The sequence below is a fragment of the Pinus tabuliformis genome, chromosome 6 (assembly GCF_031772625.1).
Source record: "Pinus tabuliformis cultivar Carrire ecotype Pingquan chromosome 6, CPIR1, whole genome shotgun sequence".
Lineage (NCBI taxonomy): Eukaryota > Viridiplantae > Streptophyta > Pinopsida > Pinales > Pinaceae > Pinus > Pinus tabuliformis.
In genome coordinates, this window is record NC_142292.1 from 73,608,567 (window position 1) to 73,680,655 (window position 72,089).

A 72,089-nucleotide genomic window follows, 5' to 3' on the forward strand; every position below is an offset into this window, starting at 1 on the left:
CATACTGCCCTCCATATGGTGGCAATCCAGTACTTAAAGGGTAGATTGGCCTTTGAAGACACATTGGATCAATTTGTTGAGTTTCAACATAAGAAATACCAGATGATAATCCGGATGAAGAAATAGGAACTAACCATGTCGTCGAAACAGTCTTTGATTGGACTCCAGCTTGTTGTTGACAATTTGCCGGGACAGATGGTATACCAGCGAACATCGTTGGAGTAGCGGCAGGAGGCTCTGCCGCTGCTGTGTCGGATGACACAGTCCTGGATGTCGACGGTTGTTCAGACATATTTAGTCTATCCAAAAGATTTTCTAGCGATTCTACAAGAACTTTGTGATGAAGGTAGACTAACTTCGAAGATCAACGAGGGAAAGGTGATGATTATTCCGTTTAAAATAAATTTTAACGATGCTTGGACACAACTTGCTTTTTCAATTTTAAAGAGTCGAGAAAAAGCTAAAGATGACTCTAGTCTCCTTCGATGTTTTAACGAGCCCGAAGTGACAAATGCTCGGATGGACTTTTTCCGTTATAGAGTCTGAAAAAGGCCAAAAGGAACTGCTCTGGAGTTCTAGGTAGAGGGTGTGCCAAACTTTTCGCAAAACCACAGAATACTTTTTAAGGTACGGGCGGTCGATCTTCCTGAATGTTGTGTTTAGTGCATTGCGATCAGTAGGGCGGCTGACACGGCTTCCTAAGGATAAAGGTTTTATGCCTATAGGGGTCTCCCAATATATACATGATGGTACGCGGGAGCACAATCTGTACTGGCGCTATCGTCCCTCAGGAGGAATCACCCACCATCAGCGAGATTGACAGTCACCAGGCTTTACGACGCCGGAACACGTCTCTAGCCTAGACCTCTATGTTGTGCGTTAAGTTACAAAGCGTTGTTAAGTTCATTCAATTTATTTTAGGTTGATCTTTTTAGAAGTTTGACTTTTGAGGTTCACCACGAGATGTATGATACAATTCCTAAATGCAGTCTAAAGATGATAAGCAAGCTTTTATATCTTTTCAACCATGAAAATCCTAGCTACAAAGGGAAAAGAAAGACACCATCTTTTCTCAAAGAGCAATCAGCACACTCTAATGCACTTTTCCTAAATCAAGCATGCAAACTATCAAGATGCAAATGCACAATGCAGGTGTTTGTTTTTTGCTCTCTTAATATTGATGCCTAAAAAGAAATCTTTTTGCACAACTTTGAATTTGCTTTTAAATGACAAATACAAACAAGTTTACTTTTTCGAAATCAGGAAGGGTAGAAGAGATTACAACACTTAACGATTTTCGAAATGAACACTTGTTTCGACACTTAAAAGAGACAAACTCAAACCAAAAGCAAAAGTAAATGTATAATCAACTGCAAACAGCCAATGAACTCTCTCCTAAGATCACAATCAACAGATCTGAATCAAGGGCTACAGGATGACTATTTCACTCTTGCAAAGGAAGACTGTAAATGACGCCACAAACACATAAAAACACTCACAGTTTTTTTTTACAAAAAGAGGCGGAATTTAAGCAGAGAAAAGGAGTTATCAGACTGGTACCTATGCTGGTTACAGGTTGCAAAAATTAGAGATCAAAACAAGGCAAAACAGAGCAGAGAACCCCAGCTGCACAAGGCCTAACTGGATCAGCGCAACCTCAACATAGGGGTTTTGACATTCAGCGCAGGTAGCCTTCACGGGACCTGCGTTGAAATGCAGAACCTCTTCACAGGGTCTGCGCTGAAGGAGAAACGAGAGTTTCTCACTGGGTTTTGGGTCACAGTTTGCTGATTAATCTACGGTTTCAGGCCAAATCAAAGCAACAAGCAAGGTACAATCAAAAGGATGCTTGGAGGGGGTACTAAGATCTATCACAAAGGATCATCAAATCATTTGTGAGTCCATTGTTCAGATCATAGACAAATCCAGTGATTGGATCAAAGCAGCAGCTGTCTACTTTGCATCTGAGAATAGCAGATGCAGTTCGATTGTTGCTGTTGAGTCTATGAAACAAACAATGATAGAGACACAAATAAAATGACTAAACATATCTCCCCATTGGAGTCTCCAATTTGTTGTGGGGAAAAATGCCTATGCAGGATGATCCTATCCACCTAAGGTGTGACAGTGCCTTAGCAACAAACAGAGACAGCTATTCTAGTATTCTTCCTTTATGAATTAAGAATGAAGAGAGATAGATGGACTAACCGTGTCTTCCGTTTGTCCCTCGATCCGGTCTCTCTTCTCTTTGAGGGTTCCCAGCTACTTGCCTTCTCACTCGCCCAGCTTCAAGAGGTTTTGGCAAGATCACAAGAAGAGAACACTACACAAGACATGGATTCATATTCATAACTAGTTCAGGATTAGAAATAAACTAAACATACTAATGCAATCATACATCAAAGATACATCAGTATATAGGAGAAACCAAGATAGCTTTATTGATGAATAACAAGGTTCAGGAAGAGATACAACCCAAAGGGCTCCAATCCAGCATCTCCTTCCCAGCAAATGGAATTCCTATCTTCACCCCCTTCAAAGCATTAAGCACCCAATGATTCCAATCTCAAACCAACAGCAATTCTTTGCAATAACAAAATTCCAGCCCCCAGATCTCATGGAGGAGAGATCCATATATAGATGTTTGGAGAGAGGATGAGTCAGCTTGAGATCTGACTAGTGTCCTCTCCCTCTGTCAGTTCTTGATTCCACTTGGAGGTTCTTGCTTCCACTTGGAGATTAAGAGCCTCTTACTCATCATAGTCGAATTCACTGAGGCAAGTGTCATTGAGGAAGATTCTGGAAGCTTCCTGGGTCCTGACACCTCTTGGAATGAACTTGCCATTTGTCAACTCTCGCTCAACGCACCCTGGTAGTGCTTCTACCTGCGTTGCAGTGCAGGTAGCCAGTGTTGGCTTTGACATTCAGCGCAGACAGCTAGTGGAGCCACTGAATTGATCCTGAATTGACTTGTTTTTTGAGCAGTTTTTGGTGGAGAACTTCTGTGAATTGCTGTGGTTTGTTAGCCTTGTTCCTCTAGGGGTAGGAACAACATGTTTAGGGACTTTGGATCCCTTAGATTATGGACATTTCATGCTCAATGCTGTAAGGCACAAAAATGTCTATAACAAGTTCCATTGGCATTTAGGTTTTAGGAGAATTTCTAGAAGTTTTGCGTGCCTGGCTTGATTTTCGTTTGGTCTTTGTAGTAACTCAGAGCTTAGAAGCCTTAGAAACCTCAGATTACCCTGGTTTTTACTAGTCTTCTTTATGAGTCTGACCGATTTGTAATATCTGCCTTTGGTGAGGAATACATCTCGTTTTTCTCTTTGCGAAGCTTCAAAAGAACTTGTTTTGAAAGTTTTGGATTTCATTTTTAGAAAGAAAACATAAGCTGGTTGTTTTTTCTTTAATTTGTTATTCTGAACGAATTAGTCCTTAGTTTGTTGATAACTAAGTAAAACATCCTCGAAAAGAAATTTTTTAAGCTTTTACTTCAATTAGGTTTTTAGAATTGGTAGATCTCAAGATTAGATTTTTAATAGTTTTGAGTGTGTTCTAGAAATTAAAAAAAAAAAATCTCTTTTGGAAAGTTTTTTCTTGTATTGTTTGAGTGTTGAAAAGAAAGGGATATTTTTTGTGAGCATAATTAGTAGTCTCGTTTTTGAGTTTATTGAAAAAGACAAAAAAGTTTTTCTTTTCATTTGTTTGTTAAGGAAAGATTTGTTTTTCAAGCAATTGCATTCTCAACTCTTTCTTTAGCTAGAAATTCATTGAAGAAAAAGGATTGTTTATCATCTTAGGTGCATTTTTAGTGTTTTGGAGTCGAGTCTTCACACCATAAATTTTCATCTCCACACCTTTTGACTTAAGAAACAACCAATAAAAATAACGCTTAAAGTAAAATCTATCTAGCAATCTTTTTATTTCTAGGGCTCTTTATCACCAACATAGTTTAGGCTAGTATCTTGGAGTAGGGAGTAATTAACTCTCCAAGATAGTTAAAACAAACAATTAGCTGTATCTTGCGGTAGGAGATAAATTCCAATTGTTACATCTATGCTCTGGGAAGCTCCTCTTAAAGGAGTCAAGCACGAGATCATATCTGAACCAGTGGGGTAATCAATCCTTCTTCATTGGGAATGATAGCAGATATACACGTATGAAAAATGGTAAACCTCGGATTAACTATTGTCGAGGAGCCTGGGGTCACTTGTTGGTAAACCTTGGATTATGTCAAGGAGACTTCAAGGGGATTGAGCTTTGCTACTCTGCCCTTGCGTGTGTATCGGATCACAGACTGTTCCCCCAGGTATATTTGTTTCTGTTGGTAACCATAGTGACTATAATATATAGGATTCTTTTCCTAAGGTGACGGTGGAGGGAAGATCCCACTGTACCTGGAGCAGACGTCGACTAGACTCACTTGGACTCTCTGGGGGGTTCTCTTCACTCGAGATGGTTTAATGGAGAAACTTGTGCCGGTCTATTTCATTAAGTAGGTTGTCGGGGTAACTGTTCCAACCGCCATTTCTGTATTGAATTCTGCGACGTTGGATTTCATCACCAACTAGTGTTTTTGGTATGGAAAGTTACTGTTTGTGTGTGGTTTGACCTCCTAGATTCTTTAGGTGTGTGATTCAAATTGTTTGGTTCTTTATAGACTTTAGGTGGTTTTTATTGAGATTTTTCTTTGTTTGCATGTGAAGTAATTAAAATATTTAATCGTGGCTGAATTGCCGAGACAGTCCCATAGACTTCGGGGCCAACCTCCTGAGTTTTGACCAAGCTAGCTTGAAGGGCTACGAGCTCTTGTCACTCCTAGTGAAAGTAGAGTTGGGTCACCCGAAGAAGGAGAATCTTCTTTAGTTGTGCATCCTGATTATCAAGTTCAAGCACCAGAGTATATTATTAAACCTATTTCATTTTCCGAAGTTACTGGTAGTTTTTATTCTACTAGTGAATTAGCTGAGGAACCTAAAATTTCTAAACCTGAAACTGAACCTGCTGCTACTCCATCATTAGGATTTGCCTCTCCAACTTCCAGTGGTCCTGGTTCACTCAGGGTAGGAAGAATCATTACCCAAAATCTTCCTTCTGGACTCGTTGCTATTGAAGAACTTGTCACTCCAGAAGAAGGTATATCTATCCCTGAAAATAAACCAACTATAGAACTTAGGGAGTGTGAATCGATCTTTTACAGTCCACCTAGGAGGGACGCTTGGTATCTTTCATTGACCAATTTTTTAGAAAACTCGGGACTAAGTTTTTCACCACCTCGCATTCCTTTTCATCCAACACCTAGAGGTTATTATCCTCCTTTGAATATGTCGAGACAATCATCCATGTTTTCTCAATCTCCAGAAACATTTTTATATGGCGGTCCTTCTGTTCCTTCTGGGTATCAGTCACTTACTAGTACTTTTTCGGGAGCATCTCCTCAACCTGTTGAACAAGGGTTATTAACTGGTAATAACAGAACTAAACTGTTGAGTGTAGAAGACATTCTTATGATGTCAGGTACCATTCCAAATCCGCAACCTCAAGGTAGTCAGTTAAAGGTCCTCAATTATCGCCTGGGGGGCAACCTCAAGGTACCCAGTTACCGCCGGGGGGCAACCTCAAGGACAGTACATACCTTCGGGACAGTACATTCCTGAAGGTCAACCCCAGACTCAGTATGTACCTCAAGGTCAACCCTAGTATCAATATGTACCTCAAGGTCAACCCCAGTTTTAGTACGTGCCTCAAGGTTATCAACCTCAAGGTCAGTACCCAACCCAAGGTTTCCAACCACCTTCAGGTCAATAATTTGTCCAAGGAGCTGGAAATGTACCTTTGAATTATCAACCCTACCCTCAACCCGGTTATGGTCCTCAATATGCTCAACCTTCTATGGGTCCATACCCCGGAATGAATGTAGTGTGGGATCCATCTCAATCTCAACAAATCTTGCAACCAAATGTGCAGTTTTCATCTCAATTTGGACAACCCTTGGTCTCTGGTTCAACCCAGCAACCCATCCAGCCTACTATTCAAACTTCTACACCTGGTGTAGTTTCTCAGCCTGGGCCTAGTTCGCCTCGAACTCCACCTCAAACAAATGCGGCAACTGCTGCAACATCTGTTCAATCTACCCCACCTACTTCTGGAGTATTGGCAGCTCCAGTTTCTACTATTCTTGCATCAATTCCTCAAGCATCTTTACCTCAGTCTGGACCTACAATTCAGACTTCGGTTCAAATGCCTGTGGGACAACCTGGTCCAAGTACAGTTGTCACAAGTCAACCTCAATTTACTTATCAACCGTACCAGGGACAGTACCAATTCAGTCCTGCTGTGCAGAACCCAGTCTATCAGTATCAACCGTACCCTGGATATACTTATCAGCAACCTCAACAACCCTAGTACGGTCCGGTTAATCCTGGTTTTCCGGGAGGATATAATATCCAAAATGCAATTCCAATTCCAAGTTATCCTGGATATCCTCCTCCTGGGGCTAGTCTCATGACCCAGGGTTTTTGAGACCCTAATCGTCAGTTACCGTTCATTGCAACTTTGGACTTGCCTGATTTGTCGTGCCTTACGAATGATCCGATTAATTATCTTCCGTTTTGGCCGCCAATGCCGAATAAGTTGCCCAGTGATATCCCAAAGTTTGAAGGTAAATCAGGAGAGGATCCATCAAACCATGTGATGACTTATCACCTCTGGTGTGCATCTAACTCCATTTCAGATGATTCAATTCGTTTACGTCTTTTTCAATGCACTCTGATTAGTCTTGCGGCCAAGTGGTACATTGAGTTACTGCGAGCCACTTTTTATAATTTTAGTCAGCTAGCCACCTCGTTCTTAACTCATTTTCAGTTGCCTGTCAGATATGACAATGGCACGGAATTATTAACTTCATTAAAACAGTCAACATCCACTTATATTTCAGATCACATTCATGAATGGAGATGTTGACGACGTTTAGTGAAAGTTTTTATTTCGGATCAAATCTTAGCAGAATGGTTTGTTAAATCATTATTACCTAAAATCACTAAGGATGTAGCTAAGGCAGGAGTTGTTACTGAAGAGCAAGTAATTGCTCAAGCTCAGTACCTTGACCTTGTTTATACGCAGTCGGGTACTTTACACGAGAAAATCCCTGACCTTCCTAAACAAAATCAAATAACTGCAGCTCCTTCAGGGTCTCATGCTGCTGATGGTATGATTGGTACAATTAACACCAAAAGTAAGAAGAAATCTTCAAAGAATTGTTCTCCTATCATAACTTTACCAGATTCCCCGATAGGAGACTCTTCCGCGGAAATTCTTGCCAATATTCATGTCGTAGAATCATCTACGGCCAAATCAAAATCCGACAGTAAAAAGAAAGGGAAGAAGAAAAATAAGCAAAATTCGAAAGAGAAATCAAATAAAACGGAATCTATTGATGAGAAACGTAAACCTCGTTATCCTTGTCTCATTTGTGACGAAGAGCATTTTACAAGAGACTGCCCTCATCGCGCTTTGGTTGCAAAAATCGTCAAAGGTTCTCAAATGCCTGCTGTCTTGAAGGATCCTTTTCCTAGTCAAGACAATAAGATGATAGGTTCTTCCTCAAATGCCTTAGAAGAACCCATAATGATGATGTCCCATGTTAGGATTGCGACACGATCACAAGATTATGGAAGTAAAAGTCCTGTTGGTGGTAAGGAAGAAAAATGTTCTAATTTGAACCCATCAACTTCAACTCCTGGTTCTGATCTGCTACAGATCGAGAAACCTAACCCAGACTTAGTAATCAAACCCCCTGCTGGGTATACTTCGAAAGTTAGCTTTCAATCCACATGCGAGAGCTACTCAGAACTATAACATTGTTGAAGATTTAGCTATTTCACCTTCAGAAATGTCGGCTTTGGAGGTGCTACAATCATGTCTAGCACAACGTAAATTGCTATTGTCGGCTATAGGAGCTATTGATATTCAGGACTCGAACCTTATAATCTTCGATTTAGAAAATAGTACGCCTCGCTTACCTCATCAAATGGCTTTCTAGATTCCAGTGTTAGTAAAAAACAGACCTTGCTATAGGACTGTAATTGATGAGGGAGCTTCAACGTGTATTATGTCGATCCAGTGTTGGAGTTCGCTTGGTTCTCCTACTCCCAATCAATATCCGACGATTCTAAAGGCTTTCGATGGCCGTGGGTTCCATCCTTTTGGCATTCTACAAGATTTATCTATAAGGGTTGAAGGCAAAACTATTAATCTAGATGTGGAAGTGGTTGATGCCCCTCTAGATTACAACCTTCTCTTGGGTCGTAGTTGGTCTTACGCTATGAATGCTGTTGTTTCATCGGTCTTTTGGCTTATAAAGTTTCCTCATAATGGAAAGATTGTAACTATAGACCAGCTAACAACTTTTCATCCGACTCAGCCTCTTTTGAAAGTATCCAGCATGTCGGTAAAACAACTATCCCTTACAAGGATGTTGGAGTAGGACTAGTTAGAGATTCTGGTTTACTAGGAACTTTTTCCTTTCCTCCTCCTAACGTATCGCCTTCTACTGCAACCATTCATATGATTTCATCAGACACTATTGTTTATGATGACCCTTGGATCGTACCTTCCGAATCTGAGATGGATTCATTTGGTGATGTTATGCCTTTGAGTCCCTATGAAATTGCGTATCAGGCTGTACAGTCGTTTTCCGACCCTTCTTCAACTGAAATTGACCTAATAAATGTGGTCCATGGAGAATCACTTTCAACATCAAACTCAGATTCAACAACTTTTTCCAAACTTGTTCATACTGATGAACGGATTCGAGAAATTTTGTATGTTGATGATTTACCATGGGAAGATCTTCATCATAGATCTTCATTCTTACCTGAGATTGATCATTTTGAAAATGATTTTTTATCTATTTTTACTACTGATTATGTCAAGGAACCACAAAATCCATTGCAAAATCCTGATTCTGAGTTAAATTTGGGAAATATTTCTCGAACAGTTCCTATTGACATTTCAGTTAAACCTGGAATTGTTGAAAACATTCATATAGGTGCCTCCTGTACGGAAGATGAATTTCAAACATATAAGGCCCTATTTCAAGAATTCCGCGATGTGTTTGCCTGGTCATATGAAGAAATGCTAGGAATTGATCCAGCAATTGTTGTTCATGAAATCAAAACTTACCCGGATGCTAAACCCATCCGGTAACGTTTGCATCAGATCCACCCGCGAAAAGCTGCTGCTATTAAAGCAGAAGTTGAAAAATTACTTAAAACAGGTTTCATTTATCCAATTCCCTTAACGGATTGGGTATCGAATATTGTTCCTGTTAATAAAAAGCAAGGGACGATAAGAATATGTATCCATTATAGGGATATTAATCGAGCCTGTCCCAAATACAATTATCCAACTCCCTATATCGATCAAATCATTGATGATTGTGCTGGCAGTGAAATATTCTCCTTTATCGATGGTTTTTCCAGTTACAATCAAATCAAAATTCTACCTGTTGATCAACCAAAAATGACTTTTATTTGTCCATGGGGGACATTTGCTTATTGCAAATTACCTTTTGGGCTAAAGAACATTGGAGCAACTTTTCAAAGAGCTATGTCTTACGCGTTTCATGACATCAAGCACATTGTGCAACCTTACCTCGATGATTTACCTACTCATTCATTATGTAGAGCCGATCATCTCATTAATTTACGAGCAATCTTTATGAGATGTAGGCATTATCGAATTAGGTTGAATCCACACAAATGTGTTTTCTGTATAGAAACAGGTCGTTTACTGGGATTTTTTGTTTCGAAAGCCGGCATTCGTGTTGATCCCTCGAAGGTTGAAGCTATTGTCAAATTGCCTCCTCCTTCGACTCTTCGCCAACTTCGAAGTTTGCAAGGGAAAATAAACTTTTTATGTCTATTCATTCCTAACTACGCTGAGATAACAAAGGGTTTTACCAAGTTGTTGAAACAGAATACTCCATTCTTTTGGGATGAGATAGCTGACAAATCTTTTGATGCACTTAAACACGCGTTGACCCATGCACCGTTATTGCATCCTCCCAAATACAACCAGGATTACTTCTTGTATCTCGCTGCCTCTCATTCCACCATTGGGATGGTGTTAGTTCAGGAAGACGAATTCGGTAGTGAACATGTGATTTATTACCTTAGTCGAACCTTGAATCCGACTGAGCTAAAATATTCACATGTGGAGAAATTGGCCTTGGCAGCTGTTCAAGTTGTCTAACGTTTTCGTCATTACATTTTACTACGCAAAACTACCGTAATTTCTGACTGCAACCCTATGATATATATTTTGACAAAACAATTGCTAGGGGGCAAGTATTCCAAATGGATTGTTATCCTGCAGGAATTTGACTTGGAGTTTGAAAAATCTAAGTCAAATAAATCTTTAGTTTTTGCAGAGTTGATGTGTGACTTCCCGCGTGCTGATACTAAAACTGTGGCAGAAGAGCCCATTGCGAATGAATCCTTGTTTCTTATCAGCACTCTTGATCCATGGTATGGAGATATCATAGTTTATATCCAAACCCAATCCTTTCGGCCTGAAATTTTAAGATCTCAGCGTCTGAAAATACGACTCCAGTCCCAACAATACAAAATTATTGGAGATACTCTTTATCATCGTGGGGCGGACTCTGTTTTCCGACGTTGTTTAACTCATGAGGAAGCTGAAAGGGTTCTAAATTATTGTCACTCTAGAGTGTGTGGCGGTCATATGTCTGGGTTTGCCACAACCCAAAAGATATTGCGCGCTGGCTATTTCTGGCCGTCTTTGTTTAAAGATTGTATTAACGCGGTCCAAAAATGCCACAAATTGCCAAATTTTTGATCGAAAGATGCGCGCTCCACCTGCTCCTCTCCACCCTATAATTGCCGTCGGTCCTTTTGCGAAATGGGGTATCGATTTTATTACATGTAACCCTCACTCGGCCGGGGGGCATGCGTATATCATCCTTGCGGTAGATTATTTTACCAAGTGGGCTGAGGCGATGCCTACATTTTTGGCAGACGGCAAAACTGCTACGATTTTCATTTTCAATCATATAATTACTAGATTCGGTGTTCCACAAGCGATTATCACTGATCATGGGCGTCATTTTCTAAACGGCATGATGACTGAACTAGCAAAACAACTTGGCCTGCGTCATGATAGTTCTACTCCATATTACCCACAGGCTAATGGTCTGGTTGAAGCCATCAACAAAGTTCTAGTCATTATGATCCGACAAATCATTGGGATTCATAGGTCAAATTGGCATAACATGTTATTTTCAGCGCTTTGGCCGTATCGAACCTCAGTAAAAACTTAACTGGTTTCACTCCTTTCCAACTAGTTTATGGTTTGGAAGCTGTGTTACCCATTGAATGCGAAATCCCGTCATTGCAAATAGCCATAGAATTACTTCCAGCCACTTCCAAAGAGGAGAAATGTTTGTTGTACTTGGCTCAACTAGATGAGAATCAACGTGATGTTGCACTAGCAATCGAAACTCATGCCAAACATATTAAAGCTCAGTACGATCGAAATGTTACACCTCGTAATTTTTCGGAAGGAGACCTAGTCTTACTATACGATCAAGCAAATGATAAGTTAGGCACTGGAAAATTCGTACCCATGTGGCATGGTCCTTATGTTGTTAAGCGAAAGCTGGCAAAAGGGGCCTATGAATTGGTAGACTTTGACGGTGTCTCTTTAGGTAAGCCCAGAAATGGTCTTTATCTGAAGAGATATTATGCTTAAATCTGGGTGTGGAGATTTTAGTTAGATTAGTTTTCTTTCTAGCTGGTGTGTTTTAGATTAGAAAAGTGTGCTTAGTTTAGAGAGTGTTTTTTTCATTATTCCTGCTTATCTTGATTTTACTCTTGATATTGCAGATGTCGACGTCTCTTCAAACGTACATTGGTTTTGCTGATGGTGCTTGTCGTAATACACAGAACATTTCTTCCGCAGCTTGGGTTATCTATTCACCCTTTGATGAGTTGGTATCTATGCATGGGGTAAGCCTTGGTCAAACAACGAACAACATTGCAGAGTATAGTGCAGTGATTGAGTTATTATCTGAATCCATTTCATTTGGGATTCGGAGTTTGATTGTGAGGTTAGATTCTGAACTCGTTGTATTGCAGCTTAATAGAGTTTATGCCATTAGAAATCTGGTGTTATTGAGATTATTTTTGAGAGTTCGTCTCTTGGAACGTGAATTTGACTATATTGAATATCAGCGTATTCCAAGATATTTAAATACATTAGCAGATGCAATTGCTTCTCGAATGTTAAGTAGACATTTGCAATAATCAAACAATAAATTTAAAAACATTCCATAACATGTTTTACAAGATAGCTAGTAATAGTGATATACCATAGCATAGAAGTGTGTCAATATATACATCGTCTTCGATCATAGGTTGAAAAACACCTTATGATCGGCAACAATGATAGTACAAAAAGCAAAAATGTCATATGAGTCTACAAAAGGCGATCATACTAGCACTGGTGATGATCACGATAAGAAACCACTGTACGGGCCACCCTACAAAGGAACCTCCTGAAAGGTCCAGGGACCCCAATCACATAGCGTTGTAGCCTAAGAGGAATGTCATCTATGCTAGTCTCTAGAATGTCTGCTATCAAACACTCTAGATGGTTTTCCAATTCGGTCAGGGTCTCTGTAGATTCGTCCCATGGGGCTGGTGCTGCTGTAGCTGGCTGTTTCCTCTCATAAGGCCGGAGAGTGGCTGGTCGCCGTGGACCTACATCTGCATTTGAAACTTTTTACTATCAGTTTTGGGATGATTTAAAAACAACAAAAAAAATTAAATTAGAAAATTTTGAAAATGATTTTACCTGAGTCACCCCATTGCTCTCCTAGTGGAAGAGCCATGTCTGGGTCTCCACGATAATCCATCCCAGCATAAGGAAAATCCTGAATCGCAAAAACTTGGTTCTCTAACCAATGAAAATACTCAGGAGGAAATCAAACAACCTCTGAACCCTCCTGAGGATGACGGGCCATAACTGCAACCCAATGCATCAGCTTGGGCTCTCGGGGAAGTACAGCTTCAACGGAAAGATGATGTGGGACCAACATGGGGACCCTCTCTAGACCAAAGCTCACAACTAAGAAACCATATCCAAAGTTTTTCAGTTGTCCATTCTTTGCTCTAGTCAGTTGGCCTTTTACATTAGCCAACACAGCTTTGCACCAGTTGAAGACAGTGCCTCGAAAACAGTCTACTGCCATCCCCATTTGGGATCCGGTGGCCATATGCAGTGCTGCACTTCTGCAGAGTCTGGTGACAGTAAATGCAATCACTTTGAGTTCAGGACGGGAGATGGTTTTGATGTCAATCCCTTTGTCCTTGGTTTGGTCGTTACAAAACTCTAGTCGGAGGCTATCGACAGACTGGGAACCTGGCCTAGTCCCGAATAGAGTCAATTGTTCACCTCTCTTGGGAAAACAATCAAAAAGTAAATGTCCTCTGGTTCTATTTCGAGTTGGTGGCCACCGATAATGAAACACTGGTCCTGTACATTCCACCTGTCCACTAGCCACTGCAGAAAGTCTACTTGGGCCCTCATGCCAGGTATGGCCTAGAATTTAAATAACCCGCATGCCTTTAATGCATCAATTGAAGGTTGATGATTGATTGTGGCGAGGTACACATCTTCGTGCTCCCATTCCCGCCAACTAAGCATGGTGTATACCCTACATTGAAAGAAATGGTGGATTATAACATTTTAAATCAAATTTTTTCGGGGAAATTGAAGAATTTGGAATTGTAAAACCTATGCTGCGGGGACCGCACTCTCCAGTTAGAGACAGTGCGTAGGTCCGCACTTTGCCCGAACAGCAAGTGCGGCCCCCTGGCTTTTTCCTGTGTAGGAAAAAGTCGGGGTCCGCAGGTTTCGCATGCTGCGCTTGTGGACCCCCGCGAGCGGACTTTTAAACAAAATTTTTCCTAAAAATAAAAAAAAGAAACCTAAAAAGAAAATTCAAACGATTGAAATGCAAGAGTAAAGTGATGTGGATTACCTGGAGGTGACGGTGTTCGATTCCAACGGACGGATTTTCCGCAATCTTCACGGGAAGTTTCTTACCCAAATGCTCTCTTTCTCACTCTGAAGTCAAACGGTTAAAATGAATTTACAAAAGCCCTTTTTATAAGCTTTTTTGAATAAATGAATTTTTAATTTGTTTATTTTTCACTTTAAAGAGGTAACTTTTGAAGCATTTTTATTTATTTTAAACAGGTATGAGTAATGTTTGAGTTTTTGTGTAGAATATCGGATTTTTCAGGAAAAATTGATCATTTTCGACAAAAAACATTAGAGTCATCTTTAAGCTCTTTTCAGACTCCTAAAATATGAAAAGATTTCTGAGTTTTTCTTTTTAAGCTCGTTAAAATGGAATTAAAAGGACGGTCCACTTACAACTATTTTCTAACCGTATAAACATGAAAATATTGCCGGAATTTATCGTTTCAAATTCGATATTGGTTATAAAATGATGTGTCATTGATCGCTTTTTTACTTTTTAGATCAGAGACACTAATTATGAAAAGTACTCCTTGATCGTAATGGTCAAGCGGTTCTCTCAAGTATTATTTTATACTTTTTTGGGCTTGGGACAAATTTATGGAAAAGGACAACCATGGAGTTTTCTTAAGTTTTTCTTTTGACTCCCTAAAATTGAAAAACGCTGAGTTTCTCCTATACTGGACTCGCTAAAATTTAACAGTAAAGGACCTGCTCACTTACGAACATGAACGGACCACTCCTTCTTAGGGTTCGAATTTAAACTAAGTTGGACTCATCCAAAGGATGAGCTTATAATCAAGCAAATGTTATCCTCCTCAAGCTTGTCAAAAAATAAAGAGGTACTTGCCAGAAATGGTGGCAGAAAAGAGAGAAAAATGAACCTGTTTGTTATACTTTGTGTCTCAGAAAAACTTTAACCACTCTTGAACACGACACTTTTTGTTCACCTGGGTTGGGAAATCCTTTGCCTAACAGTTAATCAAACCACATTGAAAGTCTTCAGCCGGTTTCTGGGTATTAGCTTTGGGTCAATTGTCACCAAACCATCTGCAGTGTCGTTATGTGTTCAAGAGGTCAGTGCAACAAGCCATTCATCTGCAAAATATCTGTCATCCATCTTGACCATCCCTGAGTCAGTCCTTGCAACTATATTTCTTCAGACTTGATCTATGATTTCGTGTTGTGGGCTTCCCTAAGACAGATGGCTTTCTATCGACTTCAACTCATTATCTAGAAAGATGATCTAGAAATCATCAGTACCTTGGGATCTGCATGCCTCAATGGCAGGTTTCTCGCCTTCGATGATAGGTTGCGTCATTAACCTTCGATCAAAGGATTCCGTGACATGTTCGACATCAACACATCTATTCACGTTTCATGGATTGTACTGAGTACTTTGAGAGCCATTGACATTACTGGTGGTTTCTCTCACACTTGTTAACAGTTTACATCATTGACTGGTAATCAAGTGGTTTCTACCATGTTCGACTTCGACACATTCATTCACATGGATAGAATTGTACTATTTCGGGAAGTAGAAATCAAGACCCTGGATCTAGTTTTCACCATCCAGGTTTGCGAGGAATTTTGTTATTCATTATACAGTGGACTATTCATAAACAGATGGCTACGCCCATACTGTGTCTACATATATCTATACTTGTGATGTATTGCAAGATCATTCCTATATCAGAGCAGTTTAGTTAGTTTTCTAGTCAGTTTTGATCTGAGTATGGCAATGCCTACCTCAGCGATGATATGATCTCATATATATATTTTTCATTGAATGTTTTTACAGGTTCCAACCAGGCTCTTCACAAGATGATCCTCGAAATGATAAAGTACTTCACTCTTCTTAGATGACAAATACTATCTATTACAGACTTCGCACTTTAGGGGGCAATCTGTTACATAAAATATTGTCACCATGACTTTCTGCAGTCAGTGTGAGTCTATCACCACTCATACTGTCCTCCTATGCAAGTCTTAAACCTCAGATCTTCATGCCAAGCTTTAAAAATGAGAGAAAGTCTTTGAAAACCTCTAAAACTCTGGTTCCACACTTTCTCTTAGCATTACCTGCGGTCCCTCACCCCTTGGTCATGTCCCCTGTGGACCTGCCCGCTCTGTCTCTAAAGGAAAGGGTGCAGAACCCTGTAAAAGTAAAAAAGGCGCAAGTTTATTATTAAAAACTCACTTTGGATTAATTCTGGATGCTTCTAGAAGGAATATTGAGGTGGCAAGTTTGCTCCTAGGTGGTTCATGCATCCCATAACTATAGGAACTAACCCATTGATGAGAGGAGCTTATCCCTTTGAAGGAGGACTCTATCCCTTTGAAGGTGGACCTAGTAACTTCCTTCCTTTGCACTATAAAATGAGGCATTGGGCTGGTTGCTAGGGAGGTTAAAAGCTGAATATTTTTGAGGGTAAATGCTGTTGGAATTAAGACTTCCTAATTGAGCTTGAGAGGAGAGATTACATACCTTTTGATCTCTTTGGGAAGAGAGTGAAACTTGTCAAAGTAGAGGAGATTCTTGCTGGACCCTGGGAGGAGCTTGTACATCATCAAGGCACCAAGGTTGTAAAGTTCTTCTTTGTTTAAAGTTAATACAATCAAGTTCATTTTTCTCAATAAGCTGTCTTCTATGGTTTATTTCATGAATTCCTTGATCATCATGATAAATATGGTATATTATATTGGCTATGCAGATGTTATTTGATGTGTGCTTGTTTGTGTTTGCAGGTTCTTTAAAAGGAAGCTCATTTGGACGGTTGAAGCGTGGCTGCCACAAACTAGCGTTGGACTTGAGGTAGGGTATAAAACATCTCTTGGCTTTTTTTTTATAAATCGCAATATTTAGAGAAAGATAGAATTTGCTTGTTTTGCTTGTCGCTAGATATCCATAGATACTAGGGAGATCGGTCTTGTCCACAAGAACGATTTATCTGGCTGGCACCGAGTGAAGAGATCCACTCATGCAGATACCTCCATTAGGGGGGAATTTCGATCCAAGTGGGTAGAGGGATCACATGTAGCCATAACTCCAGGTGTGAGGTGGAGAAATTTGAAGTGATAGTCTCAAGAAGGCTGAAATAGGGGCAAGATCCTTGATGTACCCAGCCTCTTTGATTAGACCTTGCTACAGGAGCCCCCACAAGGAGTAGCAGGACTGGCTGCGTGGGTAGAGATAGATGTGGATGGAGATACAAAGGGAGCTTCAACATCAGAGGGTGTTTCTATCCCAATAGGGAGGTGAGTTGGGAGATCAGTTACTTACTTCTCAGTAATTGAGTTGTAGTGCAGCAATGGGGAGCATGATGCAACATGATTAGAGGAGGTGCAGTGCGGATGCAGTGCTGGTAGAAAGGACCAGCAACAGCACGGATGCAACGGGAGGAATCAATGGGATTGATGCAATCAGAGATCAAAGTGACAGAGGCTGAAGCAGTCAGATACTGAAGAGCGTAGAGAAAGATTGACAACAGTGCAGAAAGGCAGAGTCAGCAGAAGCACAAAGTTTTCAGTTGACAGAGGCAATAGTAGTCAGAGACTTTGATGGCAGATGCATCATGCTGATTCAGGTTGGATGTTTTTTTTGTTTGTTTTTGAAGTTGCTGGAGAAACAACACTAGAGAGAAGTGTTGCATGCATAACATTCCAAAGGCTCATGATTGAGATTGAGTTGAATTCCTTTCTTGTTGAGAGGGAGTGTTGAAAATAGCAATAAGAAATGATAAAAATAGAATCCAAATATTCCAATTTTAATTTGTCCTTGAATTAAAATTGTGAATTAAAATCGAATTTAGTCTCACCAGCTGCTTGGAAATAATTAATTAATTCATTATGGATTAATTAGTTGGAGAAATTCAAGTTAGAAGTCTTTATGAAGTCATGCAAAAATTATCCCTTAAATTAAGGAGATACGATTGAGTTATATTTGAGTTGTAATTAGTTAGCTCAGTTTATTGAGTTAAGTCCAGTTAAATTAGTTCCAAACTGTTTGAGGAACTAATTATGAGTTATCAGTTAGTTGATGCATGCATGCACTCAACCAGTGTATTCCAGATAACTGAAGATTCCCTCCTCTGAAACTCATGCATGTCTATTCTAAGAAAGACCCAGTTGAGCTAGATGTCAAGGACAATGTACTATCAGTTGCATGTGTTTTCCTATAAAGGAAACTCATGCATGCATTCAAGGAAAGGTTATTTGAGGATTGCGTAGTTCTGATAGTGGTTGTTAGAGCAGTGTTCCATTGGGTGAAGGAGAATCATCCCAGAGGAATTGTGCAAGGAAATAGGAGCTTGAGGGGCAGAGGAGAAGGCTTGTGAGAAGCTTTGCTTGCCTGTGAGCATCAAGGAGGATTGTACTGAGAGCTGGCTAGCTATGAGAGCTAAGGCTTTGTATAATTCTTGATGTATTTCCACCTTGTATGAGAATACAGATAGTGGGGTTTTTAGCTGAGGCTCTCCCCTGAGTATTTTCTGTGTTTCATGTGCATTGATTCTTCTTCTTCTAATTATATGTGTTCATCTTGATCTAGCTCAATATTTAAGCTTCCACAAATTGATAGTAGAAGTAGATTATAGTATTTTGCTTTGGTATGTTGCATTATCGGGTTAATCTATAGTCATATTTTCCACATGATCTTAGAGGTAGATTTGTAGAGAATTTGCAGAATTTTTCCATGGTATCAGAGCTAGCTGATGTGTAGAGAAATTTCTACATGGTATTAGAGCCTAGTTTATTGGAGCTGTGAAAAGTATACGGAAAAGAGAATTCGAAGTTTGAAGTTCGGGGTTACAGGTGCAAATTGAATTCATATCATATATATATATATATATATATAGACATATATATATATATATATATATATATATATATATATAGATATATGAGATGGGATATTATGCGACATATTTCCCATCGAAGAAGTCCAAGAAGGGATCCTCGAAAGGATCGGAAGGTGAGGCATTAGCCTCTCTGTTCGAAATGGACTTTACCCTCATCACATGCATGGCATCATCGATGATGGGTTGTGTCTGGTATCTTGACAGTGGAGCCTCATTCCACATGACCAGTGATAAAAGTTTATTCAGTACCTTGGAGGAGAAAGGCCTCAAGATGCGCATAGAGATGGGTGACGACAAAAGGTATAGTGTTTCAGGAGTGGGCATGGTTGATTTCCAGAGGGAGCATGGAGCTCCTATCACCATGACAATGTGAAGTATGTGCCTGGACTGAAGAAGAACTTGGTATCGGTCGCGATGTTGGAGGACAAAGGATACAATGTTGTCTTTGAGTAAGGGAAAGGTTTTCCTTAGACACATCACCATGAGACAAGTGAAACAGATCATTTCACGAGTTAAGAACCTATATGCTCTTGAGGTTCAAGATGCATGCAAAGCCTTGAGGAGCAAGGCAAATGTTAGAGACTTGGTGATTGAGAGGGAAAGTAAATTACCTCTCTACATGCACCCCCAGAAGAAGTCTCAGACAATTGTGTAGGAGCCACAATTGGAGAAGCAGAGAGGAGACTGAGTGAAGAGATCCACACATGTAGATACCTCCATTAGGGTGGAATTTTGATCCAAGTGGGCAGAGGGATCACATGTAGCCATACCTCTAGGCGTGAGATGGGGCGATGTGAAGTGATAGTCTGAAGAAGGGTGAAATAGAGGAAGGATCCTTGAGGTACCCAGCCTCTTTGATTAGACCTTGCTACGGGAGCCCCGACGAGGAGTAATAGGACTGGTTGAGTGGGTAGGGACAGATGCTGATGGAGCGACAGAGGGAGCTTCAACATCAGAGGGTGTTTCTAGCCCACTAGGGAGGTCAGTTGGGAGATCAATTACTTACTTCTCAGTAACTGAGTTGCAGTGCAGCAGTGGGCAACACGAGGAATCAATGGGATTGATGCAGTCAGAGATAAAAGTGACAGAGGATAAAGTAGTTAGATATTGAAGAGCATAGAAAATGGTTGACAACAATGCAGAAAGGTAGAGTCAAGAGAAGTGCAAAGTTTTCAATTGACAGAGGCAATAACAGTCAGAGACTTTGATTATAGATGCATCATATTGATTCAGGTTGGATGTTTTTTTTGTTTCTGGAGCTGCTGGAGCAACAACACTAGAGAGAAGTGTTGCATGCATAACATTCCAAAGGCTCATGATCGAGATCGAGTTGAATTCCTTTCTTGTTGAGAGGGAGTGTTAAAATAGCAACAAGAAATGATAAAAATAGAATCAAGATATTCCAATTTTTTTTGTCCTTGAATTAAAATTGTGAATTAAAATTGAATTTAGTCTCACCAGCTGCTTGGAAATAATTAATTAATTCATTATGGATTAATTAGTTGGAGAAATTCAAGTTAGAAGTCTTTCTGAAGTCATGCAACAATTATTTCGTAAATTAAATAGATTATCCCTTAATTAAGGAGATAAGATTGAGTTATATTTGAGTTGTAATTAGTTAGCTCAGTTTACTGAGTTAAGTCTAGTTAAATTAGTTCCAAACTGTTTGAGGATCTAATTGTGAGTTATCAGTTAGTTGATGCATGCATGCACTCAACCAGTGTACTCGAGATAACTGAAGATTCCCTCATCAGAAACTCATTCATGTCTATATTGAGAAAGACCCAGTTGAGCAAAATGTCAAGGAAAATGTACTATTAGTTGCATGTGTTTTCCTATAAAGGGAACTCATGCATGTAGTCATGGAAAGGTTCCCCGAGGATTGTGCAGTTCTGATAGTGTGTTAGAGCAGTGTTCCATAGGGTGAAGGAGAATCATCCTGGAGGAACTGTACAAGGAAATAGGAGCTTGGAGGGTAGAGGAGAAGGCTTGTGAGAAGCTTTGATTGCCTGTGAGCATCCAGGAGGATTGTAGTGAGAGCTGGATAGCTATGAGAGCCAAGGCTTTGTATAATTCATGATGTATTTCCACCTTGTATGATAATACAAATAGTGGGGTTTTAGCTGAGGTTTTCCGCTGAGTATTTTCTATGTTTCATGTGCATTAATTCTTCTTCTTTTGGTTATATGTGTTCAGCTCGATCTAGCTCAATCTTTAAGCTTCCACAAATTGATAGTAGAAGTAGATTATAGTATTTTGCTTTGGTATATTGCATTATCGGGTTAATCTACAGTCAGATTTTCTACCTGATCCTAGAGCTAGATTTGTAGAGGATTTGTAGAATTTCTCCATGGTATCACAACTAGTTGATCTATAGAGAAATTTCTACATGGTAGCAAAGCTTGCTGATCTATAGAGAAATTTCTACATGGTATCAGAGCTAGCTGATCTATAGAGAAATTCTACATGGTATCAGAGCTAGCTGATCTATAGAGAAATTTCTACATGGTATCAGAGCCTAGTTTATCAGAGCTGTGAATAGTATACGGAGAAGAGAATTCGAAGTTTGAAGTTCGGGGTTGCAGGTGCAAATCGAATTCATATCATACTTTAATATATATATATATATATATATATTGAGATGGGACATCATGCGACTAATTGCCCATCGAAGAAGTCCAAGAAGGGATCCTCGAAAGGATCGGAAGGTGATGCATTAGCCTCTCAGTTCGAAATGTACTTTACCATCATCACATGCATGGTGTCATCGATGATGGGTTGTGTCTGGTATCTTGATAGTGGAGCCTCATTCCACATGACCGGCGATAAAATTTTATTCAGTACCTTGGAGGAGAAAGACCTCAAGATGCGCATAGAGATGGGTGACGATGAAAGGTATAGTGTTTCAGGAGTGGGCACAATTTCTTTTTAGAGGGAGGATGGAGATCCTATCACCTTGATAGATGTGAAGTATGTGCCTGGACTGAAGAAGAACTTGGTATCAGTCGCGATGTTGGAGTACAAAGGCTATGATGTTGTCATTAGTAAGGGAAAGGTTTTCCTTAGACACATCACAACGAGACAGGTGAAACAGATCGGTTCACGAGTTAAGAACCTCTATGCTCTTGAGGTTCAAGATGCATGCAAAGCCTTGAGGAGCAAGGCAAATGTTAGAGACTTGGTGGTTGAGAGGGAGAGTAAATTGCCTCTCTACATGCACCCCCAGAAGAAGTCTCAAACAATTGTGGAGGAGCCACAATTGGAGAAGCAGAGAGGAGACCGAGTGAAGAGATCCACTCATGCAGATACCTCCATTAGGGGGGAAATTTTGATCCAAGTGGGCAGAGGGATCACATGCAGCTATACCTCCAAGTCTGAGGTGGGGCGATGTGAAGTGATAATCTCAAGAAGGCTGAAATAGGGGTAGCATCCTTGAGGTACCTAACCTCTTTGATTAGACCTTGCTATGGGAACCCCGACAAGGAGTAGCAGGATTGGATGATTGGGTAGAGACAGATGCAGATGGAGCGACAGAGGGAGCTTCCGCATAAGAGGGTGTTTCTAGCCCAATAGGGAGGTCAGTTGGGAGATTAGTTACTTACTTCTTAGTAACTGAGTTGCAGTGCAATAGTAGGAAGCACGATGCAAGATGATGAGAGGAGGTGCAGTGTGGATGCAGTGCTGGGAGAGGACCAGCAGCAGCACGGATGCAACAGGAGGAATCAATGGGATTGATGCAGTCAGAGATCAAAGTGACAGAGGCTAAAGTAATTAGATACTAAAGAGCATAGAGAAGGATTGACAACAGTGTAGAAAGGTAGAGTCAGCACAAGCACAAAGTTTTCAGTTGATAGAGGTAATAGTAGTCAAAGACTTTGATGGCAGATGCATCATGCTGATTCAGGTTGGATGTTTTTTGTTTTTGTTTTTGGAGTTGTTGGAGAAACAACACTAGAGAGAAGTGTTGCATGCATAACATTCCAAAGGCTCATGATCGAGATTGAGTTGAATTCCTTTCTTGTTGAGAGGGAGTGTTGAAAATAGCAATAAGAAATGATAAAAATAGAATCCAAATATTCCAATTTTAATTTGTCCTTGAATTAAAATTGTGAATTAAAATTGAATTTAGTCTCACCAGCTGCTTGGAAATAATCAATTAATTCATTATGGATTAATTAGTTGGAGAAGTTTAAGTTAGAAGTCTTTCTGAAGTCATGCAACAGTTATCCCTTAAATTAAGGAGATTATCCCTTAATTAAGGAGATAAGATTGAGTTATATTTGAGTTGTAATTAGTTAGCTTAGTTTACTGAGTTAAGTCCAGTTAAATTAGTTCCAAACTGTTTGAGGAACTAATTGTGAGTTATCAGTCAGTTGATGCATGCATGCACTCAACCAGTGTACTCGAGATAACTGAAGATTCCCTCATCAGAAACTCATGCATGCAGTCAAGGAAAGGTTCCTTGAGGATTGTGTAGTTCTGATAGTGTGTTAGAGCAATGTGTGAGAACAGTGTTCCACTGGGTGAAGGAGAATCATCCCAGAGGAATTGCGCAAGGAAATAGGAGCTTGGAGGGTAGAGGAGAAGGTTTGTGAGAAGCTTTTGTTGTGTGTGGAGAATGATTGTTCAGAGGTCTTTGTTTTAGCTGGATGTATACCCCAGGAAGTTTGTACACCCCTCCATGCGAGGGGGACTTGTCCCCCCAGCAGTGGTCCGGGGGGGCCGATCCCCCTTGGCTGGGGGGTCCGGGGGCTAGCGGTCCCTTAGCGGGGGCTCGGGGCAGTGCCCCCGAAGCTAAAAATAGATGTAAAATTTCCTTGTAAAAGTATAGTAATTTCTAGTCAATCTGGGCCGTTCATTAGGCGGATGATCTGACGATAGAACTTATGTTTATTTTAGGGTTTTTTTCCATAGAAGGAAACCCCTCTCTTTATATGAGGGCATTGTATTTGAGACTGTGTAATAGATGTGTATTCTGTGAGCGAGAAATAGAGAGGTGAGATTGTGAGAGAAAATAGAGGATATTACAGTGGATCTGCTGTAGGTTGTGTCTCTTCATTTTGCTGGATAGTAGAAAGGAAGGACTAGCTATTCGGGGTGAATGTAGCCCAAACTGGGTGAACCACGTATATATGTGTCTCTCTTGTTTTATGCATTTTCTGTGTTTATATTTCTGCAATGTTTTATGTGTTCGATTGCTCGGTAATATATAATTTTATAACAACTGGTATCGGAGCTGAAGGTTTATTTGCTTGAAAAACTTGTAGGAAAGAAGGGTTCCTCGTTCGAGTGGGAGCAATGGCGGAAGATGGTAAGTTTAGGGTCGAGAAATTTAACGGCCAAAAATTCTCGCTATGGAAGATGTAGATGGAAGATTATCTGTATCAGAAAGATCTGTACCTACCATTGAGCGGAAAAACAAAGAAGTCGACGCCTATGACAGATGAAGAATGGAACCTTCTCGATAGAAAGGCACTCGGAACAATACGGTTGTGCCTCGCTGCATCATCGCCTTCAACATTTGGAAGGAAACAACGACAGAGGGTTTGATTCAGGCGTTGTCGAAACTATATGAAAAACCCTCCGCCTCAAACAAGGTATTTCTTATGAAATGGTTATTAAATATGAAGATGTCGGAAGGTGGATCTGTTGCAGATCATTTAAATGAGTTTAATACAGTTACAAGTCAGTTAAGTTCTGTAGGGTTAAACTTTGAAGTTGAAGTTAGAGCTTTGTTATTCTTGTGCTCATTACCAAAAAGTTGGAATGGTTTAGTAATGGTCATTAGTAACTCTGTCTCTGGATCTAGTACTTTAAAGTTTGATGTTGTTGTCGGTGCTATCCTTAGCGAGGAAATGCGACGGAAAATCTCTAGTGAGACATCGGGTAATGCTTTGAGTGCAGAGTCTAGGGGAAGAAAAATGGAAAGAGGAAAGAGCTCAGGATATCGCAGTAAATCAAGGAAAGGCAGATCCAAGTCCAGATTGGGGATAGTGTGCTGGAAATGCGGAAAGAAAGGACACCTAAAGAAAGACTGTAGATCTCGGAAGGGAAAAGAAGGAGATGCACGGCAAGAAAACAATCATGAAGCAAATGTGACATGTGAGGTGTTACAAGATGCTTTGGTTCTTTCTTTCTAAAATATCACTGATTCCTGGGTGGTAGATTCAGGGGCCTCATTCCATGCCACACCTGATAAGAAATACATTGAGGACTATGTTCAAGGAGATTTTGGACAAGTTCATTTCAGTGATGATAAACCCTGTAAAATTGTTGGAATGGGTAAGGTTCTTGTAAAACAGCAGAATGGAAACCAATGGCTACTAAAGGAGGTAAGGCATGTTCCAGATCTAAAGAAAAATCTGATTTCAACAGGGCAGTTAGGCGGTGAAGGTTGTGTGACAACTTTCACAGATAAAGCTTGGAAGGTCACCAAAGGAGCCCTAGTAATAGCAAAAGGCGAAAAGGTTGGTACATTGTATTTATGCAATGGTATTTCTAACTCTGTTAATGCTTTAACTTCCAAAGGAGCAGATGCAGCATTATGGCATCATAAGATCAGACACATGAGTGAAAAGGGGATGAAGATTCTTCACTTAAGGAATTTGTTTGGACTTCTGTGAGAATTGCATTTATGGAAACCAGAAGAGAGTCAGATTTCTCAGAGTTGGGAAACAAAAGAAGAGTGAAAAATTAGAGCTTGTGCATATAGATGTATGGGGACCTGCTCAGGTATCATCTCTCGGTGGTTCTTGTTATTATGTTACTTTTATTGATGATGCAACTAGAAAAACTTGGATTTATTGTATTAAGAATAAATCTGATGTATTTGACACTTTCAAGAAATGGAAAGCTTTGGTTGAGATTGAGACATGAAAGAAATTGAAGTGTATTAGATCAGACAATGGAGGTGAATATTGCAGCAAAGAGTTTGATAGGTACTGTTCAGAGCATGGAATTTGAAGAGAGAAGACAGTTCCAAGAACACCACAAGAAAATGGTGTGTCAGAAAGGATGAACAGAAAAATCATGGAGCGTGCAAGGTGCATGAGATTGCATGCAGGATTTCCTTTACAGTTTTGGGCAGATGCTGTAGATACTGCTGTTTATCTAATAAACAGAGGGTCTTCAAGTTCCTTGGATGATGGTGTTCCAGAGGAAGCATGGACAGGAAAAAAGGTAAACTACTCTTTTTTAAAGCCTTTTGGTTGTGAGGCCTTTGTCCATATTGATAAAGAAAATAGAACAAAGCTTGAGGCAAAGTCAAAGAAATGTAACTTTATTGGATATGGTGTTAATGATTTTGGCTATCGCTTATATGATTACGAAAATCACAAAATCATTAGGAGCAAAGATGTAATATTCAATGAAAAGGTCTTGTATAAAAATCAGTTGCAGGAAAAGAAACATGAAAAAGAAAACAAGTAATACGCAGTTCTTGATGAAATCACTGAAAAAGTAAAGGTGCCTGAAAATAATAATAATCAACAACAACAACCACCACAACAGCAACAGGAACCCCAAACACTTAAAAGTGGTGTTAGAAGATCTACCAGGATAAGTAGACCCCCAGAACGATACTCTCCTTCATTATATTATTTATTCTTGACTGATTCTGGTGAACCCAAATGTTATGAAGAAGCAATGCAAGTTGAAAGCAGGAAGAAGTGGGAGGTAGCCATAGAAGAAGAGATGGACTCCTTAATGCATAACAAGACTTGGGACTTAGTCAGGTTTCCTGCAGGAAAAACTACATTGAAGAATAAATGGGTTTACAGGCTGAAGGAAGAAGATGGAGGAAAACAGAGGTACAAAGCTAGACTTGTGGTGAAGGGGTTTGCACAGAAGAAAGGTATTGATTTTGATGAAATATTTCCTCCCGTTGTTAAAATGACTTCAATCAAAACTATTTTAAGTCTAGTAGCAGTTGAAGATTTGCATCTTGAGAAGTTAGATGTAAAGACAACCTTTCTCCATGGGGATTTGGAGGAAGAGATATATATGCAGCAGCCATAAGGATATGAGGTGAAAGGGAAGGAGAAACTAGTGTGTAGGTTGAAGAAGAGCTTGTATGGCTTAAAACAGGCTCCAAAGCAGTGGTATCTAAAATTTGACAAGTTTATGTTTGAACAAGGTTATACTAGATGCCACTCTGAACAATCCAGGAATGGAACATTGGATGGCAGTGAAATGGATTCTCAGATATTTGAAAGGTACCACAAATCAAGCATTATGCTTTGGTGGTGCAAACATTTCTCTACAGGGATATGTTGATGCAGATATGGCAGGTGACAAAGATAACAGGAGGAGCACTACAAGATATGTATTTATTGTTGGTGGAACAACTGTTAGTTGGGTTTCAAAAATCCAAAGTGTTGTTGCACTTTCAACAACAGAAGCAGAATATGTTGCTGCTATAGAGGTTAGTAAAGAAATGATTTGGTTACAAAGGTTTATTGGTGAATTGGGTAAGGAGCATGATATGGGCACGTTATACAGTGATAGCCAAAGAGTTATCAGTCAGTTGGTGCATGCATGCACTCAACTAGTGTACTCAAGATAACTGAAGATTTCCTCGTCAGAAACTCATGCATGTCTATTCTGAGAAAGACCCAGTTGAGCTAAATGTCAAGGACATTGTACTATCGGTTGCATGTGTTTTCCTATAAAGGAAACTCATGCATGCAGTCAAGGAAAGGTTCCTTGAGTATTGCGTAGTTCTGACAGTGTGTTAGAGGAGTGTGTGAGAGTAGTGTTCCACTTGGTGAAGGAGAATCATCCTAGAGGAAATGCGCAAGGAAGTAGGAGCTTGGGGGGTAGAGGAGAAGGCTTGCGAGAAGCTTTGATTGGCTGTGAGCATCCAGGAGGATTGTACTGAGAGCTGGCTAGCTATGAGAGCTAAGGCTTTGTATAATTCTTGATGTATTTCTACCTTGTATGATAATATAGATAGTGGGGTTTTTAGCTGAGGCTTTTCCCTAAGTATTTTCTGTGTTTCATGTGCATTGATTCTTATTCTTCTAGTTATATGTGTTCAACTCGATCTACTCAATCCTTAAGCTTCCACAAATTGATAGTAGAAGTAGATTATAGTATTTTGCTTTGGTATATTGCATTATCGAGTTAATCTAAAGTCAGATTTTCTACATGATCTTAGAGGTAGATTTGTAGAGAATTTGCAGAATTTCTCCATGGTATCAGAGCTAGCTGATCTATAGAGAAATTTCTACATGGTATCAAAGCTCTCTGATCTATAGAGAAATTTCTACATGGTATCAGAGCTAGATGATCTATAGAGAAATTTCTACATGGTATCAGAGCTAGCTGATCTATAGAGATATTTCTACATGGTATCAGAGCCTAGTTCATCGGAGCTGTGAACAGTGTACGGAGAAGAGAATTCGAAGTTTGAAGTTCGGGGTTACAGGTGCAAATAGAATTCATAGATTCCTTAATATATATATATATATGTGTATGTGTGTATGTGTGTGTGTATTGAGATGGGACATTATATGACTAATTGCCCATTAAAGAAGTCCAAGAAGGTATCCTCGGAAGGATCGGAAGGTGAGGCATTAACCTCTCAAATTGAAATGAACTTTACCCTCATCGCATGCATGGTGTCATCGATGATGGGTTGTGTTTGGTATCTTGATAGTGGAGCCTCATTCGATATGACCGGCGATAAATGTTTATCTGGTACCTTGGAGGAGAAAGACCTCAAGGTGCGCATAGATATGGGTGATGATGAAAGGTATAGTGTTTCAGGAGTGGGCATGGTTGCTTTTCAGAGGGAGCATGGAGCTCCTATCACCCTGACAGATGTGAAGTATGTGCCTGGACTGAAGAAGAACTTGGTATTGGTCGCGATGTTGGAGGAAAAAGGCTACGATGTTGTCTTTAGTAAGGGAAAGCTTTTCCTTAGACAGATCACCACGAGACAGGTGAAATGGATCGGTTCGCGAGTTAAAAACTTGTATGCTCTTGAGGTTCAAGATGCATGCAAAGCCTTGAGGAGCAAGGCAAATGTTAGAGACTTGGTGGTTGAGAGGGAGAGTAAATTACCTCTCTACATGCACCCCCAGAAGAAGTCTTAGACAATTGTGGAGGAGCCACAATTGGAGAAGCAGAGAGGAGACCGAGTGAAGAGATCCACTCATGCAGATACCTCCATTAGGGGGGGGGAATTTCGATCCAAGTGGGCAGAGGGATCACATGCAGCCATACCTCCAGGTGTGAGGTGGAGCAATGTGAAGTGATAGTCTCAAGAAGGCTGAAATAGGGGCAAGATCCTTAAGGTACCCAGCCTCTTTGATTAGACCTTGCTACGGGAGCCCCGATGAGGAGTAGCAGGACAGGTTGAGTGGGTAGAGATAGATGTGGATGAAGCAACAAAGGGAGCTTCAACATTAGAGGGTGTTTCTATCCCAATAGGGAGGTCAGTTGGGAGATCAGTTACTTACTTCTCAGTAACTGAGTTGCAGTGCAGTAGTGGGGAGCATGATGCAACATAATTAGAGGAGGTGCAGTGCAGATGTAGTTTTGGTAGAAAGGACCAGCAGCAGCACGGATGCAACAGGAGGAATCAATGGGATTGATGCAGTCAGAGATCAAAGTGACAGAGGCTGAAGTAGTCAGATACTGAAGAGCGCAGAGAAGGATTGACAACAGTGCAGAAAGGCAGAGTCAGCAGAAGCACAAAGTTTTCAGTTGACAGAGGCAATAGTAGTTAGAGACTTTGATGACAAATGCATCATATTGATTTAGGTTGGATGTTATTTTTGTTTCTGGAGTTGTTGGAGCAACAACAATAGAGAGAAGTGTTGCATGCATAACATTCCAAAGGCTCACGATCGGGATCGAGTTGAATTCCTTTCTTGTTGATAGGGAGTGTTGAAAATATCCACAAGAAATGATAGAAATAGAATCCAGATATTCCAATTTTAATTTGTCCTTGAATTAAAATTGTGAGTTAAAATCAAATTTAGTCTCACCAGCTGCTTGGAAATAATTAATTAATTCATTATGGATTAATTGGTTGGAGAAATTGAAGTTAGAAGTCTTTATGAAGTCATGCAACAGTTATCCCTTAAATTAAAGGGATTATCCCTTAATTAAGGAGATAAGATTGAGTTATATTTGAGTTGTAATTAGTTAGCTCAGTTTATTGAGTTAAGTCCAGTTAAATTAGTTCCAAACTGTTTGAGGAACTAATTATGAGTTATCAGTTAGTTAATGCATGCATGCACTCAACCAGTGTACTCCAGATAACTGAAGATTCCCTCCTTGGAAACTCATGCATGTCTATTATGAGAAAGACCCAGTTGAGCTAAATGTCAAAGACAGTGTACTATCAGTTGCATGTGTTTTCCTATAAAGGAAACTCATGCATGCATTCAAGGAAAGGTTCTTTGAGGATTGCGTAGTTCTGATAGTGGTTGTTAGAGCAGTGTTCCATTGGGTGAAGGAGAATCATCCCAGAGGAATTGTGCAAGGAAATAGGAGCTTGGGGGGCAGAGGATAAGGCTTGTGAGAAGCTTTGATTGCCTGTGAGTATCAAGGAGGATTGTACTGAGAGCTGGCTAGCTATGAGAGCTAAGGCTTTGTATAATTCTTGATGTATTTCCACCTTGTATGATAATACATATAGTGGGGTTTTTAGCTGAGGCTCTCCCCTGAGTATTTTCTGTGTTTCATGTGCATTGATACTTCTTCTTCTAATTATATGTGTTCATCTCGATCTAGTTCAATATTTAAGCTTCTGCAAATTGATAGTAGAAGTAGATTATAGTATTTTGCTTTGGTATGTTGCATTATCGGGTTAATCTATAGTCATATTTTCTACATGATCTTAGAGGTAGATTTGTAGAGAATTTGCAGAATTTCTCCATGGTATTAGAGCTAGCTGATGTGTATAGAAATTTCTACATGGTATCAAAGCTCGCTGATCTATAGAGAAATTTCTACATGGTATCAAAGTTAGCTGATCTATAGAGAAATTTCTACATGGTATCGAAGCTAGCTGATCTATAGAAAAATTTCTACATGGTATTAGAGCCTAGTTTATTGGAGCTATGAAAAGTATACGGAGAAGAAAATTCGAAGTTTGAAGTTCGGGGTTACAGGTGCAAATTGAATTCATATCATACTTATATATATATATATATATATATATATATATATATATATATATATATATATATATATATATATATATATATATATATATTGAGATGGGACATTATGCGACATATTGCCCATTGAAGAAGTCCAAGAAGGGATCCTCGAAAGGATCGGACGGTGAGGCATTAGCCTCTCTGTTCGAAATGGAATTTACCCTCATAACATGCATGGTGTCATCGATGATGGGTTGTGTCTGGTATCTTGACAGTGGAGCCTCATTCCACATGACCAGTGATAAAAGTTTATTTAGTACCTTGGAGGAGAATGGCCTCAAGATGCGCATAGAGATGGGTGACGACAAAAGGTATAGTGTTTCAAGAGTGGGCACGATTGCTTTCTAGAGGGAGCATGGAGCTCCTATCACCCTAACAGATGTGAAGTATGTGCCTGGACTGAAGAAGAACTTGGTATCGGTCGTGATGTTGGAGGACAAAAGATACAATGTTGTATTTGAGTAAGGGAAAGGTTTTCCTTAGACACATCACCACGAGACAAGTGAAACAGATCGGTTCACGAGTTAAGAACTTATATGCTCTTGAGGTTCAAGATGCATGCAAAGCCTTGAGGAGCAAGGAAAATGTTAGTGACTTGGTGATTGAGAGGGAAAGTAAATTACCTCTCTACATGCACCCTTAGAAGAAGTCTCAGACAATTGTGTAAGAGCCACAATTGGAGAAGCAGAGAGGAGATCGAGTGAAGAGATCCACACATGTAGATACCTCCATTAGGGTGGAATTTTGATCCAAGTGGGCAGAGGGATCACATGCAGCCATACCTCTAGGCGTGAGATGGGGCGATGTGAAGTGATAGTCTCAAGAACGGTGAAATAGGGGAAGGATCCTTGAGGTACCCAGCCTCTTTGATTAGACCTTGCTACGGGAGCTCCGAAGAGGAGTAACAGGACTGGTTGAGTGGGTAGGGACAGATGCTGATGGAGCTACAGAGGGAGCTTCAACATCAGAGGGTGTTTCTGGCCCAATAGGGAGGTCAGTTGGGAGATCAGTGACTTACTTCTCAGTAATTGAGTTGTAGTGCAGCAGTGGACAACACGAGGAATCAATGGGATTGATGCAGTCAGAGATAAAAGTGACAGAGGATAAAGTAGTTAGATACTGAAGAGCATAGATAAGGATAGACAACAATGCAGAAAGGCAGAGTCAATAGAAGTGCAAAGTTTTCAATTGACAGAGGCAATAACAGTCAGATACTTTGATTACAGATGCATCATATTGATTCAGGTTGGATGTTTTTTTTTTTTGTTTCTGGAACTGCTGGAGCAGCAACACTAGAGAGAAGTGTTGCATGCATAACATTCCAAAGGCTCATGATCGAGATCGAGTTGAATTCCTTTCTTGTTGAGAGGGACTGTTAAAAATAGCAACAAGAAATGATAAAAATAGAATCCAGATATTCCAATTTTTTTTTGTCCTTGAATTAAAATTGTGCATTAAAATCGAATTTAGTCTCACCAGCTGCTTCGAAATAATTAATTAATTCATTATGGATTAATTAGTTGGAGAAATTCAAGTTAGAAGTCTTTATGAAGTCATGCAACAATTATTTCGTAAATTAAATAGATTATCCCTTAATTAAGGAGATAAGATTGAGTTATATTTGAGTTGTAATTAGTTAGCTCAGTTTACTGAGTTAAGTCCAGTTAAATTAGTTCCAAACTGTTTGAGGATCTAATTGTGAGTTATCAGTTAGTTGATGCATGCATGCACTCAACCAGTGTACTCTAGATAACTGAAGATTACCTCATCAGAAACTCATTCATGTCTATTTTGAGAAAGACCCAGTTGAGCTAAATGTCAAGGACAGTGTACTATTAGTTGCATGTGTTTTCCTATAAAGGAAACTCATGCATTCAATCATGAAAATGTTCCCCGAGGATTGTGCAGTTCTGATAGTGTGTTAGAGCAGTGTTCCATAGGGTGAAGGAGAATCATCCCGGAGGAAATGTGCAATGAAATAGGAGCTTGGAGGGTAGAGGAGAAGGATTGTGAGAAGCTTTGATTGCCTGTGAGCATCCAGGAGGATTGTAGTGAGAGCTGGATAGCTATGAGAGCCAAGGCTTTGTATAATTCATGATGTATTTCCACCTTGTATGATAATACAAATAGTGGGGTTTTTAGCTGAGGCTTTCCCCTGAGTATTTTCTGTGTTTCATGTGTATTGATTCTTCTTCTTTTGGTTATGTGTTCAGCTCGATCTAGCTCAATCTTTAAGCTTCCACAAATTGATAGTAGAAGTAGATTATAGTATTTTGCTTTGGTATATTGCATTATCGGGTTAATCTACAGTCAGATTTTCTACCTGATCCTAGAGGTAGATTTGTAGAGAATTTGCAGAATTTCTCCATGGTATCACAACTCGCTGATCTATAGAGAAATTTCTACATGGTATCAAAGCTAGCTGATCTATAGAGAAATTTCTACATGGTATCAGAGCTAGCTGATCTATAGAGAAATTCTACATGGTATCGGAGCTAGCTGATCTATAGAGAAATTTCTACATGGTATCAGAGCCTAGTTTATTGGAGCTGTGAATAGTATACAGAGAAGAGAATTCGAAGTTTGAAGTTCGGGGTTGCAGGTGCAAATCGAATTCATATCATACTTTAATATATATATATATATATATATATATATATATATATATATATATATATATATATATATATATATATATATAGAGAGAGAGAGAGAGAGAGAGAGAGAGAGAGAGAGAGAGAGAGAGAGAGAGATGGGACATCATGCGACTAATTTCCCATCGAAGAAGTCCAAGAAGGGATCCTCGTTAGGATTGGAAGGTGATGCATTAGCCTCTCAGTTCGAAATGGACTTTACCATCATCACATGCATGGTGTCATCGATGATGGGTTGTGTCTGGTATCTTGATAGTGAAGCCTCATTCCACATGACCGGCGATAAAAGTTTATTCAGTACCTTGGAGGAGAAAGACCTCAAGATGCACATAGAGATGGGTGACGATGAAAGGTATAGTGTTTCAGGAGTGGGCACGGTTTCTTTTTAGAGGGATGATGGAGCTCCTATCACCTTGATAGATGTGAAGTATGTGCCTGGACTGAAGAAGAACTTGGTATCAGTGGCGATGTTGGAGTACAAAGGCTACGATGTTGTCATTAGTAAGGGAAAGGTTTTCCTTAGACACATCACAACGAAACAGGTGAAATAGATCGGTTCACGAGTTAAGAACCTCTATGCTCTTGAGGTTCAAGATGCATGCAAAGCCTTGAGGAGCAAGGCAAATGTTAGAGACTTGGTGGTTGAGAGGGAGAGTAAATTACCTCTCTACATGCACCCCTAGAAGAAGTCTCAGACAATTGTGGAGGAGCCACAATTGGAGAAGCAAAGAGGAGACCGAGTGAAGAGATCCGCTCATGCAGATACCTCCATTAGGGGCGAAATTTTGATCCAAGTGGGTAGAGGGATCACATGCAGCTATACCTCCAAGTCTGAGGTGGGGCGATGTGAAGTGATAATCTCAAGAAGGCTGAAATAGGGGTAGCATCCTTGAGGTACCAAACCTCTTTGATTAGACCTTGCTATGGGAACCCCGACAAGGAGTAGCAGGACTGGCTGAGTGGGTAGAGACAGATGCGGAAGGAGCAACAGAGGGAGCTTCAGCATAAGAGGGTGTTTCTAGCCCAATAGGGAGGTCAGTTGGGAGATCGGTTACTTACTTCTCAGTAACTGAGTTGCAGTGCAATATGTTGAAAATGCAACAAGATGATGCAACTTAGTGGAAAGGAGTCGCCTTCACTAAGTGGGCTCGTAGGCTATTTTTGGCGCAAAGTCTATTTTTAGACATATGGATCATGGTCTGAGTTGCACGATGCTATTTGTGGATGATTGGTCATGTTGGTAAAAATAGATGGACTTCTATTTTTAGACATATGGGTGGAGTCTATTTTTAGACTGCCAGGCTAAAAATAGAACAATCGAATATTATTAGCTCTTAATAATATTTGGACTATAAACATTATCTTATCCTTTTGGAGCACTTCAGTTCGAGCTACGGATGTGGCACATGCAGCTTCCAGAAGGAAATATGCTTTTCTTATGGGTCAGTTGAGCTATTGCATGATGGACTTTAGTTAGAACTCAAGTGATTGAGTTTGGTGGAGTTGATTGAGGAGTTGATGGAGTTGTGTTCAGTTTGACTTGGTTGAACTAGTTGTATTTAGTCTAACTGCAGAATACACTAGTGATGAGTGATGTGAATTAATTATTAATTAATTCACTAATTATTAACTCATAAACCAACTAAAGAATACATCAGTTAACTCAGTGTATGGACAGTTCAGTGGAGACAAGTGTTAGAGGTGGGTGAAAGAGTGAGACTGCTATCAGTTGTGACTATAGTTGTGCATGAGATTTGCACAATCAATGGATTGAGTATTGCCAATGAGGATTGTGTGGTTCAGCCAAGGGAAATATGAGTTTGGATCAGCCATTCTCATCCATTCTCATGCAAGATTGCACAGTGGAGGCAGGCAAGCAGCAGAGGAGATTTGAACCTGTGATTGATTCAGATCTGAGCTAGTTTGTGTGTAACAGGTGGAGATAGTACTGAGTACTTTTGAGGAGTATTGTACTATGTATTGTTACATGTTCTCAATCAATATAATATACAAATAGTTGGGGGTTTTCAGCTGTATGATTTCCCCGGTTACATACTGTGTTGATATGTGTTATTGATGCGTTTCAATGTGCGCATGCGAATGTTTTGATTCTGCAAATTGATGATCAACGTAGAGGAGGTTATGTATTATGCATGTATTCCGCAGTAGTGTATAATCTCTGTGAAGGGGTGTCATATTATTCAAAATTTCTACATGGTATCAGAGCAGAGTTGATCATCAGATCTATTATTCAGAAAGTGGTTACATTTTATTTCTTTAGGCAGAGTCTGTAATTGGGCCAGGTAGCCTCTGGATTCATCCTTCTTTTGGAAGGTGAGATATCCGGTAAAAGCCCATATAGTCAATCTCTGTACGAGAAATACTTTGTTCTCACGAATTTTAGATCAGAAGCAGTTGAGTTTTGAGCTGGTGGAATTCGAATTTGCAGCAGTGTTTTCTTGGTGTCAAACTTGAAATGTCTTTCAACGGATTGCGATTGGAGTATGCTCTTGAAGGCAGCTCGAACTATATTGCATGGAAAGACAGGATGGAGGTGGTGTTAGATGACAATGGGCTGAAGGAGTTCATAGAGGCTGAGGTCCCAAAGCCTACTGATGCTGCTCATGTTGAGGTTTGGCAAAAGAAGACAGCAAAGTGTCGAAGGATTCTGTTGGAGGGCGTGAAGGATCACATTGTATCCAACCTGCATGGAAAGGCTTCTCCATAATGTGGAAAGCGTTGACAAATCTATTCCAAAGCAAGAGCAACCAGAGGAAGTTGGCGCTCAAGGATAAACTCAGAAACATTAAGTGTGAGAATGGAGATAGTATGCCCAAGTATCTCACGAAGTTCACCCAATGCCGGGATGAGTTGGGAAATGTGGGGGTGACTATCGATGATGAGTACTTGGTGAGCTTGGCTCTCCTTGTTCTTCCGAAGAGTTGGCATTCCTATCAGGACTCTGTCAATGGTCGGGAGAAATTGCCAGGATGGGAGAGACTTTGGTCAGATCTTGTGCAAGAGGAGATCAGGCGGAATACCAGGGACGGATCTTCATCAAAGGCATCTGATGAAGAAAATTGCGCTTTGGCTGTCAAAGCAAAGAAGGGGAAGGAGAAGGGCTCTCTTTCTGAATCCAGTTCTTCCAATGATGGGAAGAAGGTTGACAAATCGAAAGTGTGATGCTTTCGTTGTCATGAGGTGGGCCATTATGCTACAAATTATCCACGGAGGAAATCCAAGAAGGGATCCGGGGAAGGATCTGAAGGTGAGGCACTTGCTTCACAGTTTGAGTTGGATTTCACACTCTTCGCAGGCATGGTTTCATCCATGGTGGGAAGTGGTTGGTTTCTTGATAGTGAAGCTTCTTTCCACATGACCGGTGACAAGAGTTTGTTTAGTACTTAGGAGGAGAAATATCTCTAGATACTCATAGCGATGGGTAATGATGAGAAGTATAGTGTCTTAGGTTTAGGCACGATTATTTTTCAAAGGGAGCATGGAGCTCGCCTTACCTTGACCGATGTCAAGTATGTGCCAGAACTGAAGAGAAACTTGGTGTCGATCGCGATGCTGGAAGATAGAGGCTATGATGTAGTCTTCAGTAAGGGAAAGGTTTTCCTTAGACACATCATCACTAGACAGGTGAAGCAGATTGGTGTTGAAAATGCAACAAGATGATGGAGCTTAGTGAAAAGAAGTCGCCTTCACTAAGTGGGCCCGCAGGCTATTTTTGGCGCAAAGTCTATTTTTAGACTATGTCTATTTTTAGACATATGGATCATGGTCTATGAGTTGTAGGATGCTATTTGTGGATGATTGGTCATGTTGGTAAAAATAGATGGACTTGTATTTTTAGACATATGGGCGGTTTCTATTTTTAGACTGCCAGGCTAAAAATAGAACAATCGAATATTATTAGCTCATAATAATATTTGGACTATAAACATTATCTTATCCTCTTGGAGCACTTCAGTTTGAGCTACAGATGTGGCACAGGCAGGTGTCAGAAGGAAATACTCTTTTTTTGTGGGTTAGTTGAGCTATTGCATGCAGGACTTCAGTTAGAACTCATGTGGTTGAGTTTTGGTGGAGTTGATTGTGGAGATGATGGAGTTGTGTTCAGTTTGACTTGGTTGAACTAGTTTTATTTAGTTTAACTGAAAATACACTAGTGATGAGTGATGTGAATTAATTGTTAAATTAATTCACTAATTATTAAGTCATAAAGCAACTAAAGAATACATTAGTTAACTCAGTGCATGGACAGTTCAGTGGAGACAAGTGTTAGAGGTTGAAATTGCTATCAGTTGTGACTATAGTTGTGCATGAGATCTTGCACAATCAATGGATTGAGTAATGCCAATGAGGATTGTGTGGTTCAGCCAAGGAAATATGAGTTTTCTTCAGCCATTCTCATTATTCTCATGCAGGACTGCGCAGTGGAGGCAGGAAAAGCAGTGGAAGAGATTTGAACCTGTGATTGATTCAGATCTAAGCTAGTTTTGTGTGTAACAAGTGGAGATAGTACTGAGTACTTGTGAGGAGTATTGTACTATGTATTGTTACATGTTCTCAATCATTATAATAAACAGATAGTGTGGGGTTTTCAGCTGTATGCTTTCCCCGGGTTACATACTGTGTTAATGTGCGCATGCGATTGATGTTTCATTGTTTTTAATTCCGCAAAATTGATGATCAACGTAGAGGAGGTTATGTATTATGCATGTATTCCGCAATAGTGTATAATCGGGATAATCTCTGTGAATAAGTGTCATATTATTCAAAATTTCTACAATTGGTTCACGGGTCAAGAACCTGTATGCTCTTGAGGTTCAAGATGCATGCAAAGCCTTGAGCAGCGAGGCAATTGATGGAGACTTGGTGGTTGAGAGGGAGCGTATATCACCTCTCAACATGCAGAGCCAGAAGAAGTCTCAGACGATTGTGGAGGAGCCACGATTGGTGCAGCAGCTTCAGGAGGTTGTGGAGCAGCCACAACAAGGGAAGCTGATAGGAGATCGAGTAGAGACATTTACTCATGCAGAGACCTCCAGTAGGGGGAAACTTTGAGCCAGGTGGGCTGAGGGATCACATGCAGCCATACCTCCAGGAGGGAGGTGGGGCGATATAGAGTGATCGCCCCAAGGAGGAGGGGCAGGATCCTTGAGGTACCTAACCTCTTGGATGAGACCTTGCTACGGGAGCCCCTATGTGGAGTAGTAGGAACTGGCTGATTGGGTAGAGACAGATGCTGATGGAGTGGCAGAGAGAGCGACAATGCAGTGAATCCCAGGACAGCGCATAGCTAGCAGGCTGCAGCAATGCGAGAGGCAGAAGTGTTTTGCACAGTGCTAGGTGGCACAGAGAGGTGTGCAATGGTGCAAGATGCATGGAGATGTTGCAGTAGCGCAGATGTCAGAGAGAGAGCACTTGTCTGTAGCAGGTAGAGCTTCAACATCAGAGTATGTTCCTAGCCCAACAGAGTGGTCAGTTGGGAGTGTTTTTTGTTCCAAGTGTTGTTGGAGCAAGTGGACCGGGCAAATGTGGTACATGCAGAACATTCCACAGTTGCAGGATAGGGGTTGCAGATAATTCATATCTTGTTGAGAGGGAGTGTTGAAAATGCAACAAGATGATGGAGCTTAGTGGAAAGGAGTCACCTTCACTAAGGGGGCCCACATGCTATTTTTGGCGCAAAGTCTATTTTTAGACTAGGTCTATTTTTAGACATATGGATCATGGTCTATGAGTTGCAGGATGCTATTTTTGGATGATTGGTCATGTTGGTAAAAATAGATGGAATTCTATTTTTAGACATATGGGCGGAGTCTATTTTTAGACTGCCAGGCTAAAAATAGAACAGTCGAATATTATTAGCTCTTAATAATATTTGGACTATAAACATTATCTTATCCTCTTGGAGCACTTTAGTTCGAGCTATGGATGTGGCACATGCAGTTGCTAGAAGGAAATACACTTTTATTATGGGTCAATTGAGCTATTGCATGATGGACTTCAGTTAGAACTCAAGTGATTGAGTTTGGTGGAGTTGATTGAGGAGTTGATGGAGTTGTGTTCAGTTTGACTTGGTTGAACTAGTTGTATTTAGTCTAACTGCAGAATACACTAGTGATGAGTGATGTGAATTAATTATTAATTAATTCACTAATTATTAACTCATAAATCAACTAAAGAATACATCAGTTAACTCAGTGCATGTACAGTTCAGTGGAGAAAAGTGTTAGAGGTGGGTGAAAGAGTGAGACTGCTATAAGTGACTATAGTTGTGCATGAGATTTGCAAAATCAATGGATTGAGTATTGCCAATGAGGATTGCGTGGTTCAGCCAAGGGAAATACAAGTTTGGATCATCCATTCTCATGCAGGATTGCGCAATGGAGGTAGGCAAGCAACAGAGGAGATTTGAACCTGTGATTGATTCAGATCTGAGCTAGTTTGTGTGTAACAGGTGGAGATAGTACTGAGTACTTGTGAGGAGTATTGTACTATGTATTGTTACATGTTCTCAATCAATATAATATACAAATAGTTGGGGGTTTTCAGCTGTATGCTTTCCCCAGTTACATACTGTGTTGATATGTGTTATTGATGTGTTTCAATGTGTGCATGCGAATGTTTTGATTCTGCAAATTGATGATCAACGTAGAGGAGGTTATGTATTACGCATGTATTCCGCAATAGTGTATAATCAGGATAATCTCTATGAATAAGTGTCATATTATTCAAAATTTCTACATAATAGTGGGAGGCACGATGCAACATGATGAGAGGAGGTGCAGTGTGGATGTAGTGCTAGGAGAGGACCAGCAGCAACATAGATGCAGCAGGAGGAATCAATGGGATTGATGCAGTGAGAGATCAAAGTGACAGAGGCTAAAGTAATTAGATACTGAAGAGCGCAAAGAAGGATTGACAACAGTGTAGAAAGGTAGAGTCAACACAAGCACAAAGTTTTCAGTTGACAGAGGTAATAGTAGTCAGAGACCTTGATGACAGATGCATCATACTGATTCAGGTTGGATGTTTTTTTTTTTGTTTTTGGAGTTGCTGGAGCAACAAAACTAGAGAGAAGTGTTGCATGCATAACATTCCAAAGGCTCACGATCGAGATTGAGTTGAATTCCTTTCTTGTTGAGAGGGAGTGTTGAAAATAGCAATAAGAAATGATAAAAATAGAATCCAAATATTCCAATTTTAATTTTTCCTTGAATTAAAATCGAATTTAGTCTCACCAGCTGCTTGGAAATAATTAATTAATTCATTATGGATTAATTAGTTGGAGAAATTCAAGTTAGAAGTCTTCCTTAAGTCATGCAACAGTTATCCCTTAAATTAAGGAGATTATCCATTATTTAAGGAGATAAGATTGAGTTATATTTGAGTTGTAATTAGTTAGCTCAGTTTACTGAGTTAAGTCCAGTTAAATTAGTTCCAAACTGTTTGAGGAACTAATTGTGAGTTACCAGTCAGTTGATGCATGCATGCACTCAACCAGTGTACTCCAGATAACTGAAGATTCCCTCATCAGAAACTCATGCATGTCTATTCTGAGAAAGACCCAGTTGAGCTAAATGTTAAGGACAATGTACTATCAGTTGCATGTGTTTTCCTATAAAGGAAACTCATGCATGCAGTCAAGGAAAGGTTCCTTGAGGATTGTGCAGTTCTGACAGTGTGTTAGAGCAATGTGTGAGAACAATGTTCCACTGGGTGAAGGAGAATCATCCCAGAGGAATTGCGCAAGGAAATAGGAGCTTGGAGGGTAGAGGAGAAGGTTTGTGAGAATCTTTTGTTGTGTGTGGAGCATGATTGTTCAGAGGTCTTTGTTTTAGGCGGATGTATACCCAGGAAGTTTGTACACCCCTCCACGTGGGGGGGACTTGTTCCCCCTGCGGGGGTCCGGGGGGGCCGATCCCCCCCGACTGGGGGGTCCAGGGGCTAGCGGCCCCCCGGCAGGGGCTCAGGGGCAGCGCCCTCGAAGCTAAAAACAGATGTAAAATTGACTTGTAAAAGTATAGTAATTTCTAGTCAATCTGGGCCGTTCATTAGGCGGATGATCTGACGATAGAACTTAGGTTTAGTTTATGGTTTTTTGCCATAGAAGGCAACCCCTCTCTTTGTATGAGGGAATTGTATTTGAGGATGTGTAATAGATGTGTATTCTGTGAGCGAGAAACAGAGAGGTGAGATTGTGAGAGAAAACAGAGGATATTACAGCGGATCTGCTGTAGGTTGTGTCTCTCCATTTTGTTGGATAATAGAAAGGAAGGACTGGCTGCTCGGGGTGAACGTAGCCCAAACTGGGTGAACCACGTATATCTGTGTCTCCCTTGTTTTATGCATTTTCTGTGTTTATATTTCTACAATATTTTATGTGTTCCATTGCTCGGTAATATATAATTTTATAACAACTGGTACCGGAGCCGAAGGTTTATTTGGCTGATAAACTTGCAAGAAAGAAGGGTTCCTCATTCAAGTGGGAGCAATGGCGGAAGATGGTAAGTTTAGGGTCGAGAAATTTAACGGCCAAAACTTCTCGCTATGGAAGATGCAGATGGAAGATTATCTGTATCAGAAAGATCTGTACCTACCATTGAGCGGAAAAACAAAGAAGTCGACGACTATGACAGATGAAGAATGGAACCTTCTTGATAGAAAGGCACTCAGAACAATATGGTTGTGCCTTGCTGCGTCAATCACCTTCAACATTTCGAAGGAAACAACGACAGAGGGTTTGACTCAGGCGTTGTCGAAACTATATGAAAAACCCTCGGCCTCAAACAAGGTATTTCTTATGAAACGGTTATTTAATATGAAGATGTCGGAAGGTGGATCTGTTGCAGATCATTTAAATGATTTTAATACAGTTACAAGTCAGTTAAGTTCTATAGGGTTAAACTTTGAAGATGAAGTTAGAGCTTTGTTATTCTTGTGCTCATTACCAGAAAGTTGGAATGGTTTAGTAATGGCCATTAGTAACTCTGTCTCTGGATCTAGTACTTTAAAATTTGATGATGTTGTCGGTGCTATCCTTAGCGAGGAAATGCGACGAAAAGGCTCCGGTGAGACATCGGGTAATGCTTTGAGTGCAGAGTCTAGGGAAAGAAAAATGGAAAGAGGAAAGAGCTCAGGATATCGCAGTAAATCAAGGAAAGGCAGATCCAAGTCAAGATTGGGGATAGTGTGCTTGAAATGCGGAAAGAAAGGACACCTAAAGAAAGACTATAGATCTCGGAAGGGAAAAGAAGGAGATGCACGGCAAGAAAACAATCATGAAGCAAATGTGACAGGTGAGGTGTTACAAGATGCTTTCATTCCTTCTTTTGAAAATATCACTGATTCCTTGGTGGTAGATTCAGGGGCCTCATTCCATGCCACACCTGATAAGAAATACTTTAGATATCATTTTTGGGATTCAACTGCGTTAAGTAAGTCATTCAAACGTATGACCATTTCCATGAGAGGTAGTCGTAACTGACTAATTTCTCATGATTTTTGAATAGTTCACTTAGCACTCATTGCATCGGGTGATGCTCACAGGGGTGAAGAAGTGGGATTGAAACTAGTGAAATGTGGAGAACGAATCACATAGCATCAATCATCACTTCCGGGGCTTGCACCCGGTAACTAGGACTTCCGAGAAATACTTTCATGACTATGTTCAAGTAGATTTTGGACAAGTTCGTTTCGGTGATGATAAACCGTGTAAAATTGTTGGAATGGGTAAGGTTCTTGTAAAACAGCAGAATGGAAACCAATGGCTACTAAAGGAGGTAAGGCATGTTCCAGATCTAAAGAAAAATCTGATTTCAACAAGGCATTTAGGCGGTGAAGGTTGTGTGACAACTTTCACAGATAAAGCTTGGAAGGTCACCAAAGGAGCCCTAGTAATAGCAAAATGCGAAAAGGTTGGTACATTGTATTTATGCAATGGTATTTCTAACTCTGTTAATGCTTTAACTTCCAAAGGAGTTGATGCAACATTATGGCATCATAGGCTTGGACACATGAGTGAAAAGGGGATGAAGATTCTTCACTCAAGGAATTTGTTGCTGGGTTTGAAGAATGTTGATTTGGACTTCTGTGGGAATTGCATTTATGGAAACTAGAAGAGAGTCAGATTTCTCAGAGTTGGGAAAGAAAAGAAGAGCAAAAAATTAGAGCTTGTGCATACAGATGTATGGGGACCTGCTCAGGTATCATCTCTCGGTGGATCTTGTTATTATGTTACTTTTATTGATGATGCAACTAGAAAAATTGGATTTATTGTATTAAGAATAAATCTGATGTATTTGATACTTTCAAGAAATGGAAAGCTTTGGTTGAGATTGAGACAGGAAAGAAATTGAAGTGTCTTAGATCAGACAATGGAGGTGAATATTGCAGCAAAGAGTTTGATAGGTACTATTCAGAGCATGGAATTCGAAGAGAGAAGACAGTTCCAAGAACACCACAAGAAAATGGTGTGTCAGAAAGGATGAACAGAAAAATCATGGAGCGTGCAAGGTGCATGAGATTGCATGCAGGATTGCCTTTACAGTTTTGGGCAGATGCTGTAGATACTGCTGTTTATCTAATAAAAGAGGGTCTTCAAGTTCCTTGGATGGTGGTGTTCCAGAGGAAGCATGGACAGGAAAAAAGGTAAACTACTCTTTTTTAAAGCCTTTTGGTTGTGAGGCCTTTGTCCATATTGATAAAGAAAATAGAACAAAGCTTGAGGCAAAGTCAAAGAAATGTACCTTTATTGGATATGGTGTTAATGATTTTGGCTATCGCTTATATGATTACGAAAATCAAAAAATCATTAGGAGCAGAGATGTAACATTCAATGAAAAGGTATTGTATAAAAATCAGTTGCAGGAAAAGAAACAGGAAAAAGAAAACAAGGAATACACAGTTCTTGATGAAATCACTGCAAAAGTAAAGGTGCATGAAAATAATAATAATCAACAACATTAACTACCACAACAACAACAAGAACCCCAAACACTTGAAAGTGGTGTTAGAAGATCTACCAAGATAAGTAAACCCCCTGAACGATACTCTCCTTCATTATATTATTTATTGTTGACTGATTCTGGTGAACCCAAATGTTATGAAAAAGCAATGCAGGTTGAAAGCAGGAAGAAGTGGGAGGTAGCCATAGAAGAAGAGATGGACTCCTTAATGCATAACCAGACTTGGGACTTAGTGAGGTTGCCTGCAGGAAAAACTACATTGAAGAATAAATGGGTTTATAGGCTGAAGGAAGAAGATTGAGGAAAACAGAGGTACAAAGCTAGACTTGTGGTCAAGGGGTTTGCAGAGAAGAAAGGTATTGATTTTGATGAAATATTTTCTCCTGTTGTTAAAATGACTTCAATCAGAACTATTTTAAGTCTAGTAGCAGCTGAAGATTTGCATCTTGAGCAGTTAGATGTAAAGACAACCTTTCTCCATGGGGATTTGGAGGAAGAGATATATATGCAGCAGCCATAAGGATATGAGGTGAAAGGGAAGGAGAAACTAGTGTGCAGGTTGAAGAAGAGCTTGTATGGCTTAAAACAGGCTCCAAGGCAGTGGTATCTAAAATTTGACAAGTTTTTGTCTGAACAAGGTTATATTAGATGCCACTCTGATAATTGTGTTTATCTGAAAAAGCAAAATGATGGCAGCTATATTATATTGTTATTGTATGTAGATGACATGCTTGTTGCAGGGTTTAACATGCAGGAAATAAATGTGCTCAAAAGAAAATTGGCAAATTCATTTTCAATGAAGGATTTGGGAGCTGCAAAACAAATCCTTGGTATGAGAATCACTAGAGACAGGAAAAATCACAAATTAACATTGTCTCAAAATGAGTACATACAAAAGGTGTTGAAAAGATTTAATATAAACAATGCAAAACCAGTTAGTACACCTTTTGCTAGCCATTTAAAACTTAGTAAGGAAATGTGCCCAAAGACCCAAGATGACATGGATTATATGTCTAAAGTTCCATATGCATCAACAGTTGGAAGCTTAATGTATGCAATGGTCTGCACAAGGCATGATATTGCACATGCAGTGGGAGTTGTAAGTAGATACATGAACAATCCAGGAAAGGAACATTGGATGGCAGTGAAATGGATTCTCAGATATTTGAAAGGTACCACAAATCAAGCATTATGCTTTGGTGGTGCAAACATTTCTCTACAGGGATATGTTGATGCAGATATGGCAGGTGACAAAGATAACAGGAGGAGCACTACAAGATATGTATTTATTGTTGGTGGAACAACTGTTAGTTGGGTTTCAAAAATCCAAAGTGTTGTTGCACTTTCAACAACAGAAGCAGAATATGTTGCTGCTATAGAGGTTAGTAAAGAAATGATTTGGTTACAAAGGTTTATGGGTGAATTGGGTAAGGAGCATGATATGGGCACGTTATACAGTGATAGCCAAAGTGCCATTCATCTTGCAAAGAACTCAACATTTCATTCTAGGACTAAACACATACATCTCAAGTACAATTTCATATGATTAGTGTTGGAAGATGGAGAGTTGAAGCTGGAAAAGATACACACTAGCCAAAATCCTGCAGATATGCTAACAAAAGTTGTAACCAGGGAGAAACTGAGAATATGCTCCATTTCGATTAGTCTTCAAGGATGAAGATGAAGATGAGAAATAGCTAGGTCCAAAGAGGAGTCATTGTCCAGCAAATGAAGCAGTGGTGGAGTTGCTACAATCATTCTCCAAGTTGGAGATTGTTGTGTGTGGAGCATGATTGTTCAGAGGTCTTTGTTTCAGCCGGATGTATACCCTAGGAAGTTTGTACACCCCTCCACGTGGGGGGGGTGCGGGGGGGACTTGTCCCCCCCCAAGGGGTTCTGGGGGGGCCGATCCCCCCCGGTTGGGGGACTTGGGGCCAGTCGTCCCCCGGCAGGGGCTCAGGGGCAGCGCCCCCAAAGCTAAAAACAGATGTAAAATTGCCTTGTAAAAGTATAGTAATTTCTAGTCAATTTGGGCCGTTCATTAGGCGGATGATCTGATGATAGAACTTATGTTTAGTATTGGAGTTGATCTATAGAGAAATTTCTACATGGTATTGGAGCTAGCTAATCTATAGAGAGATTTCTACATGGTATTAGAGCCTAGTTTATCGGAGCTGTGAACAGTATACGGAGAAGAGAATTCGAAGCTTGAAGTTCAGGGTTCCAGGTGCAAATCGAATTCATATCAGACTTTAATATATATATATATATATATATATATATATATGAGATGGAAATTATGCGACTAATTTCCCACTGAAGAAGTCCAAGAAGGGATCCTCAAAAGGATTGGAAGGTGAGGCATTAGCCTCTTTGTTCAAAATGGACTTTACCCTCATTGCATGCATGGTGTCATCGATGATGGGTTGTGTCTGGTATCTTGACAGTGGAGCCTCATTCCACATGACCAACGATAAAAGTTTATTCAGTACCTTGGAGGAGAAAGACCTCAATATGCGCATAGAGATGGGTGACGATGAAAGGTATAGTGTTTCAGGAGTGGGCACAGTTTCTTTTCAGAGGGAGCATGGAGCTCCTATCACCTTGACAGATATGAAGTGTGTGCCTGGACTAAATAAGAACTTTGTATTGGTCGTGATGTTGGAGGACAGAGGCTACGATGTTGTCTTTAGTAAGGGAAAGGTTTTCCTTAGACACATCATCACGATACAGGTGAAAAAGATTGATTCACGAGTTAAGAACCTGTATGCTCTTAAGGTTCAAGACGCATGCCAATCCTTGAGGAGCAAGGCAAATGTTAGAGACTTGGTGGTTGAGAGGGAGAGTAAATTACCTCTCTACAGTCACCCCTAGAAGAAGTCTCAGACAATTGTGGAGGAGCCACAATTGGAGAAGCAGAGAGGAGACAGAGTGAAGAGATCCACTCATGCAGATACCTCCATTAGGGGGGAATTTTGATCCAAGTGGGCAGAGGGATCACATGCAGCCATACCTCCAGGTGTGAGGTGGGGCGATGTGAAGTGATAATCTCAGGAAGGCTAAAACAGGGGCAGGATCCTTGAGGTACCCAACCTCTTTGATTAGACCTTGCTACGGGAGCCCCGACGAGGAGTAGTAGGACTGGCTGAGTGGGTAGAGACAAATGTGGATGGAGCGGTAGAGGGTGTTTATAGCCCAATAGGGAGGTCATTTTGGAGATCAGTTACTTACTTCTCAGTAACTGAGTTGCAGTGCAACAATGGGCAGCACGATGCAACATGATGAGAGGAGGTGCAATGTGGATGCAGTGCTGGGAGAAAGGACCAGCAACAACACGGATGCAGTGGAAGGAATCAGTTGGTTTAATGCAGTTAGAGATCAAAGTGATAGAGGCTAAAGCAATAAGATACTAAAGAGTGCATAGAAGGATTGACAACAATGCAGAAAGTCATAGTTAGCAGAAGCGCAAAGTTTTTCAGTTGGCAAAGGCAATAGAAGTTAGAGACTTTGATGACAGATGCATCATACTGATTCAGGTTGGATGTTTTTTGTTTCTGGAGTTTCTGGAGCAACAACACTAGAGAGAAGTGTTGCATGCATAACATTCCAAAGGCTCACGATCGAGATTGAGTTGAATTCCTTTCTTGTTGAGAGGGAGTGTTGAAAATAGCAACAAGAAATGATAAAAATAGAATCTAGATATTCCAATTTTAATTTGTCCTTGAATTAAAATTGTGAATTAAAATCGAATTTAGTATCACTAGCTACTTGGAAATAATTAATTAATTCATTATGGATTAACTAGTTGGAGAAATTCAAGTTAGAAGTCTTTACGAAGTCATGCAACAGTTATCCCTTAAATTAAGGATATTATCCGTTAATTAAGGAGATAATATTGAGTTACATTTGAGTTGTAATTAGTTAGCTTAGTTTACTGAGTTAAGTCCATTTAAATTAGTTCCAAACTGTTTGAGGAACTAATTGTGTGTTATTAGTCAGTTGATGCATGCATGCACTCAACCAGTGTACTCGAGATAACTGAAGATTCCCTCATTAGAAACTCATTCATGTCTATTCTGAGAAAGACCCAGTTGAGCTAAATTTCAAGGATAGTGTACTATCAATTGCATGTTTTTGCTTATAAAGGAAACTCATGCATGCAGTCAAGGAAAGGTTCCTTGAGGATTGCGCAGTTCTGACAGTGTGTTAGAGTAGTGCGCGAGAGCAATGTTCCACTGGGTGAAGGAGAATCATCCCAGAGGAACTGTGCAAGCAAATAGGAGCTCAGAGGGTAGAGGAGAAGGCTTGTGAGAAGCTTTGATTGTCTGTGAGAATCTAGGAGGACTGTACTGAGAGCTGGCAAGCTGTGAGAGCTAAGGCTTTGTATAATTGTTGATGTATTTCCACCTTGTATGATAATACAGATAGTAGGGTTTTTAGCTGAGGCTTTCCCTTGAGTATTTTCTGTGTTTCATGTGCATTGATTATTCTTCTTTTGGTTATATGTGTTCAGCTTGATCTAGCTCAATCTTTAAGCTTCCACAAATTGATAATAGAAGTAGATTATAGTATTTTTCTTTGGTATATTCATTATTGGGTTAATCTACAGTCAGATCTTCTACATGATCTTAGAAGTAGATTTGTACAGAATTTGCAGAATTTCTCGATGGTATCAGAGCTGGCTAATCTATAGAGAAATTTCTACATGAAGTACAACCAATTTTGCTCAATTTTGAATAACATCATATGAATGCAATAGATACATGTTTCATTTATGTGATGACACACAATGACTCATGTATGGGGGAGATGTCAAGACTCAAAATTGTCGTCATTCTTACTGCTAGTCAATACCTTTTTTATCCTATAAATACCCCTTTTTCCATTAGTTGATTATTCCTCTTCCATTTTCTTGATAAAAAATCCACTCAAAGGACAACAAGGTGAATTGTTTCTTAATTATTGGTTTTTCCATTATTTCTAATGAATTAAAGGTATTAATAGTTCATTTCCCACTAATGATATTTTTCTAGTTAGGTCTTGTAACCTACACAAAGATTCGATAACCCAATTCCATGGTTGTGCACTTCTAGAGGAAAAACCATGACATGCTTTTCTTCCTAGACTTCTTTAAAAGCTTCAATGTCCCCCAAATCAACTTCGGTTTGCAGAAGTATCATGCTATTCATTGGTCAAAGTTGTGGTCAACGTGTCCTAGTTTGGGGAGTTCAACAAGAAAATCCAGTTGTGGCAACAAACTCTCCTATTCTCGCACCTCTTTGTTGGATCATTGTTTACATATGAATCATTTGCAACCCAAACTTACATGGGAATCCACCATATTACCTACTCCTAGCTTATTATAACATACATTGTTGTTTTTCATGCACAAGATAGGGGATTCACATAATCCACCTGCTTGTTGCATTTTGTAATGTAGACCTAATATATATATATATATATATATATATATATATATATATATATACATCAACCGCACAACACTATACAGATCAATTGATCCATAACTGAAGAATCTCATGTTTTAGTTTGTTTGTATAATCCTTGATCGCTCTGATTTTGGGGCAACACTGTTGTAAATAATGTATTTCTAAGACAAAATTTTAATGCAAGTATCATGTTAGTGCTTTTGAGAATTGATTGTAGTTTGGACTATGCTTGATCCTATAGGATTTTAGGCAACATGATGCTAGTTGGGAGCGGCCACCAACTTAGCCCATGTTGTTTTGTTTCATTTCTCTATAAAGTAGTTTAGTTGTAACTTGTATCTCTATAGACTATGATTTAATTCCTTTGAATTTATAATTATATTGTAGTTCAATTTCTTTGGATCGCTTGTTTCAATGCTCTGTTCATTGATATATTTATTGCTCACAATTAATGTTTCTTTCAAACGCGAGATCATTCATTAAAGAGGCCTTATGTTAACTCCACAATGATCATCATATCTCACAGATTTCCTTTCTCTTACACTTATTTCATTTGTTTCATAGAGGAAATATGGATGCTGAAGGGAAGAGATATGAATTATAACTCTTCGTGGTTGCATTAACACTTTGCTAAGCCATCGCAAAAAATGCATTTTGTTGTGAAGGGTTTGTGTTGACACCCCAGGTAGCCCATATCTCATATATTTAATTTTTGTCTAAATGCCTTTTCCTTGATAGTAGATATAATGGGCTAGGTTTCATTGAAGATAAGGCTTCAAGTTTGTTTTGTAACCGAGACATGAAAATGATCACAAATGAATGAAAGATTATCTCCTACGCTTAAATAAAACCATCCTTTAATTTCATCATCCAGTAAATAGGTACTTTGTAGTATTATTTCAAGATCGTTTGGGTTTCATAGCATAATTTCCATTATGCAACAAATAGATTAGAAATCCCATTTATGCCTTGAGCTCTACACATACTTTGTTGGTATCTCTAATTTTTTTGCCACTGGATTGATAATTCAATGTCCAAAATTTAAGCAATTAAACCTATTGATATCTAGTACCCAAGTTCTATGGCCCCTATCATATCCTCTAATGAATTGGATAAGTTGCATATAGATTGCATTTCCTAGCTAAATCCAAGATCAATGTAATATTTTATTTATCCTATTTCAAGAAATTATTTAGGCCAAGTTGTCACAATTGGATCATGTTTCCTAACCTTGGTCAAGAGGGTTCCATTTGGTTGCAACTAGAGGTAATATTAAACAAAAACTTATATTGAGTCTGTCAATGCATTATCCAAGAAGTCTTGATCGAGTAGAAAGATATGCAACATGGAGATGCCACCTAGGAACAATGTTAATTTGGAAGGGGAAGGGCATGCTAGTGTCCCATCCTAACCTTGCTATGGACACTTAGGCATTATTTAATTACAATGTGAGATATTCTCTGTGAATAAGGCCCACTTGGTAGTTGGTACTCAATAATATTGATACCACTAATGGTAGGGTTTGGGCAGTCATAAAATAACTATTCTACCAGGTGGAAGGCTCTCTCTATCACTACAATGTTCAGTTTTGTTATTGGAATTCATGAATCTATCCTTGTCAAGTGAAAACAAGAATGAGTTCATGGTAATGTGCAACAAGGAATGTTCCACTAGCTAGGCCACATCTCTTCAATTTCTCTTGTAACTTCGAAGTATCAGATAAAAATGATGGATGCATATGTCTATTTTGATGTTGATTATGTCAGCTTCCATTGAGGTTTGAAGATATTTTTTGGAATTCTTTTACTGCTAATATAGAATACACAATAGTCCTTGGAGCTAGGTGCTTTGCTACTTGGTTGGTCTTTAATAGGTACACCAATGAGGATATTGGAAGGCATATCCCTTGCCTTTAGTAGCTCTTCTAATTCCTTGCTTAATTCAGTTAATTTAGATTGGTATTCTCCTGGGCTCCAGTTGATGTAGTTTACTCGTTTTGTTGTTCTGTGCCATTGTTTCTACCGCATATTGTTATTATTGTGCCCCATAGAAGCCCACTATTGTTATTGTTGTGCCCTTATATTATTATTGTTATGTCGGCTTTGATTATATTGTGACCCCTTAGACTCCTATATATATAAAGGAGGTTTTTTCATTTGTATCATTGAAGAATTTTTCATTTGTGTAATGTAAAGGAGGTTGTCCCCTTGAAGAGGTTGATTTTGAAGGTGTTGATATCTTTTCTTCTATTTTGTGAGCTGGTTGCATAACATTTGGTATCAGAGCTTTGGATTCCAGGGTTTTGCTGCTCCAAACAAGTCATCGTGGAAGTTTCGCTATAACTTTTTTTCTACGACGTTTCAGAATCTAAAAAAAAACCCATTTGATCCGAAATCTTGCTGAACCTCAGGTCCAAATTTCAGATCTTGTATCACTATATTTTCAGAGATATGATGCAAGGAAGTTAGGGTTTTTGCAAGCTCCCGAGTTATATATCAAAAAGGTGACTTAGGGAAAATCGTCATAACTTTCTCTCTAAGCATCATATTGAAATTTCGTAAACAATTACAGAAAGAGGATGGCCTGTAGTTTTATGTATATTAGTTTTAGGTCCTAAGGTCGAAACAATGACACGTGGGACTTCATACAATTTCACTCTACTCAACTAGTCTATAATCAAGCCATTGTGGGATATTTGGCATAACTCTTCCTTGGAGAATCCAATCTTGATCAGACTTGCGGGGTTGGAAAGAGGACTCAGAGGGCTACTGCAGGATGCAATTTTAAACCTTCGAGATCCGCAATTACAAATATAAAATAGATTGAATATCGAGCTCCTACAAAGTGAAAAAAGGTGTGTAGTTTTTTTAAAATTTTGTATAAGTTTGGTCTAAAAAAATAATTTGAAGGAATTCAAAGGGCATAGTGAAGCATTATTATCATTAATTGATGCCCTGAAGAAAGAAAATGGAAACGCCTAGTAAGAAACCTGAAATCTGTAGCATAACTCGTGAAGAAGAGGAAAAAATGCAACATGATATATCAAAATTGCGAGACCAAGTACAACAAAATTCACTCTCACAAAAAGTAACAGAAGCTAAGACGAATAGTTTAAAGAAAGGTGTGGAAGCTAGGATGGATGGTTTAAAGAAAGGTGTGGAAGCTAAGATGGATGGTATAGAAGAAAAACTTAAAGGCAACATGGAATATTTGAAGACAGGTGTGGAAGCTAAGATGGATGGTATAGAAGAAAAACTTAAAGGAAAGATGGAAGATTTGATGATAGATTTGACAAATCTGCTACAAGAAATGCTTACTAATGGTGAAAGGATAGTAAAAGAAACTCATGAGGAGAACAAATGAAATGTTAATCATGATTTCATAGACTCTAATGGTGGATTGAAGACCCACCATGTTCCAAACATTGATATGAGGAAGTTTGATGGAAAGGATCCTATAACATGGATACTACATATGGAGCAATATTTTGATCTCCATAATGTGAAAAACACACAAAAGGTACGCATTGCAACTTTATATTTGGAACCAAATTAGTTTGTATGGTATCGATGGCTTTGCTCTGGTAAATAAATTGTAACTTGGGAAATTTTCATGGAAGAAATGATAGCACATTATGAGGATACAAAAAACAACACTTTTTTTAGCCAATTAATAAATCTCAAACAAAAGGGTTCAATGATGGAGCACATTGATGACTTCCAAAACTTGAATATAAGGGTAAAAGATATTCTAGAGGAGCATAGGATTGATGTGTTCATAGGGACTTTAAAGGATAACATCCAACATGAGGTTCGCCTTTGGGAACCTGATTCATTGGAGAAGGCATTTAGGTTGGCAAGAAAAATGGAAAGCAAAATTATGGCAACAAGGAAGCCTACCACTCACAACTATAAATATGGAAGTGTTTTTGCCCCTAGCCATCCACAACCTACAAGGTTTACAACACAAAAATTGGAAGAAAAAAGAGCAAAAGGGCTTTGTTATAGTTGTGATAGCAAATAACTAAAGGTCATAAGTGTGCTGAGAAGAAATTATTTTACATAGATTGTGAAGAGGAGGAAGAAAAGGAACAAGAAACATCAAAAGAAGAGGATATACACCATGAACAAACCTTAGAGAAAGAAGAAATGAATCCGACCATATCTTGTAATGCATTGGCCGAAATTACCACTCGTCAAACTATCAAGATAGAAGGACATATCAAGAAGAAAGAGGTAATAGTGTTGATGATTCGGGAAGTACCCATAATTTTATTCGTTGTAAGATAGCCAAGGAATTGAACTACTTCCTATATCCAACACCAGAGTGTCAAGTGATGGTTGCAAGTGGAGGAACCATAAATTGCTCCGGAAAGTGCCATAATATCAAGCTATCCATGGGAGAATATGTGTTGAATAGCCCAATGCTTTCCATTCAATGGGTGGTGCTGATGTTGTACTAGGAGTACAATGGCTACAATCCTTGGGTACAATAGCTTTTAATTTTCAAGAACTTTTCATGAAATTTTCTTTGGAAGGAAAGGAAGTTGAATTAAGGGGTATCACAGGGAAACCGGGAAAGATAATCAACTCTAACGGAATGACAAATCTTATAAAGAAAGAAAAACGAGGCATAATTGCACAATTATGTTCACTAGAGGTTCCCACATCGAAATCATCTGTTTATCTAGATCTCCAAAAATTATTAGACCATCATTCCAAGGTATTTGAGACTCCTAAAGGCCTCCCACATATTCGTGATCATGATCATGCTATTCATTTGATTCCAGGAAGTGTTCCTCCAAACATCAGGCCTTACAGATATCCCTATGCCCAAAATAATGAAATTGAATGTATGGTTGGAGAAATGCTAGAGACTGGTATAATTCAACCTAGTCAAAGTTCTTTCTCTGCTAAAGTAGTATTGGTGCACAAGAAAGATGGGTTATGGTGCATGTGTTTGGATTATAGGGATATCAACAAGCTCACTATTAAATATAAATTTCCCATTCATGTCATTGATGAATTGCATGGATCAATTTAATTCACCAAGTTGGATCTTCATTCAGGATATCATCAAATCAAAATGAAGACTGAAGACATTCCAAAAACAAAATTTTGAGGGTAATTATGAATTTTTGGTCATGCATTTTGCCCTTACCAATGCACCTTCTACATTTCAAGGTTTGATGAATTCCATTTTCAAACCCTTCCTTAGAAAATTTGTGTTAGTATTTTTTGATGATATACTAATCTACAACAAGTCTTGGAAGGATCATGTTCAACATCTTGATAGGGTGCTCAAACTATTGGAGGAGAAACAATTATACGCAAAAAGCTCCAAACATTTCTTTAGAGTACAAGAGGTGGAATATATGGGTCATATTGTATCTCATGAAGATGTGAAGGTAGACCCTAGAAAAGTTAAAGCCATTAAGGAATGGAAAATCCCCACATCCATAAAGCATCTGCGAGGATTTCTCGTGTTGATAGGGTATTATCGCAAGTTTGTTAAGAATTATGGGAGAATAACAACACCTCTAACAACATTATTGAAGAAAGATGCATTTTCATGGACTCCAGAAGCAACGGAGGCCTTTGAACATCTTAAAGAGGCAATGTGCCAAGCACTGGTCTTAGCTATGCCGGACTTCACAAAAACCTTTATTGTGGAATGTGATGCCTCAGGAAATTGAATTGGTGCTGTTTTAATGCAAGAAGAAAGACCAATTTCTTTCGAAAGTTGTCCAATCAAAGGAAAGTATTTACACAAATATATTTATGAGAAGGAAATGTTGGCAATACTACACACACTTAAGAAATGGCGACACTACTTAATGGGAAGACACTTCAAGGTAAAAACGGATCATGATAGAGTTAAATAATTTTTAGAAAAAAGATTATCTTCAGAAGAGTAGCAAAAATGGGTCACAAAGATGTTAGGTTATGACTTTGAAATCATCTACAAAAAAGGGAAGCAAAATATTGTGGCAGATGCACTCTCAAGAAAGGATGAGGATGTGGAAGAATTGCTTTGCGCCATTTCTATTATCCAACTAGATTGGATAAACGAAGCAAGGGATGAATGGAAGAATGACGAAGAAGTGTGGGCACTCATTCAAAAGTTACAACAAGATCCCAGTACATTTGATACATTTAGCTGGAAAAATGATTCATTATGGTACAAAGATCGCTTATACCTATGTAAGAATTCCCAACTCAAACAAAATATTCTTATGGAATTGCACACCTCTCCCTTAAGAGGGCACTCAGGATTTTTAAAAACTTACCACAGGATTAAGAAGGATTTTTTTTGGGATGGACTTAAATTAGATATTCAAATTTTTTTGGCGGAATGTCCGGTTTTCCAACAAAATAGAGTTGACACAATTAAGACCCCAAGTCTATTACAACCTTTATCCATTCCAAGCCAACGTTGGGAGGAGGTTTCAATGGATTTTATCACAGGCTTACCCAAGTCCGAAGGAAAGAGTGTCATCATGGTGGTAGTTGACATACTTACCAAGTATGCACACTTTTGTGGATTATCGCATCCATTTAAATCCAGTACAATTTCTACTGCATTTATGGAAACAATTCAAAATCTACATAGGAACCCAAAGATTATTGTAAGTGACAAAGATCCCATTTTAACTGGAATTTTTTGGATAGAATTATTTTCTTGTCTTGGTACTCAGTTAGCTCATAGCTCATCTTATCATCCTCAATCTGATGGGAAAACTGAGATAGTAAACAAATGTTTGGAAGGATATCTTCATTGCTTTGTATCTGATAAATAGACGCAATGGGTCAAATGGTTGCCTCTGGCTGAATGGTGGTATAACAATTCCTTCCATACTGTAGCAAAAATGACCCCATTTATGGAAATTTATGGATATCATCCACCATCCATCACATCATATTTAAGAAAAATTCTAAGGTTCAAGCAGTGGAAGATCACATCAAGCATTAACAACAAGTTCTCCAACTCTTAACGGATAACCTCACTTTGGCGCAGAATAGAATGAAACAATAGGCAGATCAACATCACAGTGAAAGAAGTTTTGATGTAGGTGACTGTGTATTCCTATGGCTACAACCATATAAGAAAATGTCCTTCAAGCAAGTTAAGAAGGATAATAAATTATCACCAAAGTATTATGGTCCATACAAGGTGTTGCAAAAGATTGGTACTATGTTATACAAATTGGAGCTTCATATAGCTTCCCGAGTGCACCCAGTTTTCCATGTTTCATGCTTAAAGAAGGTTATAGGTCACAAACTCCCAGTTCAAACAATATTAAGGACAATGTACTATCAGTTGCATGTGTTTTCCTATAGAGGAAACTCATGCATGCAGTCAAGGAAAGGTTCCTTGAGTATTGTGCAGTTCTAACAGTGTGTTAGAGCAATGTGTGAGAACAGTGTTCCACTGGGTGAAGGAGAATCATCCCAGAGGAATTGCGCAAGGAAATAGGAGCTTGGAGGGTAGAGGAGAAGGTTTGTGAGAATCTTTTGTTGTGTGTGGAGCATGATTGTCCAGAGGTCTTTGTTTTAGGCGGATGTATACCCCAGGAAGTTTGTACACCCCTCCACGTGGGGGGGACTTGTTCCCCCGTGGGGGTCCGGGGTGGGCCGATCCCCCCGGTTGGGGAGTCCGGGGGCCAGCGGCCCCCCGGAAGGGGCTCGGGGGCAGCGCCCCCGAAGCTAAAAACAGATGTAAAATTGACTTGTAAAAGTATAGTAATTTCTAGTCAATCTGGGCCGTTCATTAGGCGGATGATCTGACGATAGAACTTAGGTTTAGTTTATGGTTTTTTGCCATAGAAGGCAACCCCTCTCTTTGTATGAGGGAATTGTATTAGAGGATGTGTAATAGATGTGTATTCTGTGAGCGAGAAACAGAGAGGTGAGATTGTGAGAGAAAACAGAGGATATTACAGCGGATCTGCTGTAGGTTGTGTCTCTTCATTTTGCTAGATAATAGAAAGGAAGGACTGGCTGCTCGAGGTGAACGTAGCCCAAACTGGGTGAACCATGTATATCTGTGTCTGCCTTGTTTTATGCATTTTCTGTGTTTATATTTCTACAATATTTTATGTGTTCCATTGCTCGGTAATATATAATTTTATAACAACTGGTACCAGAGCCAAAGGTTTATTTGGCTGATAAACTTGCAAGAAAGAAGGGTTCCTCATTTGAATGGGAGAAATGGCGGAAGATGGTAAGTTTAGGGTCGAGAAATTTAACGGCCAAAACTTCTCGCTATGGAAGATGCAGATGGAAGATTATCTGTATCAGAAAGATCTGTACCTACCATTGAGCGGAAAAACAAAGAAGTCGATGACTATGACAGATGAAGAATGGAACCTTCTTGATAGAAAGGCACTCGGAACGATATGGTTGTGCCTTGCTGCGTCAATCACCTTCAACATTTCGAAGGAAACAATGACAGAGGGTTTGATTCAGGCGTTGTCGAAACTATATGAAAAACCCTCGGCCTCAAACAAGGTATTTCTTATGAAACAATTATTTAATATGAAGATGTCGGAAGGTGGATCTGTTGCAGATCATTTAAATGATTTTAATACAGTTACAAGTCAGTTAAGTTCTATAGGGTTAAACTTTGAAGATGAAGTTAGAGCTTTGTTATTCTTGTGCTCATTACCAGAAAGTTGGAATGGTTTAGTAATGGCCATTAGTAACTCTGTCTCTCGATCTAGTACTTTAAAATTTGATGATGTTGTCGGTGCTATCCTTAGCGAGGAAATGCGACGAAAAATCTCCGGTGAGACATCGGGCAATGCTCTGAGTGCAGAGTTTAGGGGAAGAAAAATGGAAAGAGGAAAGAGCTCAGGATATCGCAGTAAATCAAGGAAAGGCAGATCCAAGTCCAGATTGGGGATAGTGTGCTGGAAATGCGGAAAGAAAGGACACCTAAAGAAAGACTATAGATCTCGGAAGGGAAAAGAAGGAGATGCACGGCAAGAAAACAATCATGAAGCAAATGTGACAGGTGAGGTGTTACAAGATGCTTTGATTCCTTCTTTTGAAAATATCACTGATTCCTGGGTGGTAGATTCAGGGGCCTCATTCCATGCCACACCTGATAAGAAATGCTTCCATGACTATGTTCAAGTAGATTTTGGACAAGTTCGTTTCGGTGATGATAAACCCTGTAAAATTGTTGGAATGGGTAAGGTTCTTGTAAAACAGCAGAATGGAAACCAATGGCTACTAAAGGAGGTAAGGCATGTTCCAGATCTAAAGAAAAATTTGATTTCAACAGGGCATTTAGGCGGTGAAGGTTGTGTGACAACTTTCACAGATAAAGCTTGGAAGGTCACCAAAGGAGCCCTAGTAATAGCAAAAGGCGAAAAGGTTGGTACATTGTATTTATGCAATGGTATTTCTAACTCTGTTAATGCTTTAACTTCCAAAGGAGCTGATGCAACATTATGGCATCATAGGCTCGGACACATGAGTGAAAAGGGGATGAAGATTCTTCACTCAAGGAATTTGTTGCTGGGTTTGAAGAATGTTGATTTGGACTTCTGTGAGAATTGCATTTATGGAAACCAGAAGAGAGTCAGATTTCTCAGAGTTGGGAAAGAAAAGAAGAGAAAAAAATTAGAGCTTGTGCATACAGATGTATGGGGACCTGCTCAGGTATCATCTCTCGGCGGATCTTGTTATTATGTTACTTTTATTGATGATGCAACTAGAAAAACTTGGATTTATTGTATTAAGAATAAATCTGATGTATTTGATACTTTCAAGAAATGGAAAGCTTTGGTTGAGATTGAGAAAGGAAAGAAATTGAAGTGTATTAGATCAGACAATGGAGGTGAATATTGCAGCAAAGAGTTTGATAGGTACTGTTCAGAGCATGGAATTTGAAGAGAGAAGACAGTTCCAAGAACACCACAATAAAATGGTGTCACAGAAAGGATGAATAGAAAAATCATGGAGCGTGCAAGGTGCATGAGATTGCATGCAGGATTGCCTTTACAATTTTGGGCAGATGCTGTAGATACTGTTGTTTATCTAATAAAAGAGGGTCTTCAAGTTCCTTGGATGGTGGTGTTCCAGAGGAAGCATGGACAGGAAAAAAGGTAAACTACTCTTTTTTAAAGCCTTTTGGTTGTGAGGCCTTTGTCCATATTGATAAAGAAAATAGAACAAAGCTTGAGGCAAAGTCAAAGAAATGTACCTTTATTGGATATGGTGTTAATGATTTTGGCTATCGCTTATATGATTACGAAAATCACAAAATCATTAGGAGCAGAGATGTAACATTCAATGAAAAGGTCTTGTATAAAAATCAGTTGCAGGAAAAGAAACAGGAAAAAGAAAACAAGGAATACGCAGTTCTTGATGAAATCACTGCAAAAGTAAAGGTGCATGAAAATAATAATAATCAACAACAACAACTACCACAACAGCAACAAGAACCCCAAACACTTGAAAGTGGTGTTAGAAGATCTACCAAGATAAGTAAACCCCCTGAACGATACTCTCCTTCATTATATTATTTATTGTTGACTGATTCTGGTGAACCCAAATGTTATGAAAAAGCAATGCAGGTTGAAAGCAGGAAGAAGTGGGAGGTAGCCATAGAAGAAGAGATGGACTCCTTAATGCATAACCAGACTTGGGACTTAGTGAGGTTGCATGCAGGAAAAACTACATTGAAGAATAAATGGGTTTACAGGCTGAAGGAAGAAGATTGAGGAAAACAAAGGTACAAAGCTAGACTTGTGGTTAAGGGGTTTGCAGAGAAGAAAGGTATTGATTTTGATGAAATATTTTCTCCTGTTGTTAAAATGACTTCAATCAGAACTATTTTAAGTCTAGTAGCAGCTGAAGATTTGCATCTTGAGCAGTTAGATGTAAAGACAACTTTCTCCATGGGGATTTGTAGGAAGAGATATATATGCAGCAACCATAAGGATATGAGGTGAAAGGGAAGAAGAAACTAGTGTGCAGGTTGAAGAAGAGCTTGTATGGCTTAAAACAGGCTCCAAGGTAGTGGTATCTAAAATTTGACAAGTTTATGTCTGAACAAGGTTATACTAGATGCCACTCTGATAATTGTGTTTATCTGAAAAAGAAAATGATGGCAGCTATATTATATTGTTATTGTATGTAGATGACATGCTTGTTGCAGGGTTTAACATGCAGGAAATAAATGTTCTCAAAAGAAAATTGGCAAATTCATTTTCGATGAAGGATTTGGGAGCTACAAAACAAATGCTTGGTGTGAGAATCACCAGTTAGTACACCTTTTGCTAGCCATTTAAAACTTAGTAAGGAAATGTGCCCAAACACCCAAGAAGACATGGATTATATGTCTAAAGTTCCATATGCATCAGCAGTTGGAAGCTTAATGTATGAAATGGTCTGCACAAGGCCTGATATTGCACATGCAGTGGGAGTTGTAAGTAGGTACATGAACAATCCAGGAAAGGAACATTGGATGGCAGTGAAATGGATTCTCAGATATTTGAAAGGTACCACAAATCAAGCATTATGCTTTGGTGGTGCAAACATTTCTCTACAACGAAATGTTGATGCAGATATGGCAGGTGACAAAGATAACGTGAGGAGCACTACATGATATGTATTTATTGTTGGTGGAACAACTGTTAGTTGGGTTTCAAAAATCCAAAGTGTTGTTGCACTTTCAACAACAGAAGCAGAATATGTTGCTGCTATATAGGTTAGTAAAGAAATGATTTGGTTACAAAGGTTTATGGGTGAATTGGGTAAGGAGCATGATATGGGCACGTTATACAGTGATAGCCAAAGTGCCATTCATCTTGCAAAGAACTCAACATTTCATTATAGGACTAAACACATACATCTCAAGTACAATTTCATACGATTAGTGTTGGAAGATGGAGAGTTGAAGTTGGAAAAGATACACACTAGCCAAAATCCTGCAGATATGCTAACAAAAGTTGTAACCAGGGAGAAACTGAGAATATGCTCCATTTCAATTAGTCTTCAAGGATGAAGATGAAGATGAGAAATAGCTAGGTCCAAAGAGGAGTCATTGTCCAGCAAATGAAGCAGCGATGGAGTTGCTACAATCATTCTCCAAGTTGGAGATTGTTATGTGTGGAGCATGATTGTTCAGAGGTCTTTGTTTCAGCCGGATGTATACCCTAGGAAGTTTGTACACCCCTCCACGTGGGGGGGTGCGGGGGGGACTTATCCCCCCCCACGGGGTTCTGGGGGGGCCGATCCCCCCGAGTTGGGGGGTCTGGGGGCCAGTGGTCCCTGGCAGGAGCTCGGGGGCAGCGCCCCCAAAGCTAAAAACAGATGTAAAATTGCCTTGTAAAAGTATAGTAATTTCTAGTCAATTTGGGCCGTTCATTAGGCGGATGATCTGACGATAGAACTTATGTTTAGTTTAGGGTTTTTTGCTATAGAAGGCAACCCCTCTCTTTGTATGAGGGCATTGTATTTGAGGCTATGTAATAGATGTGTATTTTGTGAGCGAGAAACAGAGAGGTGAGACTGTGTGAGAAAATAGAGGATATTACAACGGATCTGTTGTAGGTTGTGTCTCTTCATTTTGCTGGATAATAGAAAGGAAGGACTGGCTGTTTGGGGTGAACGTAGCCCAAACTGGGTGAACCACGTATATCTGTGTCTCTCTTATTTTATGTGTTTTCTGTGTTTATATTTCTGCAATATTTTATGTGTTCCAATGCTCGGTAATATATAATTTTATAATAGCTTTGATTGTCTCTGAGCATCTAGGAGGATTGTACTGAGAGCTGGTTAGCTGTGAGAGCTAAGGCTTTGTATAATTCTTGATGTATTTCCATCTCATATGATAATACAGATAGTGGGGTTTTTAGCTGAGGCTTTCCTTGAGTATTTTCTGTGTTTCATGTGCATTGATTCTTCTTCTTCTGGTTACATGTGTTCAGCTCGATCTAGCTCAATCTTTAAGCTTCCAGAAATTGATAAGAGAAGTAGATTATAGTATTTTTCTTTGGTATATTTCATTATTGGGTTAACCTACAGTCAGATTTTCTACAAGATCTTAGAGGTAGATTTGTAGAGAATTTGTAGAATTTCTCCATGGTATCAGAGCTAGCTGATCTATAGAGAAATTTCTACATGGTATAAAAGCTCGCTGATCTATAGAGAAATTTCTACATGGTATCAGAGCTAGCTGATCTATAGAGAAATTTCTACATGGTATTGGAGCTAGCTGATCTATAGAGAGATTTATACATGGTATCAGAGCCTAGTTTATCAGAGCTGTGAACAGCATACGGAGAAGAGAATTCGAAGCTTGAAGTTCAGGGTTCCAGGTGCAAATCGAGTTCATATCAGACTTTAATATATATATATATATATATATTGATATGGAAATTATGCGACTAATTTCCCACTAAAGAAGTCCAAGAAGAGATCCTTAGAAGGATCGGAAGGTGAGGCATTAGCCTCTTTGTTCGAAATGGACTTTACCCTCATTGCATGCATGGTGTCATCGATGATGGGTTGTGTCTGGTATCTTGACAGTGGAGCCTCATTCCACATGACCACCGATAAAAGTTTATTCAGTACCTTGGAGGAGAAAGACCTCAATATGCGCATAGAGATGGGTGACAATGAAAGGTATAGTGTTTCAGGAGTGGGCACAATTTCTTTTCAGAGGGAGCATGGAGCTCCTATCACCCTGACAGATATGAAGTATGTGCCTGGACTGAAGAAGAACTTGGTATTGGTCGTGATGTTTGAGGACAGAGGCTACGATGTTGTCTTTAGTAAGGGAAAGGTTTTCCTTAGACACATCATCACGATACAGGTGAAAAAGATTGATTCACGAGTTAAGAACCTGTATGCTCTTGAGGTTCAAGACGCATGCAAATCCTTGAGGAGCAAGGCAAATGTTAGAGACTTGGTGGTTGAGAGGGAGAGTAAATTACCTCTCTACAGTCACCCTTAGAAGAAGTCTCAGACAATTGTGGAGGAGCCACAATTGGAGAAGCAGAGAAGAGACAGAGTGAAGAGATCCACTCATGCAGATACCTCCATTAGGGGGAATTTTGATCCAAGTGGGCAGAGGGATCACATGCAGCCATACCTCCAGGTGTGAGGTGGGGCGATGTGAAGTGATAATCTCAGGAAGGCTAAAACAGGGGCAGGATCCTTGAGGTACCCAACCTCTTTGATTAGACCTTGCTACGGGAGCCCCGGAGGAGTAGTAGGACTGGCTGAGTGGGTAGAGACAAATGTGGATGGAGCGGTAGAGGGTGTTCTAGCCCAATAGGAGGTCATTTTGGAGATCAGTTACTTACTTCTCATAACTGAGTTGCAGTGCAACAGTGGACAGCACGATGCAACATGATGAGAGGAGGTGCAATGTGGATGCAGTGCTGGGAGAAAGGACCAGCAACAACACGGATGCAGCGGAAGGAATCAGTTGGTTTAATGCAGTTAGAGATCAAAGTGATAGAGGCTAAAGCAATAAGATACTAAAGAGTGCATAGAAGGATTGACAACAATGCAGAAAGTCATAGTCAGCAGAAGCGCAAAGTTTTCAGTTGACAAAGGCAATAGAAGTTAGAGACTTTGATGACAGATGCATCATACTGATTCAGGTTGGATTTTTTTTTTGTTTCTGGAGTTTCTGGAGCAACAACACTAGAGAGAAGTGTTGCATGCATAACATTCCAAAGGCTCACGATCGAGATCGAGTTGAATTCCTTTCTTGTTGAGAGGGAGTGTTGAAAATAGCAACAAGAAATGATAAAAATAAATGAGATATTAATCATGATTTCCTTGAATTAAATGTGAATTAAAGACTCGAATTTGTTCACTAGCACTTGAAATGAGGAATTTTATGGAAAGGATCCTATAACATGGATACTACATATGGAGCAATATTTTGATCTCCATAATGTGAAAAACACACAAAAGGTACGCATTGCAACTTTATATTTGGAACCAAATTAGTTTGCATGGTATCGATGGCTTTGCTCTCGTAAACAAATTGTAACTTGGGAAATTTTCATGGAAGAAATGATAGCACATTATGAGGATACAAAAAACAACATTTTTTTAGCCAATTAATAAATCTCAAACAAAAGCGTTCAATGATGGAGCACATTGATGACTTCCAAAACTTGAATATAAGGGTAAAAGATATTCTAGAGGAGCATAGGATTGATGTGTTCATAGGGACTTTAAAGGATAACATCCAACATGAGGTTCGCCTTTGGGAACCTGATTCATTGGAGAAGGCATTTAGGTTGGCAAGAAAAATGGAAAGCAAAATTATGGAAACAAGGAAGCCTACCACTCACAACTATAAATATGGAAGTGTTTTTGCCCCTAGCCATCCACAACCTACAAGGTTTACACCACAAAAATTGGAAGAAAAAAGAGCAAAAGGGCTTTGTTATAGTTGTGATAGCAAATACACTAAAGATCATAAGTGTGCTGAGAAGAAATTATTTTACATAGATTGTGAAGAGGAGGAAGAAAAGGAACAAGAAACATCAAAAGAAGAGGATATACACCATGAACAAACCTTAGAGAAAGAAGAAATGAATCCGACCATATCTTGTAATGCATTGGCCGAAATTACCACTCGTCAAACTATCAAGATAGAAGGACATATCAAGAAGAAAAAGGTAATAGTGTTGATGATTCGGGAAGTACCCATAATTTTATTCGTTGTAAGATAGCCAAGGAATTGAACTACTTCCTATATCCAGCACCAGAGTGTCAAGTGATGGTTGCAAGTGGAGGAACCATAGATTGCTCTGGAAAGTGCCATAATATCAAGCTATCCATGGGAGAATATGTGTTGAATAGCCCAATGCTTTCCATTCAATGGGTGGTGCTGATGTTGTACTAGGAGTACAATGGCTACAATCCTTGGGTACAATAGCTTTTAATTTTCAAGAACTTTTCATGAAATTTTCTTTGGAAGGAAAGGAAGTTGAAGGGGTATCACAGGGAAACCGGGAAAGATAATCAGCTCTAACGGAATGACAAATCTTCTAAAGAAAGAACAACGAGGCATAATTGCACAATTATGTTCACTAGAGGTTCCCACATCGAAATCATCTGTTTATCTAGATCTCCAAAAAGTATTAGACCATCATTCCAAGGTATTTGAGACTCCTAAAGGCCTCCCACATATTCGTGATCATGATCATGCTATTCATTTGATTCCAGGAAGTGTTCCTCCAAACATCAGGCCTTACAGATATCCCTATGCCCAAAATAATGAAATTGAATGTATGGTTGGAGAAATGCTAGAGACTGGTATAATTCAACCTAGTCAAAGTTCTTTCTCTGCTAAAGTAGTATTGGTGCAAAGAAAGATGGGTTATGGTGCATGTGTTTTGGATTATAGGGATATCAACAAGCTCACTATTAAAGATAAATTTCCCATTCATGTCATTGATGAATTATTGGATGAATTGCATGGATCAATTTAATTCACCAAGTTGGATCTTCATTCAGGATATCATCAATTCAGAATGAAGACTGAAGACATTCCAAAAACAAAATTATGAGGGTAATTATGAATTTTTGGTCATGCATTTTGCCCTTACCAATGCACCTTCTACATTTCAAGGTTTGATGAATTCCATTTTCAAACCCTTCCTTAGAAAATTTGTGTTAGTATTTTTTGATGATATACTAATCTACAACAAGTCTTGGAAGGATCATGTTCAACATCTTGATAGGGTGCTCAAACTATTGGAGGAGAAACAATTATACGCAAAAAGCTCCAAACGTTTCTTTAGAGTACAAGAGGTGGAATATATGGGTCATATTGTATCTCATGAAGATGTGAAGGTAGACCCTAGAAAATTTAAAGCCATTAAGGAATGGAAAATCCCCACATCCATAAAGCATCTGCGAGGATTTCTCATGTTGACAGGGTATTATCGCAAGTTTGTTAAGAATTATGGGCGAATAACAACATCTCTAACAACATTATTGAAGAAAGATGCATTTTCATGGACTCCAGAAGCAACGGAGGCCTTTGAACATCTTAAAGAGGAAATGTGCCAAGCACTGGTCTTAGCTATGCTGGACTTCACAAAAACCTTTATTGTGGAATGTGATGCCTCAGGAAATTGAATTGGTGCTGTTTTAATGCAAGAAGAAAGACCCATTTCTTTCGAAAGTTGTAAAATCAAAGGAAAGTATTTACACAAATATATTTATGAGAAGGAAATGTTGGCAATACTACACACACTTAAGAAATGGCGACACTACTTAATGGGAAGACACTTCAAGGTAAAAACGGATCATGATAGAGTTAAATAATTTTTAGAAAAAAGATTATCTTCAGAAGAGTAGCAAAAATGGGTCACAAAGATGTTAGGTTATGACTTTGAAATCATCTACAAAAAAGGGAAGCAAAATGTTGTGGCAGATGCACTCTCAAGAAAGGATGAGGATGTGGAAGAATTGCTTTGCGCCATTTCTTTTATCCAACTAGATTGGATAAACGAAGCAAGGGATGAATGGAAGAATGACGAAGAAGTGCGGGCACTCATTCAAAAGTTACAACAAGATCCCAGTACATTTGATACATTTAGCTGGAAAAATGATTCATTATGGTACAAAGATCGCTTATACCTATGTAAGAATTCCCAACTCAAACAAAATATTCTTATGGAATTGCACACCTCTCCCTTAGGAGGGCACTCAGGATTTTTAAAAACTTACCACAGGATTAAGAAGGATTTTTTTTGGGATGGACTTAAATTAGATATTCAAAATTTTTTGGCAGAATGTCTGGTTTTCCAACAAAATAGAGTTGACACAATTAAGACCCCAAGTCTATTACAACCTTTATCCATTCCAAGCCAACGTTGGGAGGAGGTTTCAATGGATTTTATCACAGGCTTACCCAAGTCCGAAGGAAAGAGTGTCATCATGGTGGTAGTTGACATACTTACCAAGTATGCACACTTTTGTGGATTATCGCATCCATTTAAATCCAGTACAATTTCTACTGCATTTATGGAAACAATTCAAAATCTACATATGAACCCAAAGATTATTGTAAGTGAAAAAGATCCCATTTTAACTGGAATTTTTTGGATAGAATTATTTTCTTGTCTTGGTACTCAGTTAGCTCATAGCTCATCTTATCATCCTCAATCTGATGGGAAAACTGATATAATAAACAAATGTTTGGAAGGATATCTTCATTGCTTTGTATCTGATAAACAAACGCAATGGGTCAAATGGTTGCCTCTGGCTGAATGGTGGTATAACAATTCCTTCCATACTGTAGCAAAAATGACCCCATTTATGGAAATTTATGGATATCTTCCACCATCCATCACATCATATTTAAGAAAAATTCTAAGGTTCAAGCAGTGGAAGATCACATCAAGCATTAACAACAAGTTCTCCAACTCTTAACGGATAACCTCACTTTGGCGCAGAATAGAATGAAACAATAGGCAGATCAACATCACAGTGAAAGAAGTTTTGTTGTAGGTGACTGTGTATTCCTATGGCTACAACCATATAATAAAATGTCCTTCAAGCAAGTTAAGAAGGATAATAAATTATCACCAAAGTATTATGGTCCATACAAGGTGTTGCAAAAGATTGGTACTATGTTATACAAATTGGAGCTTCATATAGCTTCCCGAGTGCACCCAGTTTTCCATGTTTGATGCTTAAAGAAGGTTATAGGTCACAAACTCCCAGTTCAAAAAATATTAAGGACAATGTACTATCAGTTGCATGTGTTTTCCTATAGAGGAAACTCATGCATGCAGTCAAGGAAAGGCTCCTTGAGGATTGTGCAGTTCTGACAGTGTGTTAGAGCAATGTGTGAGAACAGTGTTCCATTGGGTGAAGGAGAATCATCCCAGAGGAATTGCGCAAGGAAATAGGAGCTTGGAGGGTAGAGGAGAAGGTTTGTGAGAATCTTTTGTTGTGTGTGGAGCATGATTGTCCAGAGGTCTTTGTTTTAGGCGGATGTATACCCCAGGAAGTTTGTACACCCCTCCACGTGGGGGGGACTTGTTCCCCCTGCGGGGGTCCGGGGGGGGGGGGGGGGCGATCCCCCCGGCTGGGGGTCCGGGGGCCAGCGGCCCCCCGGCAGGGGCTCGGGGGCAGTGCCCCGAAGCTAAAAACAGATGTAAAATTGACTTGTAAAAGTATAGTAATTTCTAGTCAATCTGGGCCGTTCATTAGGCGGATGATCTGGCGATAGAACTTAGGTTTAGTTTATGGTTTTTTGCCATAGAAGGCAACCCCTCTCTTTGTATGAGGGCACTGTATTTGAGGATGTGTAATAGATGTGTATTCTGTGAGTGAGAAACAGAGAGGTGATATTGTGAGAGAAAACAGAGGATATTACAACAGATCTGCTGTAGGTTGTGTCTCTTCATTTTGCTGGATAATAGAAAGGAAGGACTAGCTGCTCGGGGTGAACGTAGCCCAAACTGGGTGAACCATGTATATTTGTGTCTCCCTTGTTTTATGCATTTTCTGTGTTTATATTTATACAATATTTTATGTGTTCCATTGCTCGGTAATATATAATTTTATAACAACTGGTACCGGAGCCGAAGGTTTATTTGGCTGATAAACTTGCAAGAAAGAAGGGTTCCTCATTCGAGTGGGAGCAATGGCGGAAGATGGTAAGTTTAGGGTCGAGAAATTTAACGGCCAAAACTTCTCGCTATGGAAGATGCAGATGGAAGATTATCTGTATCAGAAAGATCTGTACCTACCATTGAGCAGAAAAACAAAGAAGTCGACGACTATGACAGATGAAGAATGGAACCTTCTTGATAGAAAGGCACTCGGAACAATATGGTTGTGCCTTGCTGCATCAACCACCTTCAACATTTCGAAGGAAACAACAACAGAGGGTTTGATTCAGGCGTTGTCGAAACTATATGAAAAACCCTCGGCCTCAAACAAGGTATTTCTTATGAAACGGTTATTTAATATGAAGATGTCGGAAGGTGGATCTGTTGCAGATCATTTAAATGATTTTAATACAGTTACAAGTCAGTTAAGTTCTATAGGGTTAAACTTTGAAGATGAAGTTAGAGCTTTGTTATTCTTGTGCTCATTACCAGAAAGTTGGAATGGTTTAGTAATGGCCATTAGTAACTCTGTCTCTGGATCTAGTACTTTAAAATTTGATGATGTTGTCGGTGCTATCCTTAGCGAGGAAATGTGACGAAAAAGCTCCGGTGAGACATCGGGTAATGCTTTGAGTGCAGAGTATAGGGGAAGAAAAATGGAAAGAGGAAAGAGCTCAGGATATCGCAGTAAATCAAGGAAAGGCAGATCCAAGTCCAGATTGGGGATAGTGTGCTGGAAATGCGGAAAGAAAGGACACCTAAAGAAAGACTATAGATCTCGGAAGGGAAAAGAAGGAGATGCACGTCAAGAAAACAATCATGAAGCAAATGTGACAGGTGAGGTGTTACAAGATGCTTTCATTCCTTCTTTTGAAAATATCACTGATTCCTGGGTGGTAGATTAGGGGGCCTCATTCCATGCCACACCTGATAAGAAATACTTTCATGACTATGTTCAAGTAGATTTTGGACAAGTTCGTTTCGGTGATGATAAACCCTGTAAAATTGTTGGAATGGGTAAGGTTCTTGTAAAACAGCAGAATGGAAACCAATGGCTACTAAAGGAGGTAAGGCATGTTCCAGATCTAAAGAAAAATCTGATTTCAACAGGGCATTTAGGCGGTGAAGGTTGTGTGACAACTTTCACAGATAAAGCTTGGAAGGTCACCAAAGGAGCCCTAGTAATAGCAAAAGGCGAAAAGGTTGGTACATTGTATTTAAACAATGGTATTTCTAACTCTGTTAATGCTTTAACTTTCAAAGGAGCTGATGCAACATTATGGCATCATAGGCTCGGACACATGAGTGAAAAGGGGATGAAGATTCTTCACTCAAGGAATTTGTTGCTGGGTTTGAAGAATGTTGATTTGGACTTCTGTGAGAATTGCATTTACGGAAACCAGAAGAGAGTCAGATTTCTCAGAGTTGGGAAAGAAAAGAAGAGCAAAAAATTAGAGCTTGTGCATACAGATGTATGGGGACCTGCTCAGGTATCATCTCTCGGCGGATCTTGTTATTATGTTACTTTTATTGATGATGCAACTAGAAAAACTCGGATTTATTGTATTAAGAATAAATCTGATGTATTTGATACTTTCAAGAAATGGAAAGCTTTGGTTGAGATTGAGACACGAAAGAAATTGAAGTGTCTTAGATCAGACAATGGAGGTGAATATTGCAGCAAATAGTTTGATAGGTACTGTTCAGAGCATGGAATTCGAAGAGAGAAGACAGTTCCAAGAACACCACAAGAAAATGGTGTGTCAGAAAGGATGAACAGAAAAATCATGGAGCGTGCAAGGTGCATGAGATTGCATGCAGGATTGCCTTTACAGTTTTGGGCAGATGCTGTAGATACTGCTGTTTATCTAATAAAAGAGGGTCTTCAAGTTCCTTAGATGGTGGTGTTCCAGAGGAAGCATGGACAGGAAAAAAGGTAAACTACTCTTTTTTAAAGCCTTTTGGTTGTGAGGCCTTTGTCCATATTGATAAAGAAAATAGAACAAAGCTTGAGGCATCAAAGAAATGTACCTTTATTGGATATGGTGTTAATGATTTTGGCTATCGCTTATATGATTACGAAAATCACAAAATCATTAGGAGCAGAGATGTAACATTCAATGAAAAGGTCTTGTATAAAAATCAGTTGCAGGAAAAGAAACAGGAAAAAGAAAACAAGGAATACGCAGTTCTTGATGAAATCACTGCAAAAGTAAAGGTGCATGAAAATAATAGTAATCAACAACAACAACTACCACAACAGCAACAAGAACCCCAAAC